Raw genomic sequence first — 72089 nt, 5'->3', positions numbered from 1 at the left:
CTGAGAAATAGATATGCAACAGCAAGCCGCAGGCAGTGTGAGATGACAGATACATGTTTAAATAATGTCTTTATTCCAGTTCAGCTGAAAAAATAATTATTGAATTTGGGTCTTAAGCCAAGAAGTACCTTTGTTTCTGAGTGCTCATTGATTAAAACATCTTGTGCTTCCAGCTGGGTTCTAATAAAGACATTACTCTTCACACAGAGTATTAAAATAATATCTGTATTTGGGAGGAGAGAGGAATTTAGAGAGTGACCTTAATGTTTCTTGAGATTTGAAGAATTTCACCCAGCCTAGAGAAACTCCTACTTCTAAACGCAGGGATTTCTGCTAGAACAGGAAGTTTCTCTTGCATTGTTATCCAGTAAAATGAGCTCTGGATTATATTTAGCTCCATTCATTCAGCACAATGAAAAGTAAGACTCCAGCCAATTTCCTTAAGCAAGTTTATTAATAAGCACTAGTTGTTTGGTGCCTGGTCATTTCTAGGTGGCTAGGGAAGATGATATATGCAGCACAACCTCCCTCCCTCCTCTGAACAAGGTTCTCAGTGGATTTGACCACTCGAAGCATTTTATAACCTTTACTGGGTAGCTGTGCAAGCCTGGCAGCCTAAACAGCGTCCTGGGTACAGCTTCCAACCCTGCCCTGTAGCTCATGCTTGCTGACCCATGCTTCACTGGAGCTGCAAACAAACCAAGGGCAGTTTAGCAGCTTTTAAACTATAGATAAATAATCTTTCAGGGACTCCTAACCACAGACTGGAGACAGCTCTGTGTAAAACTGCTAATGCTGCAGCTGCTGAGCTGGAGGAAGCCACACTCACTGCAGATACTGCAGTAAAAGCAGAGACTCCCAGCGTATGGGACCACGTGTTGAAGCCACATGCAAGTCAGGATCTTGGGTCAGTGATGGCAGTGATAGTCTGGCTGTAAATCCTGGCTTCATCCATTGCTCTCTGTGTATCTAACAACAAATCACTCGGGGTGTGCCTCTGCTGAGGGCTAGAAAACAGTCTTAAGGTGGTTTTATGCTTGAACAACCTTCATGACCCATAACTCTTAACTTCGCTGGCTCTCACTTGGTCTCAAAATATCTGTAGTGTGTTTAGGATGTGCTGAGTGTAAAATATCTCCTGCCTGTGCCCAAGAAATTTAGACTATGTGACTTGAAGTTTTGGCTTGTCCTAAAAGAGTGAGGTCCCTACCACCCACCTCCATTTGTAGTCACCAAGGGGAAAGGTCGGGAGCTGAGTGTCCCTGCAACACTTTCAGCAGTGGGATATACTTCCCTTGAGGCCCTGAGCAAAATTCAGGCAATATGATGTCTTGACTTTTCCTGAACAGGAAAAACTAGTTGCTTTCCTCCCACTGGGAGTGATGGTGGGGAAGGGAGTGGAAGTGATCTCTGTGCTTCTGCAAAGCCCAGGTACAGCAATATGTGGCTGTCCTCTCTCAATCTGGGAGCCATGGCAGGATGTCTTCACAGGCTGTGGGTGCAAAGGAAGAGAGGAGCCAGGAAGCAATGTGTGGCAACCACAAACCATCAATGGTCAAATGCAGAGGAGGGAGTAATGTTAGTCTAACTTCTCCCTAAAAACTGTAGATGTCCATGAACAAGAAAGAAAAATTATCTGATACTCTGGAAATCGAACGCCAGTCCTGGGAAGGTGGTGGTCAGCATGGTCATGGGTCCTTTACGGGAACAGCTGGAGCAGTTGTTCCCTCAGTGCCCTCCTTGCGTCCTTCAGTGCCCATCACATCAGCAGTCATGGCACTGAGACTGCCCAAAGCTCAGCAGTTTGCACCTTTCAGCCTGAAAACTCAGGCATCACTGCAAGGCACATGTTTCAGCCAGATCTGGAAGATCTAAACCAAAAGGACTGCATATGGACTTACACTTTTCTTAGGACAGCTGGGACTCTGTACCACCAGAGCATGGCATCTTCAAAACAGGCACAGAGGAGGTAAGTAAAGCCACCTAAGCCAGCCAAACATGTTATAAAAGCAAGTTATAAAAGTAATTAAATATTAAGCCATGGAATTTCTTCAAATTTAGCAATTTTTATGCATGTGTATGGTTGGCACTGCTCTGTTATTCCTGCCAAGCACTCAATTAGCACTTGAGTTAATAAGATGTTTTAATGGCTGTTAAATTAATCAACAACTCTGACACTGCTTTCCAGTGTTTTCCAAGGGAAAGATATTATTTCAGCCCAATTCCTATGTTATCATTGTCACTAATTATTTGTGTTTATTCTCTTTACTACGCTTATTTGATTTCATTTGAAATTAGATGCACTGATAGGGGATGTAATTTGATATTATTCTCTAATGTGCTGAATAGAAGAGGATTAGAGCTCCACAGCTATAAGAAAATGTGTCCTCATAAGCATTTGTTCAAACAGAAATCACAGAGCCTTTTTGATTACTGTCATACCTCCTTTGAATTTGCTCTTCATCAGTGCTTTTGTGAGTTTGTTCACAGAAAACTTTGCCAAAACCAAAGGATTGCTAAAAGAGGTGAAAACATGTAGTAGCCCAGGAATACCTGTGAAAATGTTTGGACTGACTTGTGCCACAGCTGCTTTTTTCTGGTGGTCCGACAGTGATACAGGCAGGAAAAAAACAATATTTGGGGGGTTAGCTCATCAGTCACTCAAAGCAGCTAATGTACTATAAATAGAAGGAAAACATCAAGTAAAAACAATATGCAATATGTCCCAAAACCCAGGGATTTTGAATTGTTTCATCCTGAAAAGCTAAAAGAACAAAAGAAAACACATGATCTGTGGGCAGTTCACAGCTCTGCCCTGGCTGGGGCCGTGAGGGTGACAGTCTCCCACACAGGCTGAGAGTTGGGTCACTGCATGATCAGGTTGTTATAGGTCTCAGTCTGAGATATCTCCCTGGCTTCATTCAAACTGATGCTTCTGCTGTAAGTGGAATAGCCTAGGGCTGGAGCTGTGCTGAGAGAAATGAAAAGCTTTCATAAAATTATGTCATGTGCTGAATGTGCCAGCCTGTCGTGTAATAATAGCTAAAACTTTCTGTAATTAAAACAAGTAGCTAGTTATGGTGTCTGACTATGATCAAAGCTCTTTTGTCTGCTTTGACAGTTGGCACATGTGAAAGATTTTGGCTTACATGGAAAATACTGTTGTGGTTTTTCTCTTGGTTTTAAATGGCAAGAAACATACATCTCAGATTATCCCTAAACTGAAAGAAAACAGTAACGGGAAACTGAGAACCAGAATGTGCATGACGTAAAATGTCTACAATTTCTGGCAGAAGCAGCTCCTCTACCCAGCCATCATGCCTTTGGAGCAGTTGACCCGTTGCTGCAATGCAAACGGTTGAATTTTGTCATTTTATATTTCTGCAAAGATGGGAATAAAGCTCTTGACAACATTCCCAAACGTCCTGCACTGCCTTTTTACAATAAGAATTGCTTTTACATAACAAATATTTGTCTGAATTGTGACAAACCAATTGTCTCCCATCAGAGGATTTTATTTTCATTACTTGGATTGTAATTGTTTTGAGACATTTTATGGATAAAAGCTACCTTTCTGTTCAGGAGAGAAACCTACATTAGTCTTCCATTTTCACGTCTGGTATCCATATTACAAAATAAAGGGCTTGGTGAGTAAACATAAAGCACTTTTGCCCTCAAATTCCTCTTATTCTTGAAAAAGATCCCTAACTAATCCAGAATTCCTTTTGCATTTCTGAAAACATCTACTTCCACTTAGAAGTGTCTGGGAGGATAAATATGAAGAAAAACCCAGCTATGAACTGATTGGCTGAGGAATATCAGCCAATAATATAATGTTTTAAACTTTTTACTAGGCAACAAAACATCATCTGAGGCAAGTGATGTAAATGTGTATTGATGAACATTGGGATTTTTCCATCCTTTCTCCTGAGGTTCTGAGGTATATTGTAGGAAGATTTCCTTCTTTCACATCACGTGTACTATCATGCCTGTCTGTTTCCTGTAATTTCAAATTATTTCCTGTGAACTCAGTGGGTGCAGGCTGAATATTCCCCCAAATTCAGCTATGTTTGATGTAGGTCATCTTATCTTGATCATGGCCAGCAGAATGGGCTCTACCTTCAAGTGTCACTCTGCATGCAAGTGTGTCTACACCCTGTCACTTCTGACCTGAGATTTTTCTACCTTTGCATCTTATCAGAGATGATAGAATATCTTTATTCCTCCTTATTTAGATATCTGGCTAATGAACTGATCTTCGATCATCTTGGGTCACCTCTGCTTCAGAGGGCAGGACTTCACTGTGAATGGTCAGAGTCCACCTCTTCAGTCTGTGTGGTGCTAGGAGCAACTACAACTCCATGGCTGGTGCTTTTGGACCTGCAGCCGACCTGCAGAGCATGCAGGTCCCACTCATCCCTGGAGGCTTAGCCAACAACTACTGCCAAATCCTGCTGACCTCTGCGAGGGTCTCCAGCCGTTTGTATCTTGGCAATGGCCCATATCAAACTGCACCTTCTCCACTTGTAATCTCAGTTCGATGTAGTATTGTCCACAGAACGACTCATCTTTATCGCCTCTTGGGTGTGTGACAATTGCTCTTCTGGTGTACGAGGAGGAGATGTTTCCCAAGTGTAGAGACAGCCATCCTGCATGCTAGTATGATGTGCTCATCTGGGCATTTCAGTAGCACAAGATCTTTGGTCATTACAGAAATAAACCTTCAACTTAAACATGATGAACCACAGCGCCGTGCAGGCTGCAGGCAAAGGTATCATTAACATATCCAGGGACATTGCCTCCAGGTGACGACGCACAGTATTGCCATCATGTGCAATACCAACAAGCAATGTGCTGTGACATTTCCCCATCCCTGGCAGGAAGCTGTTGACCTGTGGAGCCTTCCCATTAGATTGATTTATCCACAGCTCACCTTCAGCAAGTGCTTTTAATTGACAACCTGGCTGATCTACCTCTCATGGAAGATGAGCACTGGCATCTTGTAGACTGGAAACATTTGGAAAGAAACATCCTTACTGCAGGTGTCAATGCAGAAGAGCTGAACCTGCTGTCCTCAAAAAGGGAGGGGTCAAAGGCTGTGGTGGACCTGCTTCTGCCCCTATGCTTGGTCTGATTGCCTGAATGGGGCCTCTGTTACTGGGATTTCCACTGTCTATTTCAAAGGGCTCTGTGGAATGCCACCTCCTTTTTCTGCTCTCCCTGCGCAGAGCTCTGGATCCAGGCTTGTCCCCAGCTCCTCATGGCATTCCTGCCAGGCAGCCCTCACCGTTAGGACATACTGCTCCTCTCTGCAAAGGAACTTTTCACCAGTAGCAGAAAGGGACAAGAAACATTTACCTGGCACAATACACTTGACTTTCAGCTGGTGATCTTACATGTTAAAGGTGAAAGACTCCGGTCTCTGCTGTATCTGAGGCAGGGTTCATATGCAGCCTCAAAAGGATGAAGCATTGATATTTTTACCTACCTCCATATAAATGGTGATGGATGTTACCCCTTTATCTCTGGTACAGGCAAGAGGGAAGGGTCCCTCACTAGAATCCCCATCATACTGGGTTCTTGTCTACTCATTGTGTTAATGTGCACGTTGACTAGACACATACTTCTAACCTTGCTTACCATAACCAGCCTCTCTTTTTGCACATGCAGGCTTCTGTGGAGTTCTCAGGTCCTCAGGGGTTCATTCCACTTAATGATAAAATGAAAGATTTGTGTTACTACTACTGTAGTTTGAAGCGTTTCTCAATATTGTATTGTCTCACACCAGGATATGGTTAAGTAGGAGAAAGATGGAAGCTGTATTTTGAGCTGGATATGGGAAAACCAGACTGTAATTTGCAATGGTTGTGCAAGGTACAGGAATCCATTGTGCAGTGTAGCACTTCTCAAGCTGAGAAATTCTAAAGTGGAAAGGGTCCCTGAAACCCAAAAGATGAAAAAAATTTTGCTATTTTGCACCATTTAAATTCTTACATGATGTGAGCATTGCACTGTTAGGGTGACGCAGTTCTAGTGGGCAAGACTAGGAAAATGGTATCTTCTGAGATGGTAACTTTTTTTTTCTGATATTAATTTCTATACTGATGCTTACCTTTCTTGCTGGAATGCAACATATATATATTTTCATTCGTGTTTGTGTGTGTGAACAAATGCAGACATACATAAGTACATATGTATGTGTTTATATACAGATACACACACATGGCCTGGGGGACCTGCCTATGTCTGCACAAATCCATTTGAATTCTGAACTCTGCTTCTATTAACTTTAACTCTCAGTGCTGATTAATGGCTGTTTCACAGCAGAAGAATGATCTCAGCTCCAATTCAAGGCATCAAGAACCATCAGCATTGTCCTTGGAGCACTTGGCTTTTCATGCATCTCTTCTAATTGAAAAAAAGAACAGAAAATCTCCAAAACTGAGACATATAAAGAGATCAGATCCTACTGCAGAAGTGATAGACAGCCCTCCAAAAATGAAAATACTTTGTCTAGAACCACCAGACTGTGCAGAGATGGGTGGGTCACAGCTACGTGCTGTTTCTTGAAAGACACCAGTCCAAACCTCCAAGGGCTCAAGAAGCACTAAGTACTCCCAGAAAGGGAAAGATATTCAGGTGTTTATTGTTTTTTAGAGATGTTTTCATTATTTGCTGGACTTTTTGAGCATAAAGCAAAGGTGACTTTAAGAAGCTCCTCTGCAAAACTTTCATGTACCTTGATCCACCACACTCGAGTTCCCAGCAGGGTGAAACTGGATGAGTCCAGGTGTTTGAAAGCACATTGACTCAGGTGGAGCTGCTGGTAACATCTGCAGCCTGAGAGTTAGATGGACCTGTTATAAAATACCCAATAAACAAAGGATTTTGAAAATGAGTAACGTTACTTTTAAACAAAATCAGATGTATAACATTAGAAGAATACACATTTAAATAAAAGCTTAATTTTTAAACATCAAGAGCATACTCCCATGGCTGTCAGTAAAGTGGATGCAAGACAAAAATCCCAGATAATATAACAAACAAGAATTCCTGCAGGGAGGGATCCTAAGGTGCTTTGCAACTGTAAAATAATACACAGAAGACTAATAATTATCAGTTTGCTGTGAACTGGGGTCTTGTCTTCTGGAAACACCTGCAGAGATAAATGGGGTATGGTTCCCAAATGAACACAAAGTACTGATGGTTCAGTATTCCCCTTCTCCTGGTGAGAATCTTCTACCAGCTTTTTCAGTAAATCCTTCCTCTACTACACATGTAGCTCAATCTCTCCTGCTCTTTAGCTGAGCATGGTCCCACTTGCCTGCAATATCACTGTCCTGAAGGTGACTCAGAGGGTTTATTTTTTCACATTTTTGATCAAGAATATATAGTTTGCCCAGATAAAATGATGGGTCAGTGGTAGAGGCACCTGTAATGAGTGTGGTAGCAAATGCTGAGCAGGTGCTGTGGTCCATGTTACCTCCTTATAGAAAAAGCAGAGTAAAGAAGCCCGGTTGTGTCCTTCCACCTCTGCCTTCCGCAGCCAGCTGTACTGTGGCATCTCTCCAGCTTCTGGCAAAACATCTCCCACCCAGACAACTGTGAATATGTTTCATGCAGTTGGAGAGCGCTGGAGAGATAGGCCAGAAATTCTGTTACGCTAAGCCCAACAAATAGGAAATTATCTACATATAAATATAGTTTATGCTTTTCTATTTGAAAGGAAATCCCCTTATCAGCTCAGTCTCAGATGAAAACAACCATGGACACTGTGAGCAGAGCCAAATGCTCTTGCTGAGAGGAATCAGTGGCCTACCCTGGCAACTGAATTCATGCCTTTATGGCCCTCTGGGGAAGGAGTTTTACCATATTGTGTAAAATAAGTTGCCAGACAGAGCTGTTGAAGGAGAAAGCAAAGCATGGAGATATCACATGGCTGTTTTTCTTGGTGATGTACTGGGAACTGATGCAAATGCAGAGAAGGAGCTGTGAGGTTGGAACATATTTGTTGGGTCAAATGCCGGTTTTTTCCCCTTATAAGTAGACTGCAGCCCTGTTGCCACTGGAATTAAGGAGAATGTTGCTTTTCAGTTTAAAGAAAGTAAGAATCAGTGAAAACTTTTCCTTGTTGCCTGAATCTTCAAATAGTGGTCTTTCCTCTGTTCTTCCCTTCTGTGTATTTTCATCTCAAAATGCACTGGGTCAAAGTAATGAAGGTCTATACAGCTGAAGACTCTGCAGGTACAGGTGGGATAAAGTATTTTATTTAAAAAAAACCTCCCGAAGTTCCCTGCTACAGTAACATAAAGCTACCTTAAAAATGAAAAAACACCATCAAAACCAACCAACCCCCCAAAAAAACAATTACAAGGGTTACAGGGTGGCACATTGCCCTGGTTAAATACAGTGCTCCGAAATTCAGCACAGCCACATACAGAACTAGGCAGTGGTTCATATGGTTATCAGGAAACACAGCAACCCCTTTAAACTCTCCTAAGCGACCTAGGCAACCTCCAGGGAGGTACATATTCTCTGATGGCCAGAAAGGTGGGATTTGTTACCTCGGAAGTGTGAGGATGTGGCTGATACAGATAGAACTTGGCAATACCCACTAGTGGGCTCTGTGCATGTCTCAGACAGGTCTTGAAGTGTAAATTTTCTCTGCAGCCAGCCTGGTTCAGCAGACTCAGTATAAGAGCAGAAAGTGGGAGCTTGCTCTCCTGGCACTTGGATGAGCCACCTCCTTCTTGCCAAAGCTGTGCTCTCCCAGGGCTGGACAAGTGCAGGCAAAGAGCAAGCCTGGCTACTCATGAATTCCCACTGGCCCCATCAGGGTGGTTTTTACAAGCAGCTGTGGTGAGTCCCTCTGTCTTTCTGGGGTGACTCACACGCTTTGTAGTGATCCCAAAGACCCTGCACCGAGCACAGCAGCCCTGCACCAAGAGCAGCTGAGGAGGAAGGGAGCAGCAACTCAACGGGACTGGAAGGAAGAATGAGCTGATAGCATCTTCAAGTTCCCCTTCAGCTGTTGCCTGCAGCGGCCATCGACCAGGAATGTTGTCTTTCCCAAACAAGGACTCCAGCAGGAGCCACCACCCAGCGGCAGCACCTGCCTCGGGTAAGAACAAGGCTTGCATGGCGCTTTCAGCACCCCTGGTCCCTGTGAAATCCCCTGGGCTGGCAGAGCATCACTCTTCCACCCCTCTCCCGCCCTGATGACCAGAATTTGTTTTCCCCGGTTGCAGGGGGGAGCATCCTACTGCATGAGCCCAAAGAAACAATCATAAAATCTGGTTTCCACTGAAACATAACATCATTCTCCTTATTGCGTAGGGTCGGTTAAAGTTCTCGGGCTGTGTTGTGGAGGTTTTCTCCACAAAAGCGGGGGTGTTAACCATGGTGGCATGGCAGAGCTCCAGCTCTGCTCACACCACTCGGCTCTCCCCCTGTTCTGGCAGGCAGGGCAGGACAGCCCTGCACTGTTTAAACAGCTGCCTCGTTTCATCTGGGAGGTGGCTGCCCTTCAGTCCTGGGAGAAGAGCTCATCTTCTGGATAGTTTGCATAACAATTAACATTTGTCAGCTGAGATCTGCCTGGTGAAAGATCACTATTTACAAGTAGGCCATCAGTCTTTCGAGGCTGGAATACTTATTGAACAACACAAAATTAAGCTGAGAGCAGGAGCGAGCCTGAAGGTGGGCTGATTTCACACGGCAGGTTTAGGAGGAGTTTCTTTTGCATGCAGCTCGGAGGTAGAAAAGTAGATCTGCCGTGAAAGGGGGGATTCTTTAGTTCTTACAGATTTTGTTCAGTTGTTCCAATGAAATAAATACATCCGCCTTAAACAATTGAAAGAGGTATTTACTGCCTGTGGTTTAACAACTGTACTAAGTCAAAGGGACCAGTCAACTAGAGCCTTATAATTCTTTTCTAAAGAGAGGATGAGAGAAAAGAATGAGACGACAATGCAGTATTTATAATAAAGATGAAATGAGTGGAACTCAATGGCGCCAGCAGCCCCGGAGCTCCTGCTGCTTGGGCTAATGCATTTTGCATTAGCACGTCTGGATATTTGGCACTGGAAGGTCCTGAAAATGCTTTTACAAAATAGCAGCATTCTTACAGCAGCAGCGTTTCTTCCAAGCACCACCACCGACTGGTGCATCTGTGATGGGCAGCCCCTGCAGCTGGGTGAATCATCAGGAAGGTTTCAGGTGACTGAGACCTGATTTCCACTTGCCTTCTCACACAGTGTTGCCCTGCCCACCTCTGTGTGTTGACAAGTGGCTACACCAAAAGGGCTGACTCCCTCACGGGGCACCTGGTCGAGCAGGGGTGGGGATACGGGGTACCCATCCCTGCCTGGGAGCTGGGAGCTTGGCCCACGAAGGCAGGACCCTGCCTCCTTGGGTTATAGTGGGGGACTACTGGGCAGCTAGGCACCATGGGGAACATACAAACACAAAATTACATCTGTAAGTAGATTTGCTCTGCACTGGCTAAATAAATAACATCTGTGTTACAAGAACCCCTAGATCTGTATTCCATACTACTCTGCTACTTCAACAACTAATCTTATATTTGCCTTGGAAGTAATACAAAATCCTCAAAGGAATTAATAGCCAGCAACTGCATGTCACCAGAACAATTTATTTTTCATTCTTTCCCCCAACAGACTGGAAAGATATCTGTCTCTTATTTCTTTCTGAAAGTTGAATTTGAAAACTTTGTATTGCTGTATCTTCCCATAACCCTGCAGAATGACGACATTAGCAGTAATGAGCAAAGCCCAGCAGCATCTCAGGACAAACTCTGGGGCAGGTGGAAAGACTGCCTGGGTGTAGGTGTCATCAGAAGCAGATGGCAAATGGGACCTTCTTTTTAATCACTATGATAATAGAAAGGGGAAATTCAGCACTTCAGGGTTTTCTTTTGGTTTTGACATACAAAAATGATTTCTTGTCCTAAGAAATAAGTGATACCAGAGTCTATTTCAATAATTCTTAAAATATAGTCCTTGGATATTTGGTTTTCTTTCTGCCTAAGCCTCTTACATGAGCTTATCTCTGCACAAAAGTAGCACATCAGTATGAGAGGGAAAATGAAAATGGTGTTAGAGGCTGCCAAAAAAAGTCAGCGAAGAGTGAGGCAGGGAGAATGAAATAAATTAAGTTGTCCTGATCGCTATAAGCCCAAGTCCAGCTAAGAACAGGACTGCTTCCTCCCAAAAATAAGGCTGATCTCAGCCTCTGCCCCCCAGATGATGGAGCAGCAGGACTGGGTTAGCATCAATGAACTCTGGCACTCTGATCCCAGCCAGCACTGAACCCTGTGTTCATGAACAAATTACTTTTGGCTTGATTTTTCAGCAATCCCTTTTGTTCTCAGTAGGACATGTTGGTGCTGGACTCTACAAAATCTGCTCTTAATATCTCAACCTCACATATGGGAAATACTTGTTAGACCCATAGGATGTAGGCAGGGTTGTTTAGTTATCGTAGCACAGTGCCTAGAAGCTGTTCTGCGGTGATAAGTCCAAGCCATGATGCTTTTCACTGCGAACCCACTCACATGGTGAAGGAGAACGGGCATGTTGACTTCACCCAAACTGAAGGATGAAAAGAAACCAACACCTACCTTTGTTTTAAGATAACCCTGATGAGACATGTCTTGCAATGAGTTACTTAAGGCATGCAGAGACTTTTGGAGAGAACGATGGCACCACAACAGAAGCCTGAGCTGTGGAGATAAATTTGTAAAAAGGCCTTCAAAAACCACAGGTGGCAATAGCTCAACACCTGGGATATGAAGCCAAAGGGTAAGTCTCCAAAGCAGGCAGAGCTCCCAGGTCATGACTCCCCACTTTTAGGCTGTTGAAGCTGGTCAGGATATAGCTTAGATCTGGAGGTGAGGTCTGGACTGAGGTTTTAACTTGACTTGTTGGTAGCCAGAAGAGTTCCCCGAGGCAAATGTCTTATGCTAAATAACCTCTGTGTCATGTTTCCAGTGCATCTTTGAGTCTCGATTGGTGTCCATGAGGAATGTGAAGTATTTAGCAGCACGGACGTTTCTGGTTTCCAGGAGGATGTGCCGCTGGCCTTGCTCCACAAGTTCCCTGGGGACAGGCTCGGCTTTAACTGAAAGCTGCTGTAAGCTTTTCAGACTGTTTTAGAGGAAGACTAGACACCCTGGGACTGCAGAAGGTACGTGTCAGGGCAGAGTCCTCCACTTCTTCAGGCAGAAAAGCAAAAATGTTGACTCTGAAAGTAATGCTAAAGAAAGCAGCTCTTGGAGCCAGTTCTGGGCTCTCAGGAAAGTTCCTCATGTTCCCGCCCCAACGCAACCTTGGCACAACTTTCATGGTATGCATTTCAACATTTTTTTTAAGCATCAATTTTTTTTTCACCATCACCCCATCTCCTTCATTGGTACTTGTTTGCCATCTTTCTAGTGCAACCACTGTCTCAGAGAGTCTAAGCTGCCGCTTAGCTCTCCTGGATGGAGAAATGGCCATGGAGTAATATGATTTGTGACAGGTTATTCTGATTTATGCCATTTGGTGCTATCACAGAGGGATTTGAAAACAACATTTCCCAGTGCAGCCAGATGTATTTTCCTGTCTGCTGTTCTGTGAAGCTTGGAACAACTTAAGGCTTGGTACATATCCTCCTCCACTCAGAGCAGAGTATCCTGCTATTGCTGAAAGGCGTTTTGACCACACGCAGAAAGTATTATCCTTCCTGCAGGGGATCTCAGCAGCAAAATGGTCCAAGTCACTGGTCCGGGCTGAGTAGATGTGGCAACACTTTGTGTTGTGGCAGTTTTAGTTTCCCACCTTTGCTGTTCATGGTTTACTGGGTGAGCTGGGGGCAGCTGTTTTTCCTTCTAGGTGGTGCCTGGAGCAGTAGCAACAGATCTGGGAGTAGAAAGGTCTTAGGTGCCACTTGCTGCCCCCTCAGCTTGAAGAAGAATAACTCATTGTTTTAGTAAAGAATCAGTCCCAAATAACCCCCTATTAATAAATTGGCCTCAGGATGGGACAGCAGGAAACCCAGTGGCGTGGTGGATCTGTCACTGACCCCAGAAATGACCAGTGTGGATCCCACCTGGAAAAGGACATTGTGCAGGAAGGGAAATCTCTGAAATGCAGCTCCCTGAGGAGATCAGACAATCACCCAAAGAAGCATTTTGAAGAAAGCCTAGAAGAGCAGGAATGGTAGGAACTCTGCATGGGTGAGATCCTAGGGAGGGAGCAGAGGGAGGGGAAAGGAGAAGTGCCAGATGATCCCATGCAGATGTACACCCCTGCAAAGGAGACCCAAAACAGGGCTACTGGCTGCATGACACGTCTGTACGCAGCTGTACCCCAGGAGCAGGGGAGTACCGTGCTGACCCCAGGCACCTGGTGCCCTTGGGGTGTTGCACAGTGAAGCGGCAGCTTTGTGAAGCTTTGGCAAGCCAGCAGATCCCGCGTCCCAAGGGTGGAGGCAGGGACTCTGCCCTCCCAAGCACGCTGCGTGTGACGTGATCCGACTGTCAGAGGACACACTCAGTAGGTGTGAGGGCAGCCCCAGCTTAGCGTTTCCCTGCTTTGGGGTACGTCACCATATTACCCGATTTGTGTCTTTTTATGTTTTTTACGTTTTTCACACATATTTTCATTGTGATGTGCTCTGCTAATGCAGTCACGTGTTAAAACCAGTCAGGATACACTACATAAAAACAGGAAAGATCTTTAATCTTAGGGTCATGAGAATGACACTTGACCTAGCAAAGCTACTTTCCAGTTGCTTTACTTCTAATGTACTCGTTTTTTCTTCAGTACTGACAGTGCTTCAAGCCTCTGGATTTCAGCAGTGTCTCCAGCTATGAAGTTTTAGACAAGTGATGGGTCAAGGTAGGTCTTGAGGGGACTGCAGCAAACTAACAAATGATACCATTCCAGAAGAGCTCAGGACTTTCTCTTGTTCTCTTTCTGTCCATTTCTTCTTTTGTCTTGAAATATGGTCAAGAGTCCCTTAAACAAATCAGTGCTTTTTTGGTTCATTGCTCAATTTTCTTCAGCTAGTGAATATTAATTCCCCTGTTGGATGAAATAATTGCAATAATGCAAATAGATACGAATCACAGTTGCAAATTAAATGATGCTCTAAGTACTTTATAATAAACAGAGCAAGAAAAATACATTTTAACACCTGAATTCAAGCAGAATCAAGAGGCTGAAGACCAAAAGGAATTTTAAAAGTTGCAATGACCCTAAATCTTGGGTCATGCAATTTGAGCTTTGCCATTGGAAAACTATTGCACATATATGTTGTGCTTTAAAAATGACACTGATGACCCTGCAAGAACACTCAATGGATCAACTTTCAAAAATCACATGGTAAAGTCTGTGAACAAAATATATCGCTTCAGAGCATGGTTACAAGGCACAGGCATCACTTATGGAAATCTCTAAACCTAAGCTGAGCTTTACAATGGTGTCTAGCCTTTATGAATACTTTCACTTCTAATTTACAGGATGGGATCACCCTTGCACAGGGTTGCTCACCCCAGTTTGGCAGCGGACCAAGCCAACTTGCATTTGCCACGAACGAGGAATGGGTATGGGAGGGGAATAACATCTACACCCTGCTCTGCTGCTGCCTAACTGCCCTGTCTCACCCAACTCCAAGAATGCCGTTTTGCAGCACCAGACCACATGGAGCTTTTCTAAAGGCGCACTGCAGGCCAGGAGCAAAAACCCCTTGTTTCCATCTCCTGCATTATCAGAAAACTTCTAGAGTTTCTCAGGCTTTCATTGCAAACCCACAATCTGTCCGACTGAGTGAGAGCCTTGCAGTGGGATTGGGTTTTATCCAGCACCAGGTCCACTGATAACCCTCCCTAATCAGCTACCAATCTCTGCTTGGTGAAAGCACTCCCCATGGTATTTCTATTGAAGCTATTTTTAAATGACAGTGTGATATTTTGTTTTCTTTTGCTCGTTTGTCAGTGGAAGAACTGGCTGTGCTGTGCATCTGCTCCAACAAGAAACTTTCAGTTATTTTTCAGCCCATTCCAGCTGGGATGGAGGCAGGGCTGGAAGAAAGTGCTGACTGCGGGCAGGGTGAGCCCTCCAGGGAGCAGTGACCCTGTGATCTTTTGCCTGTCGGGGTCCCCCATGTCCAGCTGTGCAAAAAGCCTTCTAGGTTTCTTCTGACTTTGGTGGTGATGCTGCTTTGGGCTGGTTTTCACAATATGGGTTATTTTATGTTTAGCCGAGCTGCTACTTGCATGAATGTTGGATTTTGGTTTGGGTTTTTTGTTTGGGTTTTTTTTTTTTTTTTAATTTAAATTGCACTAGACTTTCAAGGAATTATATTTTTAGGTTTAGGTTCTGAATGGCCTCAAAGCATGAGTGTCTAAAAATTGAAAATTAAACCCTAAAATGTCCAAGCGGCAATTGTCACTGTGTGGACAACTCGCATTTCATCTCATCAGACAGCTTTCCCAAATGGAGACATAACTGGTTCCACCCTTTCATCCAAGTGCCTGGACACTGCTACATGTTCCACAATGGGCTTTACATTTCATTTCTTTCAGTAATGCATTACAGAATGACACTAGCCACATTCCATCCCCTGGGGGTTTCTTCTGGATGAAAGAAATATAAAATGCCTCCTGGACTTTTGCTGATTCCCAAGCCCTCCACCCTTAAGCACCATTGGATGCCAGTTTTCCCACAGTTTTATACCAAGATTTTCTAGCCCATCAAATTCAGACACGAATGGCTCACAGTAGATAAAACCCTACTGAGAAATATGCATTGTCTCTGTGTGTGCAGCTATTGGATACAAAATATGTCTAATTAAATCCTGGAAAATTACATTCCTTGGTTTTAAGTCCTCTGTTTGTACATGGGCCCAAGATTTCTGTCTTTATGCCTTTGAGTAATCCCAGGATTCGTTCCACTGCCTTCTCTTACATATAATATGTACAATACTGCCTCCCTTCAGAGCTAATCCCATAGACTTCATCAAGATTACTGCTCAGGTAGCTAAAGTACCTTTCTGTCTAATAAATGGTGCTGGATCCAGTCCCATGAAAGTGCCAGTCTCTGGGGTCAATCTTAGGAGCAGAACTAGATCTTTACTAAAATTTTCTGCCCTGACCAGCAGCTGGAGCAAGAGGGAGAATTTATCCCTGCTTAGCCTGAACTCTGCCAATTCCCACCAGTTATCAAGGCTGGTTTTAAAATTGCAGAATCCAGTAGAACTGGATTGAAACCAACATACTTATTTTCCTATTGAGAATCTGATCGATATTCTAAATCTCTTACATTTTTTAGTTTCTAATCCAAATGCCATTAGGAAGACCAGATATAGTTTGATGGGATAGATTGTAAAGATATGTTGCATCCTAATAATTTCTGCTGCCTTTGGTTAAGATTCCTGAGGCAATAATAAAGGAAGCTGTAAAAATGTGTCGCTTATTCATCGTGGCTTTACGTCAGGAGTTTACTGCTCTAATCATTAACTAGCCTGCTGCATTATCTATGAAAATTGCTCTCTAATATTTATGAAATGTGACCTTTGTTAATTCAATGTTACAAAGTGTTGGATTCATTCTGTTTGCAAGTGGAACAGATTTCCAAATCATTCTGCAATTAGTACAGTTTGATCTAACCAGCCTATCTCTGCATGGGGTAGCCTTCTACTGAAACAGCAGGATCACTGTCAGAAATGAAACGTATTTTCCATACGGCTGAAAGTAAGGCTGTAACACCTGCTTGCACTACATCATCTCTGGCAAAGGTAATTGCTGAATGAGTATTCCCAATAAGGAAAAACAGTAACCAGACTTTTGTCTTTTTGTTATAAGAAATACACCAAAGCTTTTTGTATATAAGAAATACCTCAATTTAAAAAAACCCAAATGTACGTGGCCAAAAATATTTGCTATGTGTAATAAGGGGAAACCAAAAGGAAACAGGACATCTCAGGCTTCAATGGGCACTATTAGCCATTCCACAATAGATACAGATAAAGCAATTGCAAGTGACAACAGGAAGATTTGGGAGCCCAGTGAAGTCAAGATGCTTTGGTATGTGATTTTCCAAATCATTCCCCACCATTAGGAGGGGATGGTAAGTTCCCTCCCTGCCTAAAAAAGCCCCATCTTCCTGGTCCAGCTAATGCTACCATGACTTTCTGATACTCACAGTCCTACAGGACAACCTGTACAATTCTGCGTATGTGGTGTGATGGAGGAACGAAGTTTCATTGGAGTGACAAATGTGCCGGACGAGCATCACACAGTGAAGCTATGCAGGACCATTCAGTAGCGGATCATTAGGAGTGAGCAGCACCCCTAGCATTCATACCATATTTTTCCACGCCCAGAGCTGTGGCCAGTGTCACCACTCCATTTTCAGTACGGGGTAACCAACGCTCACTCCAGTTGGGACTGCCTCGCATGACACACCACATTGTGAACAAACCGAGCGTTTTCCTGTCCCTGCGTTAGTCCCCTGAGCTTGTCCACCAGTGATGGACAAAATTAGAGTTTGGTTTGACGAGCCAAGTTAAGTCCTGATGACATCTCTACGTAGAATCATAAAAGATAGCCATTTGGCCCCTTGTAGTTCTGTTTTATTTTCCTCTAGCGTGACATCTGACTGTACTTTCCTTTGCAGGAAACAAACATCCTCTCGGATAAAGCAGGGACTGGAAAGCCACAGAGACACCACCCTCGTGCTCTGCTCCCTGTGTGGGAACAAACAGAAAAGGAGGCTGGGCAGAGCTGGGATGGGATGGGCGGCAGGTCTTCACCCAGGACAAACAGGTGCAGCTGCCCCACAGACAGCGTGGCTCTGCCACACTGGCAGCTGCTCCAGCCTGCTGGGCTTTCACAGGTCAAGGACACTTCTCAAGAGGAAGGTGCTCAGGTCCCCATGATGGTCTTGGCTTTCAAACTGGTATTTTAGCAGAGCTTTCCCATGTATGAAATGGAAACAATATTAACCTACAGGACATAAGCAGTTTGATGTGAAGGCAGCAGCACAGGCTGCAGAGAAAGTCCTGCCCATGCTTTGCTGCCAGAGTCAATCTCCACGGTTCATGATTTGGTCCTAAAATTCAAAGCTGCCTGCAAGCCTGGCTGACAGTGCCTGATGAACCTCCTCTCTCCCTGTGACCTTGATGATGTGCCCATGAACAAAGGAGCTGCTAAGGAAATGAACTCGAGTGCTTGCAAATGCCAAGGGTTTCTTGGCATCCGGCTGAAAACTGTGGCACTCATTCCCAGAACTTGCCAGAATCGGGGAATCCTCCCTCCTCCACGTCACTCCACTGTCCCCCAAGGGAAAGGAAAAAATACAAACGTCTGAGCAAGGAAAGATCAAGAGAAAAGCTAGAGACATGTACAGGCGGTTGTGATATAGGGATTGGGAAAAACCCAGGCTCTGTCAGTACTGGTACCCTGAGCTGCAGCACTGCCTGCTATGCAGTGTGAGAGGGACCCTCCAACAGGCTCCACTCACCACCAGCCCACCCCACCCTGCAAATGCATTTCTGTAGATGACCTTCCCATCTCCCGGAATTGTTTCTGAATGCTGGAACACTTAGAAGGAGTTAAATCATGCCCTGTGAACAAACTGGCAAGCAAGATAAGATTTTGAGAGCGAACATGTGAAACCAGGGAGAAGGGGAACGAGCAGCTGCTCTGATGGGATGAGCTCAGCCCCTCCAGGTGTCTCAGGAACACAAACACGTGCCTGAATACGGCGAAGGCCGCGGGACAGTGAAATGCTGGGGTTTCAACCCCAAGCCCCAAATTAAGGTTGACATGTGGGTGATTCCCACAGCCCTTCACCAGGGGGTGGTGAGTTTGCCTTTAGGCTTCCCTCCAGGGTGGGGGGCCTTGCAGACGGAGCCATTGGGTAAATGACCCCAGGTGTCCTGCACTGAGTAACCCAAGGTCAGGTGTCCCACTGAGGGATAAAAGCTGGGACCCCTTGCAGGAGGGGCAGTGTCTGTCTGTGAGGTGGGTGCCCTGTGCAGAGTTCCCTGTTGGGGAAGGACCTCCTGCCTCCCTGGGACTGGGCTCCACTCAGGTCTGGCTTTTGTAAACATTTGCTCTGTAGAGGTTCACTATGTGGCTTCCTTGGTCTTTTGTGTTTGGCTTGTTGACTCGGTTGTCTCCCGTCCCTTCTATGGGAGACTGCATTTCACCATTTATTCCACCCATTGTTGGTCATGCGGTGTCGTTGCTGGGGTCAGTGGGATTGATGTCAATTATGTATAATCTGACTGACTTGTTTGTACCCCCAGCGCTCACCCATGTACTGACCCTTTTGTATCAAATACAGTTTGGTTGTTGGTTCATCTTTATGCTGGCTGTGTCCTTTATGCCAGGCCTAATAATTGGCAAAGCAGACAGGCAGTGACCAAGGCACTCAGAAGATGGGCAATAACAGCACAGGCATAGCTGCCCTCCAGCTTTTTGCTGGGGCTCCATCACGTGCATTTACTGCAGTTGCGTGTGCCTGCACTGGTGCAAACTGGGTGAAGTCCTGGGGGATCTGGTTATCCCACAGCTCTGAGGCAGGCACAGATCCAGGGAATGCAGGAGGCTGAGAGAGAAGTGGCCTGAGCAAAAATGAGTCTAGAAGTCCCCAGGCTCCCACTGGAGAGCAGTGCTAGAGCCAGGTTCCTCCCCACTGAGCTGAGCAAGATCCTCTCTGCCAAAAGTCAATGCAATGTTTTCTCTTTTCAGAATCATGGATTGCCCTGTCAAACAAAAGATTTTTCCTGCCACTGTGTCCTTCCTCAGAGATGGGGCTCTCTGCCATGCACTGCTGTCCTCTTCTAGCAAACACACACAAGAGTAAGTGTGCTGTGATAGCACCACACATCTTTGTAATGTCTATGAGATCCCAACAACCATGGTGTGAAATCCCCATTTGGTTTTAGGTCTTCTCTCTGCCTTTTTTTTCCCAACCACTTCAGCATTTTTGAGCTTCTGAAGATTTAGGAGTTTCTATTTTTTTTGCATAATTAGGAAATTGAGAGCTGCGGTTTATCTACACATTTCCTGTGAAACACAAAGGGCCTGAGAAATTGGTGGGGTATATGTGTGTGTGGTGTGTGTGCAAGGGGAGGAAAGGATAGATAAGACGGCCTAGGGAGTACAGGGTTGTGCGTGCAGTATCACGAGATTTTTCCTGAGCCCTGCTGGAGTAAAGAGAAGACCACAGCCACATTTGTCTGTGACTTCTGGCGAGTACCCCTCACACCCCACGTGATGTGCTAAGCTTGTTGTCACTGTAGCTCTCGGGCTGTGGCTCAAGGCTGCAGCAGACCTCCCCTCTTGCCAATGGGCACTGCAGTGCTTGCTGAGCACCCTCCAATGTCAGTGACGTTTTCCACCATTCAAATCCTTTCCTACATTGCAAAGTTTGCCAGTCTTTTGTTGACTAGGAGGTGTTTCGAATAGCTGTGCCAAGAAAGGGGCATGGTGGGTGTGAGGGTTGGTCCACCCATGAAGATGTGGGTGGCACTGATGGAGAGGCTGGAGCTTCCCATCCAAACTGCCCCTTCCCATCTGGCCCCAGCCCTGACGAGCTGGGGAAATGGCAAGCAGGCAGAAGGTATGCCATGATTCAGCGGCACTCAGTTTTGCAACCAGCTTTCCAGCTGCCAGAAGAAGATGAAATTCCTGTAGGAAAATGTTTTCATTTGAATATTTCATAAAAAGTAATAACAGATATTTCAAGATGTAAACAGTAGCTTTTTTCCTCTGAAAAAAAAAATCACAATTGCAGCCTTTGCGTGTTGCATAGCTGTTTACTAACATGTAACATAACTCTAGGGATCAAATGTGGGGGAAAGAAACTGGATTAAGGATATGTGGTTTTTTTAACCTAAAGTGTTCTCCATAAAACTATTATGCTGAGAGGATGACTAATGTAACCAGTGTGTGTTTTGAAGCGTGTCATGAACACTTTTTATGCTTTCTGAACACACAAAGAGAAACCCCAGGAGAGAATTAATTTACAAATCTGATTAAGCATAGTGCCTAAGTGGCAAAAAGCATCATACAATAAATAGCAGACTCCACAGGTAAGCAAAGCTTTAAAAAAATAAAACAAACATATGCTACAAAGAGCCCAGATATGTACATTTTGGATAGTTTAATGTGTTTGATTAGATGTCAAAGGTACAGACAATGAAAGCGGAGGTCATGCTGAGGTATTACTTCCAACCTCTTCTTCATTAAGCCATCATACTGCCTGTCTAGTGTAAAGCAAATATCTTAATTTGGGAAGCAAAGCCTGTAAACAGAGGAATGAGTCACAATATCGGGGGTTTCTATCTGATGTCAAGACAGACTGACAGTGTGGTCCTCAGCCAGTCACAGTGGAGTAAGTTGGGGCAGACCAAGAAACTGGCCTCTCCTGGGGGGTTTGTGCCCCACCAGACACAATCTCTTTCCCCATCACTGACCCACACAGTAAGGTCAAAGTACCCCAGTACCAACTGTTTCCCCCTGGGTACAAGATCTGTGCTGCTTCGCACAGGGCCACGACAAGGTCCTGCCTCCTTTGGCACAGGTCCCAGTTACCTGAGTCTCGACAAAAGCTACCTTTTGTATGGGTTGTGTCAGCCTTCATTCATTCATATTTCTAGAGTAGTTTATGACAGCATTTCAAAAGTGAGCAGTACTGTTGTTCAGCAATGGGAGTTTACCCACCTTCAGGACTTTCTGAGTTCAGGGGAGTTTGGATGTTAATTACAATCCCTTATAGCTGTAGATCAAGGGTACCTTCAAACTCCAGATAGATGTTTATTAGAAGTTAAATATTAAAACTCATCAGTGCACCTCTGAATATTACAGTTATCTTTTTACATATGTGAATATACTTCTACTAATCTTCTCACCCCCTGGAATAACTGCCAATACACATACCACTTTTAAACAACCCTTATCATTTAATTTGAAAACAGAGAGGTGAAGAGTGACTTGGCATGACTTAAGATTTTCACATCTGAATGAGTGAGTGGTGAAATGCCCTGTCCTAGTGCTGTTGTGGCAGTCATCTCATATGGGTCCACCTTCCATCATCCTTAGCACATCTGAATGGGAGGCAAAAGTGAAAATCCACCCCTCTGTTATGCCAGTCCCACTGAAGAGAAGGAGGACCATTTTATGGTGAAAGTCTTGAACTGGACTTGAGGTTTCCAAGTTACTACAGGTATCTCATGACCTCTAGTAATGAGATCCGGGGATTTCTCTGTTTCTACTTCCCTCGGCATAGGAAAGATTTATTCATATCTTTCTCATACCTTTGTCCTTTTTCTCCGTGTTGTCTGTAAGGTCTTCACATTATAAAAGCTCTCTCACTGTGTGCAGATCATCTAGGCTAGTGGGACCTTGATCTCTTGTGGATACCAAGAGACCACCAACAATGAAGAAGAGCTGAAGAGTTGTCAGTGTCCTGACAAGTTAGAAGAAGGAGAATCCATTAAGTAATGCCCTGAATCTTCTTTTCTGTGGGCTGGTAAAACATACGCTCACTTACACAATGCAGACACTGTCAGCGAAGCAGGAAGTCATGTCCTCGGCATCGAGTCTGTGCTGTAACCGCAGGGAGTCCAACACCTTGGACGTGGCTCAGGCGGAGAATCTGTGTCACACGAAAGGAGAGGAATGGAACCAGCATGAAACCATCAGTAACAAAGGAAGGCAAACAAAAACAGGACAGACGGGATCAGAGACAGAGCCAAGTACAAGGCAAAAAAATAGACCTGTGGAAAGCTGGAAGCAAAACAAATAAACCAAGTAAGTTCAATTCTCCATTCCACCCCCCAGTTTCTTCCACCTCACTTGCACCTTGCTACTGAAATTTTCTCCTAGTGCTAAAGTTGGCGCATCAACACAAAGGACGTGCCACCCCACATGACACTTGCATAGTAAACTTCTGCCTGAGGATGAAGATTGCCCTTTGTAATTTTTGCATTTTGCAGACACCATATTTAGCAAATACGGTGCTGTGTGGGTCCCATAAGCCTGAGTCCTAATGACTACATGCTACAGCATCTTAGATTCTGATCCCCAAACAGACAGAGCAGCCTATATTTTTTTTGCGTGCAAGGTTGCTTTCGGCAAGGTGTGACTTTTGGAGGCCATTCCTTTTCCCCTCTATGCCATCACAGAAGTGTTTTGGGGTTGTTGAGCACAGGTCTTCCCTTTGCTGGAATTCAATGCCTCAAGGAAAGCACCAAAACCAACATTCAGCTTGAAGGTTTAGCTGGGAAGTATTACAGGGAAACACCACATACGATCATTGTTGGCCAGACCTACGCCACCTCCCACCCACAATCCCTGAAAAAAGTCTTCACTAAATCAATTTCATCCATGCAGTGATAGAGTCTGCCAACACTTACATACTCATTAGCATGATTGATTTCCCATTATCTAATTAATTACTGCAGACTTCACATTTTCACGTTAGCTGCTTTGCCGTTTGTTCAAGAACAGCAAACGGCCCATCACCACAAGGTGATGGCACTGAATTTGTCTTTGTCCTGTACCTTTCACTTTTCCCCAAATTGGTGCAAAAATCCAACCAGGCACCAGCAAGAGCGGTCCAGGATGCCTCTGGGTGCTCCATCCCCTGTCTGAGGATGGAGCCAAACCTCTCACGCACGGTTTCTCATGCTGGAGGTGTCAAAGGCCCTCCAGGTAACCCAGCCTCCCTGTCCTCACTGTCAGAACATTTTGCAGATATCTGACCTCCTTGCTGCAATTCAAATGCATTGCTTCTTCCTCTCTTGGATGCTGAAAGCTGATGATTTCCTGCTTGCACTAGCTTTTTTTTGCATAAGGCAGGGAGCTTGTTACAGTCATTCTGCCTGACTCTTCACTTGGTTTCCGTACTTACACCAGTAAAAGAGAAGGGGAAATTGTACTTGCTTTATGTGGAATAAGAGACTATGTAAGACAGTGTGAAATCAAGGCCATAATTTTCTATTCTAGACCATACGTTACAGATACAGTTCCTACAGAGTGCTCATTTAACATTCAGTTTCATTTCTCCATAGGAGTAATTAGCCTGCAATGAGGAAAATCATTTAATTAGGCCCACAACTGATTAGAGCCTGGTGCATAGCCTATTGAAATAAAGGAGAAGATACAAATTGATTTCAACATGTTTTGGGTCAGACCCAATCTTCCAAAGCAAATAGAGAGATAAGACAGCATCTGCTGACTATTCACCTGCCAAGTCTTTGTGCTGATCTCTAATTTTAGGTGCTGCAAGCAATTGTCCAGGTTATTTACCACCTGGGTTGTTTTGATCTTCTGTCAAATGTGTGTATGTATGAGCTCTCTTATCTCTACCATGATAACACTGTCCCAACTATACTAGCAATATGAGGTTCAGGATCAATACCGATTCCTTCCTCATTCAGCTGAACATTTTATTTACCTAATTACTAATATCTATGAAGGGCCTGAACTAGCAAATCTTGACTAAGCAGTCTAAAATGCGTGAGTTGGACACACTACAGAAATGCAGAGTATTATTATTACTGTACAATATGGGATGCAGCCACTATCTTCCTGTCACAGATGCACTTGGATCCATCGTGGCTAATACAAGTAAGTGACAGAATCCTACGGTTGGTGGTAGATTTGCATCAGCCACATTAGGCATTAATTTTTCCCTACCAGGAACAGAACTCAACAATTTGCTTACGTACTTACTGCAGGCCTACAAATATGTTATAGATATCCATTCTTTGATAAACAAAAATCTGTTCTCCCAGATACACATAGCTTGGCTCTTGGAGAATGGCTGTATGAAAAGACACCAGAAGTCCACCTCTAATTTCCTTCTCATTTCAAAACCTGATTTACCCAGCTTACAACTCAGCTGATTTTGGATGTCCAAGCACCCAAGTGAGCAATCTCCATGCTTAAATTTGTAAATATAACTTTTTCTTTCTTGGTTCCTCATCTGTAATAAATACTCAGTGAACTAATGGCCGCTAACTACTTGTTGCTCTCCACAGGACACATGAGCTCATTCTTCCATATCTAGATGGATTTCCAGACCAAAGAGCAATACAAATTCATTGGAACTATAAACGCAGCAGACAGGATTCACAGATACACAGAAAGCAGGTACCTTGGGTAAGAAAATCTTTATGTTCGGGGGTAGATGCCATTGAGACTGTCCACTGACTGATTTTATTCACAAAGCCCACAGTTGCCTCCCTGTTCTCTTTAAGTGGACATTCAATTTGCCAAAGACAGACTGGTTTCAGCTCCGTTTGCTAGCACATGTGCACAACCCTGCTCTGCTTGTCTTTCTGTCCTGGACTGCAACAGTGGTGCTAAGCATCAAGGCCCCTTAGAAGGTGATCACAATGAGGTAGAATATGCTTTTACTGCTGTACGATGTGCTTATATTGAAGTTACCTAACAAGACGGCCTGACTGCAGATTTTATCAGATAAAGGAGAAATGCTTAATTAATCAGCTCGTTTAAGCAGTGACCTCAGGCGGATGCCCATGCCCCCCAAAAGCACTCTAACACAAAGGGGGTCTGAGTCATGGTTTTTTTCAAAGCCTCTTTGCACTGCACTAGTCTATATATTCTGTGGAAGCTTAATGCAATACAAATGTACACAGGGTCCCTTTCCTATGCCAGGGGAATGTAATAAGGTCATGACGTGTCTGAGATTTGGATGCAAAACCATATAACAAATCCTTCTTCTGCAGTGTATTGTAATGCTGAACATGCCAAACTGGGGACTGGGACACCTAGTCATCCCCCCAGCTCTTGCCCTGCCTTTGCTGAGTGACACCAGCCAGTTGTTTTGTCTATGTCTTATTTCTTTTTTTGTCTTTTAAAATGAAAGCAGTGATACCACTGCCTTTTGTAAAGTGCTTTGTGTGTGGCAGCATCAGTGAAGAATTTTAGGACAATGCTATCCAAAATTGCCAGGCATGGTTTAGGTGAAATAGAGTTGAGGTGAAGCAGGATGATGGAGTAAATCAGTGTCTCTCAAGCTTTTCAGTCTATGCCTCACTTCAATCAGTTAAGAATAATTTCATGCCTGATCACAGAAATGGCTGCAGGGCCTGGCGGCAGGGTACTGCACGTCTCGCTGGCTGGGGAGTGCTGGCGAAGAGGGGCATTCGAGGTCCCTGCAGCCAAACTCTCAAGGACACTAAGATACAAATGTTGTCTTTCATAATAGAGCAATTAACAAGAAATGAATGTTACAAGGGACTGGCATTCAGTCTGAAGTACTATTTTTTTCAGATTTGACTTTCAAGCATGTCTGTTCCATAGCATTTCATAAACCCTTGCTAAATCCCAAACAAAGACAGGATAAATTCAATTGTTTTGGTAAAGTCAGTAATTCAAACAGTGCAGCAAACAACTGGTCAAGAGCAGGCAGCAAGCTGGGCTAGTGAGCATCACGTAGAGAGCCCACCAGCCCAAATGTGTGGGAGTCACTCAGGTCCGTAGGACCTCACAGTATCTATACTCTTTATTTTGTTGTCATGGTCCTTGGACCAAACTACTCTCCAAGCCTATGTCTGAGTACAGTTCAAGGGCTATGACAGGTCAAGGACCAATCCAGAAGGCACAGTGGATGAGACTGCACAGGCACGACTCCTCCACACTACACAGTCCCTCAGCATTGTAGCAGCAACCCATTAAACCAAATATCCCACATACCTTCATGTCACAAAACTTCGGCTTTAAGCTCTGAAAGCAGCTCTCTGATGGGCTGCCACACACTTTCAGGCACTCTGAACTTAAAAAACCCACTCCAAACTAAAAAAACTAAAAAGCAAACCACACATAAAATAAAGTGATGACTAAAAGCCACACGGGCATCACTAGCAGCCCAGAGGAGATGCAGGGTGAAGCAGCTGCAGTGACATCTGCCATTGGAGATCAGGGATGGAGAACGGGCTTTGGCCCTGCTTTATTTGTCAGGGTAGATATAATCAGAGTGTCTCAAACTGGGCTTGGACACTGACAAAATTGTTACCTCTGAAACTTCTTTCTATTCAACTTTCAGGTGTTTTAGTTTCTGCATCTAGGAAACCAGAGTTAGCGATCTGAATCACAGGTGAGACGAGAAATTAAATGGGATTTGAGGTGCTGAGGGAGCTGAAACTTGTCAGTGCCAGCTCTGAGCGCATATCCCCTCCTGTGTGGGAAGACAACTAACTCTTTGCTAATTACCTAAACCTTGCAACAAGCAAGGAAACAGGGGGAGGGACTCCAAGGCACAGTGAAGGAGGTTATTTCTGGACATAGGGATAAGACACAGTAAGGAATTTAAAAAGATGGAAGAAAGAAACATGCAGTAGCTACAATGAGCCAAATCTGAAAAGTATGGAGGCCTAGTTATTTCTTTAAGGCCATATGTGGGGAATAGTGAATGAAGTTGCTTGAATTATGGATCCTTAACTTCAGAGCTCTGCCCTCACCACAGCTCAGGGCAGTCAGCGGTTCTGATGTCACTGATCTCACATGTCATGTCATGCCACAGGATGGATTTTGGAGAAGGAAGGCACTGTGGTATTTAAAAATGTAAATAGTACCACTCCAATCGCAAAATGCAGGCAGTGAAGAAGCCACAAACAGTTCAGGTTTTGGGGTGTGGCTGCTGATGGCTCTCCCTTCTGCTTCTAAATATAAAGTTTTTCAAACTTCACCATGAAGTGACAGCTAGCCCTTATCACTGAAGGCCAGCTGTTTCTTTAGCACTCAGCTGTTCCCGCTGCTTGCTTGTAGAAATGGAAAAAAGCTATTTAGAGATGCAAATCTGCAAAGCCTTTGAGCACATGTATATCTTAGAGCCTGTCCTTCAGTTCTTACAGTAATTCAGTTGATCTTCTTTCACACCCATTTTACACCTCTGCACCCACACTGACACCACCAAAGCTAGTCCTGGTTCACTGGCACAAATAAAAACAGATCCAGAACGATTCATTCTAGGTATTTTAGAAGTTTTTATGGTGCCTCCTGAGAAAGACTCAGCTGAATTCACTCTAGGAGGAGTAACCTTGGTATAACTACTTGGCCCTCTGTAACCTGTTGTTGTACACTGTAGAGAAAAGTCCTTCGATGCAACTACAGGTAAATGTGTGTCAGCGCTTGTTTGGTATGAGCCAACCCATACACTGTCCTTCCTAAATGCACGTGGGTTTGCTCGGGACCTCATCAGCAGGGGCTCTGTGTGAGTATGTGTGTGTGTGTGGGGGGGGGGGTGTTACACCCACACTTATACTTCAAGCAGACTAATACAGTTTATGACTCCTGAGGCCAAGAGCCACCCTGAACATAGATCAGCTGGTTTTTGTGACTACACTGGTCCCTATTTTGCGATCTTTAACAGCACTGAATGACACACACGTAGTCCAGGTGCCTTCAGTGGCCACTCTCTTCCCAAAGCACCTCTTCCATGTGGGAAGGGTGGAAGCACAGGGCCCTGGAAAGTGCCCGTATCAGCGTGAAATTGTGCTCAATCACCTTAAAACAACTGTCTTCAAAACACTGCTGTCCACATTTAAAAGCAAAAAGAGCAATCACATCGAGTCTGATGGTTTTTACCCCAGAAGTGGTTAGAGGTGCTGGGTCTGGGTCCCAGGGGGTGCAGGGGAGGGGGAGGGCAGCTTCAGCCCAGCAGACGGAGTGCGGAGGGGTGTCTGGTGAAGGCAGTGATGGTGGGTGGGGTGTGCAGCACGGGCTGTGCACCCTCCTGAAGCACTGCCCCTGCACAGTGCCTCGCTTGTTTGGACTCCTATGTTTCTAGAGGCAAACGTGTGTGTTCACAGTGTGGTGGGGAGGAGCGGGAGAAGATTCAGGCCTTCAGAGCCTCAATAGATCATGTTTGAATCCTGGCCTTTCATACAACCATATCCCACTTTCATCCAGGTACATTTATATACCTAGCCAGTTCATCTTCCTTTCTGGACATATGACTGCTTCCACAGGGTACGTACAAAGCAATTTAAGATACATTTACAAGTATACAAAGAAATATAGATGATCTGAAAATCTGAGGTACTATAGATCGCTGTGGCCACAGTACAGAATAACTGTACCTTATCTGTACATCTTTGCATTTTCTTTACTACATGCCCTACATATGTGGTCAGGCAAAAGGAACTTTCTTTCCTGTGTGGACAACACAGACTTATGCATATACGGTTTCATGCTATTTTGTAACAGAAAGCAATGTCAAATAGTGTCTAAACCTACTTCCAGTTAAGGCAACAGCAAAACTGCCATAAGTTTCAATGGGTTTACAGTAAAAAACTGTATTGTCTCCCCCACATGCATCAGAATTTCAACAGTTCAAGCAGCAAGTGGAAAACGTTACAGCGATTTTTTTTACCATTGCAATCTACGCATCAAATTCTCTTCTGCCTTGTTCATAGTCAGACTTTTTTCCAAGAAGATATGAATTTCTTTTAAATTACAATCACAATGCTGCTTTCTTCACAGCCTTGTACTTTGTCTTATCCCTGATCATGGACCAAATGGCAGTAAAATGGGATCTGTGTTTCAGCAATGTTCAAGAGCCACATTACACTTGTGTGTCTGAGGCAACAAGATACAGACTGAACAATTATCAGGTGTAATGTATATGTAGTTTTAACACAATCCTGTAAAAAGAATAAAGCGTAATCCTTATTTTAATTTGAATCACTATTATCCTCTTAAAAGGAAACTGTAGCTGACATCTTTTGCCGAGGAATAAGCACACGGGACAATATTCTGCAACCCTCCTATATGGTGAATAGCTCTGACTCAAATAGTTCAATTAAAATCTATGGGACCACTTGTGTGCGCAGGTGCTATTCCACAGGAGGACTGGTTACAGGCTTCAGCACTTTTGGCCTGAAGATGTACCAATGTGTGATCACAGCACAGCTTAAAACATGGCTATTTTAAAACCACTTGCTCGTGTTAAAACCAACCAGTTTTAGGCAACAGCTGTGCAGCAGCTATCTGAGATAAGGATGCAGAGCTAGCAGCGCAAATAGGGTGGTGTGGACAGGAAAGGTGCTGAGCTCCTTCCTGTTCAGACTGCTCACCAGGAGCCAGGCTATTCTGGTAGATGGCTTCTGTGTATCCAGATGACGAAAGGCAGCTGAATATGCTGGCAAGGGTTGGAAAGCTGGCAAAAACTCCGACTGCATTTCTGAGAGCTTTCCACTGTTTCTTTTTTCAGCAGGTTAGACTATTGTGAGTTTAGTAATTCTTTTAAATCTCTGTGCATGTTTTTACAGTACTGCTGTCTTCCTCTCTTGCTGGCGCACTGTAAGGGGTCACAGATGTACGTGCCAGATGCATTTTTATAGCATCTCTGGCATCCCATTTATAGCGTCTTTTTCATTTTGTTTCGTTTCTTGCCGTACTTTCCACTATGTGAGTGGCGGATTTTCCTTCGTTTTAGTCATATGCCAACATTCTTCTGACTTACATCCCTGATCTAAGAAGAAACAGAATTGAAATCTGCTGGAAATGTCAGCTAACTTTAGGAAACTACTCACGCACCGGTGGCGGTGAGAAATCCCACAGCAGGGACACCGAGAGCCCCTTTCTTGCTGCAGGAGGCGTAAGGGCACAAACCAAGGGCCTGGTTGGCGATGCCCAGGGGCTCTCCGTTTGCAGACGCCCGGGGAGGAGGCTGGTTTCGTGCCCTCAACGCCCGGTCCCTGTTATGAGCCCCCATCTCCTCACGGCCTGCTCCCCTCGCCTTCCTCTGGGGCTACCAGCGACCGCGGCCCCGTTCCCTCCCCCACAGCTGGGCTGAGCAGCACGCCCGTGTTTAGAGGGAAACACGCAGTTTTTGTGTGAAAGCTGCCCGACGCCGAGGGGAGAGCAGGCGAGGCGGCGCTGGCCCAGCGGCCGGCCAGGCTCGGGGACTCTTGCGGCACTGCGGCCCTCGGCAGCGAGGGGGCGGCGCGGCGGCCGCACAGCCGACCCGCGAAGCCGCGGGGCGCCGCACGGCCTCCGCCCCCTCCGCCGGTCCCGGCCCCGGTAAAGCGCGGCCGCGCACCCCTCGCCCGCCCCCGCGCATGCGCGGCCCCCGGGAGGGGCGGGGCCCCTCCGGTCCGCAGCGCCGCCCGCTCGGCGGCTGCGGCCGGGGGGTGTCGGCGGAGCGGGGGGCGGGCGGCGCCGGAGCCCTGACCCGGGCGGGCCGGTGGCGGGGAGCGGGCAGTGCCGTGCCCTGCGCCCGGGGGCCCGCCAGGCCGGGCGGGGGCCCAGCAGAGCCGCGGGCGGGCGCGGTTATGGCGGCAGCGGGTGTGCTCTGCACAGGCCGGCGCTCCCTCGGCCTGACCGGGGACGGCGGCGTGCGGGGACGCCCGGGCCGCTCCACCCCCGCCTTTCACCATTTTCTCATCCCCCACCCCGGTGCGGCCCGCCCACGTTCCGGGCGGCAGCTCTGCCGTTATCGTCAGGAACGGCCCCGGCGCTGCTCGGCCCGGCGCGCGTGTCGCGCTCGGCGGCGTGTGAGGGAGGGGGCGGAGCCTCGCCTTGCCCAGCCCCTCTGCCGGCCTCTTCCTCACAGCAACGCCACGCCTCCCCTCGCCCATTGGCTGCCCGCTTCCTGCCTCCCGCCCCCTGCCGCACGGCACGCGCCTCCTGCCCCATTGGCCCCTTCCGCGCCCTCATTTACATGGCGGTCCGTGCACCAATCGGCGGCCGCTGCCTGCTTAACATGCAAGAAGCCGGCCACTCAGCGAGCGCGGGGGCCGGGCCACCACGTGCTGTTGCTAAGCTTCGGCTTCTAAATTGTTACTATAGTGGCTGGCCAATCGCGGAGCGAGGTGCGGATCTGTCAACATTCCCTGCCCCAGCCAGAGGAAAAGGGGGGGGTGCTCCGGCTGCCGGTTGGCCCGGCTGCCGCCCTGCGTCCCGCCCCCGCGCCGAATCCCGACTCTCTATTGGCGGCGCGGGCTGCCCGTCGCCTGTGTGTCAATGTAGCTTGAGAGAGGTGCCTTATAACCGGGGGCTTGGAAGTCCCCCGCGCGTGAACTCGGCGCGGTGCGGGGCGACGGGGGTCTCGGGGCTCGTCTCGGCACAGGCAGCCATGGAATTGAACTCTCTGTTAATTCTCCTGGAAGCGGCCGAGTACTTGGAGAGAAGAGACCGAGGTACTGGGCGCAGGCGGGCAGTCAGTCCCTCACCCGCAGGCGCTCCCCGCCGCTCTCGGCCTTTGTTGTGTGGCGGCGGCGGGCGGCCCGGGCCGGGGGAGCAGCCCCGCGCCCTCACCTGCCCGGGCGCCGCGGGCTTCACCCGGGCTTCGCCACAGGCACCGCGCTGGGGGAGGAACAGTGCCCTTCTCTGTGCTTTTTTTTTTTTTTTGGCTTTTTTTTTTTTTTATAAACCCAAAATCGGTTACTTTTTGTCAAGCTCTGGATGGGGATGGTGTGTGTGGTGCAGCGCTCAGGAGACCTCACACTTCTCTGTGTGTGGCAGTCGTTAATTGTATGGCAGTGCTCCCCTCCCCCCCCCCCCCTCCCCCAGCGCAGCGTGACAAGGGTTTGCATGATCCGCCTCGTTTTTAATGTGCACTCAAATAATCCTCCTAATTTCGGCACTTTTTTCTTTTTTTTTTTTGTTTATCGAGTTCTTTTTTTTTGGTCTCGCTTCTTTAAGAGATGCCAGAATAAAATCCAAACAAATCAACCGGAAAAAATTCTGTTCTTTACCCTAGCGTTCCTGCAAAGGAGGAAAAAAATGCATGGAAAAAATATATTGCCACTAATGCTGACTTTGTCCCTAGAAGCAGAACATGGCTATGCATCAGTGTTACCCTTCGATAGTGACTATTCCAGAAAGAAAACAAAGGCAGGCACCATGGCCAGAAAATCCCAGAATAACAGGTAATAGACGCACCGCTTTTTCAGAATGAATCGGCAGCTTTTTCAATGTGTCTAGCTTATGTGCAGTGCATACATTTATTAAAAATAATAACTAATCCAGTGTCTTAGTTTCCCCCATCCCGGTAGTCGCCATTTTTTTCCCTGGATGGGCTTGGCTCTGTTTTGATCTCTCATATAAACACTGCCACGCGTACACCATCTCCTTAGTACTCACTGCACTCCTAAACCGTCCGCCCTCATCGCTCCTTCTGCTCCGCGCTCTCCGGCAGCGGCTTTTCCTGCAGATCTTAACACCATAATCGCCACCCAGACTTCTCTTTGCATGGCACTAATTTCCCCCCTGGCATTTATTTATAAACCAAGGCAGCGATCTGGCCGCCTCCCCCATCGCAGCCGGAGCAGATGCAGCCTCCGGTTGCAGCGCGGCGCCGGGCTCCGGCCGCGGGAGGGTGCGGGGTGGCGGCGGGGGGGGGTTGGGGGGGGATCCACTTGAACTTCTCCTGTAGGTATTAAGCGAGAAGGTGCTGGAGTGAACTTGACCTCTCCCGGGCTTCTGCCGCACCGCCGGGTCGCCAGCCGCCCTCCCGCCCGCCGCATGCAGATCCGTCAAAGTGCATGACTCGGTTGTTATTTATCACTTCTATCGTCCGCCTTTTTGTCGTGGTCGTGGTGGTTTTGTTGTTTTCCCCGCAGCCGCTACCTGTGCTGCGATGGCATGAGCGGAGGGCTGCTGTGCGCAGGCTCTCTGCAGCTTTGTTTGCTGCTCGGGCAGCGGCTGTGTACGTGCAGGAGGCTGTCTTACAGGGACAGTGCCGGCCCCTGCCTGGAGCTCCTCCAGTCCTGTGCTGTGCCTACTCTGCTCCGCTCTTCCAGGGCTGCTCCGGAGAGGACCGAGGACCGTGCCCAGCTGGGCCTGCTTCACCCCGGAGCGGCGATGCTCTCGCCAGCGCAGGCTCCGCTCTGCACGGTCGTGCTGGATGGTGGCTCCTGTAGAATAGCCTAAAATGAACTCGGCTTGCACGTGACTTGTTTTCCAAAGGAGCAGTGAGTCTCGGCGGGCCCGCTCCGCTCTCGCTCCTCCAGCTCCCCTCTCGCTGCTCCAGCCGGTATCCCGCACGGCGGCGGGCCGCCGGGGCTGCTGGCGCTGGGGGGGACGTGGGGCAGAGGGCCAGAGCCTGCTTGTGGGGCACCGGAGGTGCAAACTGAAATCAAAAGCTGACGAGCTCCCTCTGTGAGAGAAACACGATCTGGTGAGCGCCCCACTCTTTGCCCACTGTGGCTGAGCAGTGCCTCATGAAGATAAGAGGGGAGCAAATTGTTCCCCTGTGCCCCTGCTCCAGGCAAGGCAACCATTTTTGGGGGTATTAATTGCAGTACTCCTACATTTTTTGATTTTTAGTTGAATTCTTTGTCTCATCTTGGAGTGTAGAGAAGACGTCAGTTCATTTTAAAAAAGAAGTCATCAGGAGCGGGAGGCGTGTCTTGTTTCCTGAGACACTTTGCTCCTGAAGATTTTTAATTATTTTCTTACAAAGTATGCTTGTTGCTTTTAAAAAAAATTCACAGTTAACCTAATCAGGTCTCATAGGATTTCCAGCTGTAAACTGCTCATTGAATTGTACGGGTTTCTTCTTTTTTTGGTCCCTTGCTTTCAAGAAATCTGTGTTACTTACAGAGCTATTATACCATCGTTTCCGTTCTTAGGTCTCTTGTCATCCGCTGCAAAATGGTTATTTGTTTGAACTGTAAGCTGCTTTCAGGAGTTTTTAGGAGAGGATTTGTAATCTATCAAATACAGTAGAATTAAAAGATTTCTGGTTACAGATTTGCTAGCGTTATTAAAGCTGAGGCGTACACGTCTGCTTGCAGTTACCTTCCTGCTTTTCTTCTGCCTGTAGATTTTTATTTACCCGTTCATCCTTTTGCTCTGATTCTCACTCTTGAGCAGTGGCAACCTTCAAAAATGCCATCCTGAAGTATGCAACGTATATGTGTACGTCCACTTTCTTCTAGCTGCAGTGATTCAATTAGGGATGCGTTGTTTGTGTTATGGGACAGGATAATGCTTGCCAGGAAACAGTTTCAAGGGTGGTCAGTGCGGACCCTGGGCTTGCCAGTGTGAGAATCAGAGGTGCGTTGCTTTAATGCAGCACCCTGCTATTTCAGGGACAGAGGTGCAGCAGCAGGGCCCCTGTGGGCACCTCTGTGTTGTACCTACCAACGCTGTACCCACATCTAGCAAGCTGCTCAAGTCTGGTTGTGAGCCTAGATTTGAAGGGGAGAAATTATCCTTATGTTTGAATATCCAGTCTGAAGTGGATGAAGTACACTAGCATCGCTGTTTTATTATTATCTGGAGTTTATAGGCTATAGGGTCCAAGCCTCAGACTAGAGTCTGAATTTTTGATAATACAGTTAAATCTTCCTAAGCAACTCAAAGATTAACAGAGGGAGACAACTGGCCAAAGTTCAGAGGATCTGGAGTGGTCGTGGGTGATGTGAACCACTGGGCAAAGTGTCTGTCCATATTGTTCCATTTTAACCGTTTTCCAGACATGCTGGTTTTGGAGCATCAGATGCAGGCAGGGGTGTACATGTATGAAATTTACACCTTATTATTGCATTGTTTTAAGTATAAAAATATATACTTAAGGTTGGAGGAGTATGAAAGGAGCCGATAACTGCATGTTTCAGAACTGCAGGGGCTTTGTTGTTGTTTTCATTATCTATTTTTGTATCCTGCTGCTTGCAGCATTTGATCAGATTAAAAAGCGAGATATATATATTTATATTTTTTTCATGCTTTATGAGCTATACATACATAAAAGCACAAAAAACATGTTCCTCCTTATTCCTGGAAAATCAGAAAAGAGGGGAGGAGGAGAAAAACTGTCAGATGTGAGGAAGCCTGGTGTGCTGTACCCTTCTTTGTTCTGTGTTTTCTCCCCCGTGTCGCCTGCCTGTGGTGGGGGAAGAGCGTACCCCTGTAGTGCAGGTGTGCTGACCAGCCGCTGCGGGCTGGGGGACTGGGCAGGGATGGATTACAGCTGCCCTCTTGTTCAGCGAGGGCACTGATGGATTCCTCCTTCCTCTGCCGAGGTGGTGGTGATGTTCGTGTAAGAAACTGTATCTTAAGACCTCTGTCCTCTCGTCAAAGGCTGTCGAGGCCCGGACCTGCAGGAGAAGGGGGAGGAAGGCTGCCTGCCCTTTGGACAGGATGCTCAGGTCTGGGCTAAAAGCTTGCTGGCCTCTCAACTGCGATTAAGTGAGAAGTAATTTTGACAGGTTTGGATTCATGCAGGGAAAAATACCAGCAGAACTGCATTTAATTAACCAGAATCTATAAGCCTTTTGTCCACTGCAGGAATTTAATGTTTTTGTTTCGTCCACTGATAGCTTTGGATCAAAATTGGAAGTGGTCATTAGCAGTTTGTTGCTAAATAATATTCTCAAGGTTATTGGTAGCAATCAGACACAATTTTTAGCTATTTCTTTTTCCCATCTACATTAAAATTACTTGATTTTACATGGGCTTTTTTCTCACTGTGTCCTTTCCCATATCACACAAACCAAACTGCTTTGTTTTTTCTCTTTCCAGTTTGCCGTTTGTACCATGTCCTCAGCTGAGATTCAGGCTTGTTCCCCTCCAGTAGTTTTGACCAAAATCCTCTGACAAATGAAACTGGATTCTTGTTTTGCAAAGAGGACAGGAGATTTGAGAAAGGCACAAGATTGTCTTTTGTGGGGAGGTAAACCTAGGTCACATCTTGTTACACTAATACTTGTCAGGTACTTGCCCGCAGTATAATAAATGTCTCTTCACAGAGCAGTGGCTGTAGTTCCTAAAGCAGCGCCATGCAGTCTAATAATTCTTCTTAATGTGTAGATGGAATTAAAGAAAGACATAAAACAAACAGCTGGATTTAGTGCAGTTGTGCCTTGGAAATGTTAGTAACAAATATTCAGAAGTTCCCCCGAGCTTGCCGTTTCATCCAAGGAGACGGGTAGGTAACACAGAGGATGTGCCGAGGAGGAATACAACGCAAATCTGAAATTTGGTGACGTTTGCTCACAAGGCAAGGCACTTTGACAGAAAACTATGCTAGCCTGCAGATAACTGGGCTTTCTTCTGCCCTCGCTGTAATGACACTCACCAGGTGCGGGGTGGCTTGAGCTGTGTGGGGGTGTGAGGTGCATGTCTGCCTGTGCACGAGGGAGCTCAGGCAGCTGCTTTGCCACGAAAGGGTCAGAAATAAGGTAAAATGAAAACTAAAATCTTAGTGTTAGATGCCAGTCTACTGAGGTCACAGTTAAATTTACTTGCAGAGAAAGGAATTGGACGTCAGTGGTGCAGTGTGTTTGGCCTGTTAATTTAGGAGCTGGTTTATTGAAGAGGGGGAGCAAAATAAATGCTGGCTTATAAATATATCTTTTGTATCTATTAATTAATATTTTTGTTCATGTGTTATATAAATAGATTTGTACTTTGTGCTGTGTTCTGGCAAAGGGTTATATCTAGAAAAAGATGAAAGCTGCTTTCGGTGTTTCAAATGAAAACAGAGCTTAATGTCCGAATTCCTCTGTTAATGTTGGCTCACGGTGAGGGTCAACCTGTGGCCTGCAGAGCGAGCCCCTTGCTCTCTGCAGATGTTATTCTGTGCCCACACAAAGCAGCTTGGGGATCAGAGCCTGATTTTTATTTTATTTTTCCTTTTTTTTTTTTTTTTGGTTTGTTTTGTGGGAGGCCAAGAATAAAACACTGCAAACCGGACTGTGCAGACATGGCTCCTCTGCTTTTTTTGCCTGGCTTTCTGAATTCGATAGATCCCTCAGGGTTTGCTTTCCTAAAGCTGATGGCAGAGGGACAGCAATTGATATCACCACGCTTGTTTTTAAAACTGATGCATTTTAGTCCCAGTATAATAGATCTCACCAACTGGTCTGTTGCCCCTGAGGAACTGCAGTAGGTCTGCGATGCCTGGGAGTTGCAGTGCTCGTGCAGTTGAGGAAAACAAATTTCCACCATATTAGAAGTGCATTTGGACCTCACCACTGGAAACATATAGCAGTGCAAGCTTGGATGAGGTACTGGAGCCAGAGCTCTGCATCAAGGCTGTGCCAGTATGCCTGGTTCCCAGATCCCAGCTGGATCTGCAGGGCCAGTTAAATTTTGCTATGAGGAGAATGCAAAAGTAATTTCTAGTGGATTAAATCCATACAGGCTGTAAGCAATGTGTCCAGTTTAAAACAAACGGAAAAAAAACAACCCAGGAGGAGTTAATACTGGGCAGGCCTCATGCTTAAGCTCAGATTTAGCATTGTACCACTCCTTATCTCTGGTGATCAGTGGCGGGCTGTAGTATTTTCAGGGGCATCCCACAGGAGGTTATATATGTGGACAGGGAATTCCCTGCAAGTGAATCAGGATCCTTCCAGTGAAAAGCTGCGTAGCCATCGCATTCAGACAAGACTGCAGGTGTATGAGCTGCATGCTCTTATGCACTGCCATGCTTGGGAGTGGGAACTGGATGCAGACACTTAACGTGTAGCACCTTGTAAAAACTTCTTGCTCTGTTTGTTCTTACTCTTTCGGCCTGGACAAAGGTGAAGTGTGAGCAGTGTAGTTTGCAGGTGGACTCCTAAGTGCTGTGTGACCTTAGGTGGAGTTGTGTCCTCTGCACATGGGTTGTACAACACCCTGCCAGCCCTGACTGCACCAGAAAGCCCTGGCACAGGCAAGATGCTTGCCACTGTTTTAAGCACTTCATTAACTAGTCTGCTTTGCTCCCTGTAGTGCTTTAAAATGTGTTGGCAACTGGAGCATATTGGTGACTCGCAGTCTAGACCTGGGTCCCACTAGCATTGGGGAAGAAATTCAGCAGTGTTGATACATCCCTGCTTTTGTCAGGAGCTGTGCTGGTTTCCTGCTAACAAGAGGCACCATCTGGTGGGGCAAATGGATGGAGGAGTAGGGGAAGGTGTCTTAATAATGAAACAGGCAGCACACTGTGTGTGCAGTGAAATCTCCACCCAGTACACATGTGGGCAGTTCCTGCTGGCTCACACATGAACTGGTAGAAAGTGGACTTTGGAGGAGACTTGTCTTTTTTTGGGTTAGTGTTATCATCTCAGTTAGCACCCATCCTAATTGCTTAAGTATGTCTGCCAAATCTTGCATCAACCAAATGCTCAAATCTAGTACGTAGAATTCTTGTTTAGGGTAGGGAGAGTGGTGGAAAGGGACAGCTCTGACCATGTGCTGTTGGAAGTGGCACAGCATCTTGCAAACCAACATCTGCATTTACTTGGCTCCTCCCCCTTTTTTCAGATTTTCTTTTGACAGTTTATTCACAGAGAAAATTTAACTGCCAGTTCATAGCTGGTGAACTGCTCGGCATTTGCTAAAGAGATATTAAGGCTGTCTCAATCAACAACGTGGTCTAAGCAGCAGCATTCCTGATCTCCTCCTTCTCGATCTATGATTTTGCTGATGATTTTTTTTATTGTTGCCTTTTTCTCTTTATTTTTATCTGAACCTTTTTATTGACACCTTTTCTTCATCACTGCTACCCCCAACTGCTACCCCCAGGTTTTGCCTGGAGATACAGAATCCAATGCAGTGAATACTGAATTAATATATATAGCTAAACACTGAAAGTCTTCCTTCTGTTGCAGCCACTTTTGAAGCGCTCCACAGACCATTTGTCTGAAAACCAGAGTCAGGCATCTGTCTCTTTTATATAAATATATATATCCATATATCTTCTTAGTCTTGGCCTACATCTTCTCTTTTACTGAAGTAATAAAAGACTCCATTTTGAAAAAGAGGTAGTGCTTGGGGTACTGATCTGTACGCAGACCAGTTTTCTTTTTTTTTTCCTCGCTGCAGGTTGTATGCAGAAGGAGATGGATATTCTTGCAATATACTGTGCTGTAGGCAGTGGAGAAGAAAAAATATTTAGAGAGAGGTTCATCTCTTCTGAAAACAAACCCAACAAAATAAAACCCATCATGCTTATAACAGGGTATTTAACTTGCTCTGTAGATGGAGCAACTCTCAGGTAAATGTCAAAACTCTCTGTTTTGGTTCCTGGATAGGGACTGATGGTTGAGGCATTAATCAGCCTCCCTGCACCTCCTGAAATATGTGGCTAATGCCCGATTTTGCACACTGCAGGTGTCAGTTAAGCTTTTGTGTCCCGAAGAGCTCTGCAAAGAGGCACACGTTTGCTGCTGCTCCATTTGGTAGCTGGCATAACCAGGGCGGGCAGCTGTGTCCTGCCGGAGCTGGTCTGGCAGGATGTACCCCAGGCGAACACCAGCATCGCCCTTCATGAACCAGAGGTGCCTTGTAGATGTGCTGCACGCAGAAGGACTTCCAGCTACTCATTGCATCTTCTCTTCACACAGCAAATACTCTGTGGAGGCTGAATTTCTTGGCCAGTGGTTCTCCTGCTGGTGCAGCGGTCACCATGCCTGCTCACCAGCGCTGGGTGTGAGCTCCACTACAGCAGGCAGCTTGGAATTGGCTAGTTACAGTCACCATGTTCATCTTTTGTGTATAATTGCCAAAACAGTCGGGGAGGTCATGCCACAGGGATGAATTGAGACCAGCCTGTATTTCCTCTCTCTTCCAGAGTTCCCTGCAAACAGTGTCTTTGTGCCTTTGACAGGCCCGTTGGGGGTGTCTAGGGAGAATGGTTCCATCCTGAGCTTATTTTCTGTGAGTTTTCATAAATGTTGACAGATTTGGCATAGGGTTTGTCTCTTCCTGAAGAGTGGTGTGGAGAAACATTTCTGGAGAAAAGGTTTGATCTCTTTATGTGTGTGTAGGAGTGGAAAATAAAAACAATATCCCCTTATTATGGTTAAATGGCAAAGGCAGTAAATCACAGCAAACCCAGCCCACCTTGTCCTATTATTGTAGCACAGAATATGTGTAAAAAACTTTCAGTGTTGCTGCATTGATCAGGAGTATTTACATGACACTGTAGGAATACATACATTACCTGATTGTGGCTCACTTGATGCAACAAATTTTAAAAATAATAAAAAAAAAAGAATTAACAAACTTTTCAGAAAAAAGTACCAGGTAATGGTCACACTGGGATGCTTTTTGTGAAAGTGGATTAGCATCAGTGCTGAACCTTGTAAGCATTTGAGTTTTCATCTACGTGCAGAGGGGCAGTTTGCTTAATTCTTTGCAGGATCAGGAGCTGCACCGGCGTGAAATAAATTGCTTGCGGGTTTGTTCATTGGATATTCCTTTGCGCGAGCTTTGCTTTCTTTTCCCTTCTTTGTGGCTGGAGAGATGCTTTCGTTATCAGTTACACCTAGGTGTGCCGCAGCATCCCGCTGCGTGTGCCTGTGCAGGGAGAGGCAGGGCGGCTGGCCGCCGGGCAGGTTGAGCGTTTGTGCAGGAAGATTTTCTCACCCTGTGATGTCTCTGCTCACTCGACGGACTGTGCACTTACACCTCCACAAAGCCATCTCGGTCAGCACATCATGCCCAGATGCAGGCAGGGGTTACAGCGCGTTGTAGGAGAGCTGCTTTGACGTAATCTGTCAGCCACAAAAGCTGCCACTGCCTTTATATCTTTTGATCCTTAAGTACTGGACATGTTTTCAGTGGGACAGAACTAAAAGTCTGGGAAGTTGCTGGTTTTGAAGTGGTAGTTTTAGGAATGTTTTTAATCTGAGCTGTATAAATAAAGAAAATTAATATTTCTAGCTGAATCAATTAAAAAAAAAATCCTCCAAGAAGTTATTGCTGCCTTCTAATGGCAAGAAACCTGAGGCATTGCTTGAGGAAAAACAAATAAATTTTGAATCCTAGTAGATGGGAAGAGAATAGCATACTGATGTGGTCAGTCCAGGGACAGTGATTTTTCTTTTTTTCCCTTTCTGTTTGTAGACTCAGAGGAATTAAGAGGATTCCTCTTTTTTGCCATTAATATGTCAACAGCAACAGCAGTGGTTTGCTGATTTTTCTCTCTTTTTCTCTGTGGGCTTGAAAGCTGGCTTTCTGGGTACTTTTTACTCTTACCTGTTACCATTTAGATCTTCTAACACTTTCTGCCCCCTCATAATTTTTATTCACAGATAAAAATCTTGTGGGCTGTTTTTATTACTAACGTGCTCATTTTTTATGTCCAATTCTGTCTCTGAAACTGTTGAACGCTAATAAATGCAAATTTATTATAATTCCCCCCAAACCCACGGTTTACTCATGGAAATTAAGTTGATACCTTGAAGTATCTAAAGGATGTAAAAGTGAACCAATTTAACAGCAAAGCTGTTTCATAATCCATATAAATACATGTTTTAGAGAGCTCTTTTGCAATTTATGCTGGTGTTGGTTTTTAAATATTCTAAATCTTGGTTTATTTATCCTTTTCTCTAATATTTTTTTTTTCTTTTTAATAGGTCATCACACAACGAACTAGAAAAACATAGGTAAGTCTTGAGAAAAAAGCAAATTAAAAGATGTATGGCTGACATTAGAATTACTGTGCTTATTGAAGATTATTTTGTTGAAATTGATTCTGCACTGAATAGTTTATTAAGTTGGGGGGTTTTAATCAACTAAAATCTAATAAGTATAATGTTTGGCTTTTTTTCTGTTGTTTGGGATGCTATTTTTGAAACAGCCCTGATAAGTAACTGGTTAACCATACTGTTACTAATAAAGTATCTGATTTCAGCAACTGTTTGCTAGAGGTGTTAAATGCTATAAGTACAATCAAAGTATTTTGTGATTAAGGTGGATGATTTTCAGGGAACAATATGTCACACAGGGTTATTCTATGTTTTTTTTAAAGTATGCCTAAAGTGCAGTTAATTTTCATCTTGCATGTAAGTACCTACAGATACGTTTTTCCCCTCCGTCTGCTTCCTTGCTGGTACGTGTCCTGTCCAAAGAGCTGTGTGTGAGCTAGAAATCAGCAACTCCTTGAGCTGCACCCCCAGTTCTGTGTATCCAGCACTGTGAAAAGCTGTTCTTACTTACCAAGGACATTCATTAGACCCTGAAGACCCAATTTGTAAAGAACTCGTGTTTGCACAGTTTTGGAGGCAGTGTTTACCGTCTACTGTATCTTGTCGGAGTTTGTTTGCAGATGGGCTTTTTAGCTGTAGGAAGTCTCCTGGGTATGCCGCTGTGAAGGTGCACGCAGAGAGCTGCTGGGTGCAAAAGGTGCCCGTCTTCGCCCTGGCTTTCGGTTCCCCGGCTGAGCAGCACCATGGCACCCTCGCTGCGGGATCGCTGCCTTTCACTTATCATTCAGGCAGCAGGACAGACTCTCTTTTGGGTAGTTTTTTGTTCTTTTTCGTGTAGCTTGTGGTCTTTTGGGTTTCACACATCCAAAGAAAGCAAGGGGTATATGTTGAATATGACTTAAACCTATTTGCATGCTTCTAAATACATGAAGCATGGTTGATGGCACAAGATCGAACTCACTGGGTTTTTTTTGTGTGTGTTGTTCTGTGGCCACAGTTATGTACAGCTAGACCATTACTTCCTCTGCATGCCTACATGCTTTCCTATAGTTTAATTGTAATATGAGTAAACTATAGCCCTGCCTAATAGCCACGTGGTCATCCTCGAGATGAGAGGAACTGGGGAAGGCTCAAGCTTACAAACACAGGCCTCGGCTGCAGAATGCAGTGCATTGGCTAAGGCAGTGAAATAAGCTGGCAGAAGTTCTGCTGACAGTCTTCAGGAAAATAACTTAATGCAAAATTCTATCCTTTGGTCACACTTCTTTAAAAGAAAAAAAAATTTTTTGGCCCCAGCTATGCTTCTTTCTCTCATTTTTTTTCTGTCCTCTTTCTAGATACTCTGTTCCATTTCTTCCTTTTCCCCTGCTCCATCATTACTGACTTGTTGTCATCCAAACTGCATATTCCTTTTTTTTTTTTTCTTCCAGTCATTTTTATAAGCCGAGCATGGAGTTGCCTCTTCTTCCCTCTGCTCTGCCTTAACATGTTTAAGCAGCACAGTAAATGAAGCACAGCAGCATTTGCAGCAGATGCAGGGGCAGAAGAAGGATCTATTAATTGTTCAGTCTCTGTTCTCACTTTCAGTTCTGTGTTGTATCTTTTTAATAGCTGGACCATATAGTATTTGCCTTACTATCTTTTCTTTCTCTGCCATCTCAAGATCAAAATAGGTAAACTGCAAGGTATGTCTTGTGATTATACAACTAATATTTGTAACTGCTGCTGCTTGCTGTACCTCCTACAGTTACACTGTACTTGGAAGCCAGATTTTTATTATTCCTGGTGAGAACCTGCGAATTAGTGCAAGATCCTTGTATGTGCAAATGAGTGTTCACAAAAGCAGATAAGGTGTGTAAAATTCTAGTTACCTAATGTACTGGTGCAAAGGACTCATAATTTTAAGTTTGGGTTTTTTTTTTTTAACAATGCCTTCTTCCAGCACTGTGAGTGTATGAGCTGATACTGATTGTACTGTTTTTCACTCTGTTTTACTAAAATTTCATTAAAATCCATCGGGCATCTTGCAAAGTTTAATGGAGGATTCATAGCCATAGTGTGCCCCTGTAGCAGCTGGTCCTTGCAGCAGAGCCCATCCTCTTCCCCAGCGCAGCCCTGCCCTGTCAGCTGTGAACACTCGATGTTGATTTTGGAGGTGTATCCTTTCCAGGACCAGTGCCTTTGACTCACCACTGCCATGATGCTTCTGGCTGAGGCACACTTGGTTATCTCACAGGAGCCTGTCAAGGAGGAAGAGAGGAGATGGCTGCTCATATCCTCCTCCTTGCCCAGTCCCTCATGTGGTGTCTGTGGGCTGGACTGAGTGCTGGAGGGCAGGAAAATGGCTTCCTCATTTACAGGGCCTTTGTGTCCTGGATGAGGGTGGCCAGAGCTGCCACTAACCAGAAAGTCACAGTAGCCATGTACTGGTACATGGTGCTGTTTCAGGCTCTGCGCTGGTGCTGCACATAAGAGGTTTTATCTCTGGTTTTGACATCAGCAGGAATGGCGGTGGTTCACCTCGCTGTGTGTGCAGACTCAGCCGTTTGGCACCACTACTTTAATTTGCATTTTCTACTGCTGGGTCTCTTTTCTGTATGCTCTTGAGGGGATGCTCAGAGGAAGGCAAATGGAAGCAAAGACGTAGTTCCAACAGAAACTCTCATTATATGGTAGTATTCAGACTACAATTATGGTAAAGTGTTTGTCAGCAATTCATACATAAAATTCCTTTTTCTCTGCTTTAAGTCTCCCTGGAATACCCTGCTCAGAACTTCAGTGTGGGTTCACTGCAGTGAAACTCTGTAAGGATTCATCCCTCTAATGGCAGTCCTGTTTTGGTCCCATGTGAATAAGGTTTACATCTAGAGCCATAAAACAGGAAACCCCCTATGTAAAAAGCAGGAAGGCAGGAAATCTTCTATCCTAAGGACAGATGAAGTTCTACAAGATATTTTAATAATTACAGACAACTCAATCAGAATCACACTTGGATATAAGTAGTTCCTAATGACAAATATATAGATGTGTATTTGTGTTATTGTTTCCGGCCAGACCATTGTGGCAGTAGTTGTTTTCACAGAGCAATGTAAATAGCCAGTACACTGGTAATCATGACTTCTTGCAAGGCAGTTTTTAAATCGACTTAAGCTGGCAGCTGTACAGAGGAATTCAACTTTCATAGTGTAAAAAAACACAAGAATCCATGAGAGACTCAAGCTTCTTAAAAAGCCACAGCATAATCTCATTTATTTGCATCAATTTATACTAGTTCTGCATTACAATGTATAAACCAGGGTATAATCCCCTGAAGATTGTACTGAGATCTTCACACTGCTCTGTGAAGGCAGTGAGTCATCTGCCCTCTGCTATTCATGTGTGGACTTGTCCTCCAGCTTGGGCAGGACTGTGGGAGGAAGGGACACCTCCCTGCTGTGGTCCATCCTTTCTCGTCAGAAGCAGATGGAGCCCTGATGAGGGATTCTAGGACCAACCCATCAGGGCTCCATCGGTGACAAAGTCATTTCACTCCTGCCTGGCTGTGAGCAGCTCTGCTGCAGGAGTTGTTCAAGATCTTGTCCTTTCTATGGCAAAGTCTTTGAAAATAGCTTGTGAAACTGAATGGTTTTAAAGAACAGCTTCTAAGACTTAGTGAGGAAATTAATAAAAGTGTGCCTCGAAATCAGCAAGCCACGTGCTGCTTTCCCCAAACTGGCACTGTGTGAGCTGAACAAGTACCTTGGCTGGGTGACCATGGTACGGCTTGATCTAGACAGACAGTTACCTCCTGCCTCTGTCAGACCATTTGTATTCTCTGTGGGGTTTTCCTAGGGTTTTTTAGTCAAGAAGTAGGAGGGGGCAGATCAGCAGCAGTAAAAGTTGTCCTGCCTGCATTCCACAAAATAGTAAACTCCTGGCAAGCAGTGGGAGTATAATTAGAAGAGGGAGCTGATTAATGTCTTTGGGCAGGATGGGCTGGTGATCTTGAGCATGGCAGTGCTCAACACTGCAGCAGCTGACTTGCAAGTGCTCTCCTGCTTGGAGGAATCGACAGATCCCATCCCAGGTCCCCAGGCGTAGGTTTGACAAAAGTTGGTGAGCTGAGCTGGGTGGAGGTAAAAACCAGGCATTGCTGTTGGGACAGGTGTGCTCTAGGGGCATTTCCATGCTTGCCTATGAAAGTCACTCCAGAAGAAGTGCACAAGTGTTTAGCTCAATCACTGGGCATCATGTGGGACAGGGAGCAGTTCTCTCTTGTTCAGGACTCACTAGTTTGTACTGCAGCAAGCTGAGACTGCTGTGGAGATGGCCTGGGTCAGCTGAGTGGGACAGCCCTGAAGTTTTAGAATTGGAAGACCAGGATGGGGAGTACATGAGACACAGTGACTTGCAAAACATTTTAGAAGAAAACAAACCTTTTCTTCTTCCCAGATGAGCCTAATGTATGCATTGTTTACAGCGATGACCCAGGGGGAGCCCAAAAGTGCTCCTGTGCTTGCAGAAGGTAATGCTGTCCTGAGGTTTGAGTAGTGCTTTGTGTAGTCCTTAAACCTAAAATCTTGCCAGAAAAAGGTTGTTGTATTGCATCATCATGTGTATGAAGTAGATATCTGTACATAAATACAGGTTTTGCTGAAAAATATATATTTTGATGGGAACATGATGATGTACAACATTATCTGGTAAAGTAAATAGAGGTAGGTGCCTCTGAAGTTAAGATCTAATAGATAGTCGGTTTTCTCATGAAGGAAGTACAGATGTCAGGAGCACAGTTACATTCATTGGTACATTAATTTTGCCCACCAGAGTTACTTGGAATTTATATAGGCTGAGAGAGTGCATAGATAAATGTCTTGAAATTCTATCTGTGGTTCTTCATGATACTAAATTGCAGGGTTAATGAAAAGTGTGTAACTGCCAGTTACTGATAAACTTGGAAGTTTTGAAATAATAGCATACAAAAACAATGCATAGTGTTTTGTTTTTATTATGGGCTGCCTTTTCAAAATTACAAATTACCATTGCAGTTAGTACTGTTATGCAGCATAAAGATATAATTGCATTGATCTGTCACGTTGAATGGCTACGGTGCTGCCACTAGCTGAGGAAACCCCCTAACTGGTGATGGAGGTAAACTACTTGCAGGGAAGGATCACCCAGTACGTGTCTTGCTGCTGTGCTTCCATCAGGACTTTAACCCAGCCTAGCTGTACCGTGCTGCTGCTGGGTCCTGCTTCCTGCAGGCCCAGGAGGGAGGGGAGAAGGTTGCTTCTTCACCTGGTTCATTTTTCTGACCCAGCTCACTGTCACAGGCACACCCTAATGCCAGCACAAGGAGAGGGTGGGATCGCTTCTTTGAGTGACGGTATTAATTTACAGTACAGAATAGTACAGTTCATTTCTTTGTCAGTTTAATGTTCCTCCTAAGCATCCAGTTTTGGCCACTATTGTCTGGAGAGTGCTGTGCTGGATGGGTCTTACTGACCTGGTACAGATCTTATTGTTATAATGAGTCTATAAAAACTGCTGCCATTTCTAGGACATGTCCAGGTTATACATAAACCATCCAGATAACGTGGCTACGTTAGTGGTGGGAACCACCTCGTCTTACTAGCAGACCTTAACCTCCGTATTATATCTTTCCTCTGGTTTTCTCATCAAGTAAGGAGCTTTTTACACCATCTGGTTGAAGTGAAGAGTTTATTGCAATTCAAGTGAATTGCAATAAACATACCTTTGCACTGCTTAAACAAGGTCTTGCTTGCCTTTTGTGAGCTGACAGCCACCATGGTTTAGGTATCTGCTCCCCCCTCCCCAGCCATGACTGCCTCTCTGAGGATGCCAGCTGCAGTGCTTAGTTGAATGGTGTTACCTCAGCCAGTGCAAGGCTGAGTCTCGGCTCAAACTCCCTTTTACCTGTAATTTATACTCAGGTTTCCAGCAAAGGAGCAAAGTATATGGTGGCATTTGTGTCTTAAATTGCTGTCATGTTTTTTTGTGGAGATTGTTTAGCAAGGTCTATAAAGAACAGGACCCACAGAACTGAAAATTTAATCTTTTGCTTTTGTGTCCCGTGTTTTTGAGTGTGATGAATCCATGGAATTAAAGAATTTAGAAGGTTTAAAGCTTTGTGCTGAAATGCTATTCTTTCCTCACCTTTTCTGCACCTCTAGGCAGTCAGCAGTGTCTGGACCGGTGGCTTGTTCTGTACTACATGCTGCAATAGCTACTATAAATGCCCATGCACTGAACTGCTGTCTCACCTGCACACAGCAGCAACACCTGCTGATGCACTCCCAACAAAAGTGTCTTCCCACCTAGACTGCTGGTTTGGAAAGGATGGGGATATTATGCAGATGACGTTTGGAAGTTAATCTGATCCTGAAGTTAGATTCCAGGTGTCAGAGATGTACACATCCTCGTGCTTTGGACAAAGCTTTTATTCAGCAATGAAAAATGGGCTAAAATACAGTCTTGACTAAATTGTGATGTCCTTTTTCCTGCTGAAGTCGGCTTTGAACTGCAGGGCCTAAGTGCAGTCTTGGGTTTGGGCTCCAGAAGGCTGTGTGCTTCCAGGCCAGCCAACCGCCAGCAGAAAGCAGGTGGGCGAGAAACCAAGGGCATGCATTTTTTCCACTTCAATTTGTTCATCCCTCTCTTCAAACATGAGTCCATTGTGTGTCAGCCTCTAATGGACTATGTGAAAGGTGGTTTATGTTCTCAGCATCTGCTTATTAAACTGGCCAGTTCTTATCCACAGTGGTAGAAAGAGTGGGCTAGTCTTGTACAAAATGGAGCCAGACTTCCAGGTGCTTTCAGCACTGTACAGACAACAGCTAGGTGCTGATTCTCTGCAAACAGGGGAAGAGATGCTTGGTGGTGACTGCTTTCTTGTTTGGTGGGGAAAAAGATCTGTTGAATTAGGTATTTAAAAAAAAAAAAAGTTTTCCTTTTAAGCTTGCTTAGCTACATCTGGACAACCGAGCTGGAACTTGATTTTTTTTTTTTTTTTTTAAAAAAAAGAAGATATTTAGGCAGCTAATGGGCTTTAAGAACCTGGCCTTTGAAACGAGTCTTACGTAACATGATGGGAATCCTTGGCTGAATCCCAACCAGTCATATCTGTAGAAGCCCACAGGTGAAAACTGGGTATACAGAAGTGGTACCTGCAATGGTTTGAAGAGGTGGCAAATGCACATGAAAGCCAGCAGTGCGGCTCCAGCTTTTTAAGGCAAGGTTGGCACTGCACTCAGGATTCACACCAAATCTGCAGGAGGCTGGATTATTTTCTTCCAAGTATGTCATGAGCACAAAATTTTGATGATACAGCATCCCTGGTTAGAGTAGGCACTAAGGGATCAACCTAGGCTGGAGGAGGTGGCTCTATTCTGTGGGTTGCTTGTCCTGTCCCCTCCTCTCCCTGCCTCCATGCTGTATTTGCATCTCTAGCTGTATTTTCTGTGCTCCTTTCTGTGGGCTGCTGACTCTGTTTGAGTATTGGATATACTGTGGCCTGGTCCCAAACTCAGAATGTCTCTTTCTGGATGGAACAATGTGTACTTTCCTGTTACAGCTTATACTGCTTTTCCCTCGTGGTCTCTGTTGGTGGACACTTGTGCTTAGATTTACTACAGAGAATTCTTTTGCAGGTCAAGTAATTTTTAATCTGTTTTTTTCCCCTCAGTACACATGGTGGTTTAGCATGTGGCAGGCTGTGGGACTGATCTGTGTGTGCCTGCCTGCAAGCTGAACCCCACATCATATCTGGGCAGCTACAGAGGATGCAGTTAAGGTTCCAGAAACTATACTGAGCATGAACATTTAGCCAGCAGATCATAAATGTGAAAAAGCATAATGCTGTTACTTTACAACAGTTTAATTTGGGCTGGTTTTGAAAAAAACAAAACCAAAACCAAATAAAAACTATGCATGTGATCCAGTTAAAACTGACTTTTCTTGTCCTAAAGAACTGTGCAGTTCACAAGAATGGGTATTTCTGCCCCCCCACACCCCTCCTTATTTTTGGAAGGAGAGGGTTGTTTGGGACTTCAGAGTGCTGTCTTTTGAGATGGGAACTGAAACACATGTAGTGAGCTACATACACATCCTACGAGAATAGAGCAGAGTGACAGGACTTGTCAAAGGATATCAAGTGGCTAATAATTATTGTTTAATTCTAGTTTACGTTATACAATTTTTTTTCTGTACAAATTAGCGTAACTAATTGTGTAGTCTGTGGAGATTGGTGTAGCCAACACAGAAGAGGTGTGGGCTTGGATGTATATGCATGAGGTCATCTGTTGCAATGCTTCTAACTTAAAAAGTAATAACTTTAGTTACAGACTCCGTGCCCTACGTTAAGAAAGCTTACATTAGATTCTACCTTACAGCAAGAAAGGAGAAGATTTGGGGAACAGTCAAGGACTACATCTGAATGTGGTAAAATGTCTCTAAAAGGTTGGAGAACTACTCGTGAGTTCTCTCAACAGCCACCTTGGGATTAATGCCTAACAAATTTATCTGCTTTTCTTTCGTTAATATTTCAATTTAGATAACTAAGTGAAGATGCAAGGTGCTAAATAAGAGGCTTGCCTGGCATGTAGTTCCTGCCAGAACTCAGCAGCTCCTATTGAAGTTAGGAGTACCATCAATGTTTGCAAATACCGGCTGTACAGACACTCTGTATCTTACATACCACTTTAGCTGGTATTTACAAAATGTAAAGGTAGCAAACCCTGTAATTCCCCCAAGAAAGCTGACTTGATCCTGATTGGTAAGTGCTGTTGTGTTGACAGCTGAAATGAACAACATGGGTGGAGCAAATAATTTCTGCTAGGGAAATTTGGGAGCTTGTTGTGTGTGTTTGACCAGAAGCAGTTATTGGGTCTATGTGCTAAGAGGTATTTGAAATAGGCTGTCAGGTGTCTTGGTTCCCACTGCCTGACTTTACATACTCACATGGCAAGTGGATCCAAACTTCTGGCTCTTCCTTCCATTGCCAGATAACCTGAGGACACTGCACTTAAGAAATCTGGGCTGAGTTTTGTGGGGAAGAAAGAAGGAGGAGGAGGAGGAAAGAGGAGAGAGTTTTTAAAAGCTGTTCCATACCTTATCATCCCCAAATGGATCCTTTTCAGATTCTGCTCAACTGCACCCTGTCTGGCACAGACAACCAGCTTTGTACTGTTCCGTGGAAAGGGAAATAGGATGGAAATTAAATTGTAAACAAGGCACTATCTGTGTTGTGGCAAGTTAAATCTAAACTTTGAGGCAGGACTGTCAGCTATCTGCAACTCTCCACTGTCCCGTGATGCCAGATTTTGTCACTGTTTGGGGGGGGAAATATTACATAAGTGTTGCTCAGCTTTTAATTCGTATGAAAGTAAGAGTACTCATTGTAGCCTTGAAGAGGCTATCTTTAATTACTGTCAGTGCATTTAATCCTTCCTCTAAATTTGTTTATATATACACCTCACCGTCTTTTCTATCCACCTCTAATTACAAGGTTTCAATGACAGGGTTGGAGGTGTACAGCAAGGCATTTGGGGACATGTATTCTTAATTACTTCAGGGTGACGACTTCTTTTCCTTTGGTGTTCTCACTTGGGGTCTGAACCAGCCTTTGGCTGGCTTGAAACGGCACCCAGCTGTCATCCTAGGGCACCCCAACTGTCTTGTTGGAGGACATCTCAACTATCTACAGCAGTACAAAACAGCACCACTCACTACCTCCTTCCCCAAAAGCCAATTAACTTCATTCATGCATGCTCGAGCTGCCACCATTAGTTATTCCCTCTAAGATGACCACAAAGCTTTTGGTAGGTACAGGTGCTGAGGAAGAATTAACAAAAGCACAAATGAAAGTAAGACATAGCACTGAACATGAGTTTCTGATACTTAGTTTCCCAGTCAGAGCTTAAAACATCCTACCTCTGAGAAGGAGAAAGTGATTGTTTAGGTGCTGAACTGGAGATACAGTTGCCTGAACTCTGATTAGGTTTTAAAACTGGGGTGTGAATTGCTGTTGTTCCTGGTGCCTAGTGCAAGTAGGACTGCGGAGTTCCTACAGCATTTGTCAGGCTAGTTAAATTGGACACTTGGTATTTACTTGGCATTTGGATATAGAGGTGCAATAGACAATAAAACTACAGTCACAGGTATCCAGCATTGCAGATCTTAATATCTCACCCTCTTCAATTCAACTTGGGAAAATTCCGGCTGTCTGCCATCCCAAGGCCTTGCATTCAGTGTGTGGTGGCAATGCATGTTTTTAATTTAGCTAAAATAATTCAGCTTGACTTGTCTCTCCTTTAATTTGGCATTATACAACGGTGTAAAAAAAAAAATCTTGAACACATTTCTCCCCTCATTTGACATATGTATAAAATAACTAGGTCTATAGGGAGGTTTAAAATTAGGCAGAAAAAGCTCACTAGGCCTTGTACCATGCTCTCTTCATTTAGTGCTGTGCTACAGCTCAACTTCTCTAGGCTTCTCTAAGCATTGTAGTCTTCCACCCCCCCCTCCTTTTTTTTTTTTTTTTTTTTTTAAGATCCTTCCTGTTGGCAGCTGTCCTGAGACACGATGTTCTTGCTTAGCATTTTGATGTGGGGAAACAGTCTGATAATTAAAGCCGGTTTCAAGCCATGAGCTGATTTGTAAGCAGTGACTTGCTCTGGGGTGTTGTCAGTCGATAAATGTGTAGCTTGTGTGTGCAGAGCCATGCTGCACCTTGTGCCTTGAGCGCTGTGTGAGAGGGACATATACGCTCCCCGGAGCCACTTGTGGGGGAGACTGACTCCATCCTCTTCAACCACCTTTTTGTGAATGGTTAATTTGTGGAAAATTATAGTTATCATCCTGCTCCCCTCTGTGTGTAAACCTAGTGCAAACCTGTTGTTCTTATGCAGCTTTTCCTTGTTTAAATAAATGCAGTTCTCTTTGACCTACACTCTACAGTCCTCATCAAATTACTTAGTACTGTGAAAGGTGCCGAATGAAAACACACCTGTTGTTGCAGAACTGCAGATCGAGGTCGTGGGTTTGGATTTGCTGTTCAAATTTGCTTTGTGGTGTTCCGCTGCTGGTGAGGACCAAAGTGTTACCACAGCCATGTAAATGGTGGCGAGTCATAATCCACTTGGGTTTTCAGTGGGGAGCGTGTGTAAGTATTTGTGTACATCCGTGTAACTTCAAGTGGGAATTAAAACTGCTTGGTACTGGAATAGCATGATCCTGCAGTGGCACTCTCCTTATCTAATTGGGTCTGACACTATTCTGAGGTAACAGACAAACTTAAAATCTTAAGTCTCCCTGCAGTGTAATCTAAGAAACTTGAGTGCCAGTAAGACAGATGGGTTTGAGAGGTCTAATTTAGGAGGACTACTAAGTTGCAATGTGTGCATTCTAATGTGCGAAACAAATGGGTGAAAGGATGGATGAATGAAGTATTAAATAAGTTTATTAAAAGCGTGGCTGATCATTTTTTTGTGGACTCTCTTTTTAAGTATGCACAGTGGTATTTCCATCACTCGTGTTATTTCCCCACAAGGCACTGTTGTTCATCTGTCTGTATTAGGTAGGTACTGTGTGATGCTGAGCGCATGGTACTAGGTGATACCTCTCTTGCTGTTGCTTAAAAGCATTTGAGAGGTGAATATCAAAAGACAATCAGTAGATAACAGGGCTAAAAATAGAAGACACCTGGAACAAATTCCTTTTCTATAGTTGTAAGAATTGTTCGTATTTGTCTGACATTGACTTTGAAGGTTTAAAATATAGAAAACTGTTCTTCATAGATGAGCACAACCTGAAGGCTGAAATACTAAAATATTAGTTAGAAACTCCCTTTTTTGCAGAGGAAAAGAAATCCATACAAGGGCAAAAATGTACTGCAGGGGATTTCAGCTGTTTTCATAATGTTTGATTTCTGTTGCCTGAGATTCTTGCAAGGTCAGAGATTTTACTGCTTCTGGTGAAAGGATTGAGAATCCTGTACAAGTAAATTTGAGATGGTCACCGTCCAGGAAAGACAAGTGGTATCCAGCTGCCATTACGTTTGCTTGTGATGCTTTTGGGAATCCCTGTATAGCTTGTAAATTTCTATTGACATTTCCCATGAAGCACGTCTCAAATTTCTGCATGTTGCTGTTACTTATCACCGAAACCTGAGACAATGAAGGGCTGTTAAACCTTTCATGGCTGCTCCTCAAATAAGAGCAGCTTAAGATAGTGGGATGGCTGAAGCCTGGGGAAAGCTGTGGGAACAAGCCTGGCTGGAGGGAGGAGCCGGGAAAAAAAACAAGGAGAGGAGATGAGGGTGGTTAGATGTCAGTCCTGCAGCTCTTAATACTGCAGAGCCTGAGGCCACGGTTCCCCGGCAGTTAAACCAGATACCAGTCAGAGCTGCTAGTGTCCCACCTGCCCCAAGTCCTTGCTGACAGGGTTCTGCTTGTGCATTGCTTTGCCCAAGTGCTGTTCAGAGTGCCTGCCATGAGCCCCTGAAGGAAAAGGACTGGTTAGTTTTGTGGTTTTGCTGGGTTGGTCGACATGCAGTTCAGGCCTGTGGATGAGTGTGCGGAGGGGTGGCACAGGTTGGAGGGATGCCTGTGTCACACCTTGCACAGCTCTCTGGCAGCTTGTGCTCACTCTCTGCAGCGGGAGGAGAACTGAATGGGAGAAGGTCCGGGAACAATATGACAATGGGCACTAACTGTGCCACAGGGCTTTTATTTCTTCTGCTGGCCAAAGTCAGATGTGACTCTGGGACCTGTCACAGAGCTCAGTCTGTCTGCTTCTGCTGTCAGATACGCTTCTGAAGGGACAGCACGTGGGCAGTCTGGCCAGCCACCAGCTGCTGAGGCTCCAGTCAGGTCTCTCCTTGTCCAGGTTGCTTCACAGGGTCATTCCAGCCCAAAGCAAGCCTCGGGCGTTGCTGCTGTTTGCCCATCTTAGCTGCTGCCCCTGGCTTATGGCAGTACATGGACCACCACAGCTTACCCTCTGGTGAGAACTGGAGCGCAAGGAGCATCAAAGTTGGCTTGTAGGCATTTTGAGAGATGAAGAAATGGTATAGCCCAGTGCTCATCATTTAGGACAGGCAGCTGTCATTGCACTCAGCAGGGAGCTACTGGAGGGATGGAGAAAGCAGCAAGATCTGCCAGGCATCACCTCTCTTGGGAGTCAGCAGCTTCCCTCTTGTACACCACCCAGTATTCACCTGTCCCCAGCTTGCATCCCAGATAGTTTTCTGCACGCTGCTGCCAAGAGGCTTAGCTGGCCAAAAATGCATACATTTGTGGCACTGCAGATACTTCCCTTAACTTATGTTTGCTGAAAGATGTAGGAATAAATTCTGGCTTCACGCGTATGCTCCAAAACATGAACAAGCTGCAACTTTTGGAAGGTAAAAAGGCAAAGTTAAAGTGCAGAGTCTTGGCTCAGCAAGTGGGCTGAAGTGACACTAAGTGAAAGTAAATAAAATGCACTGTGAATGCTGCAGTGTGCATTTATATACAGTGAAATAGAGAACTTAAATATTTTTCAGAGTGATAAAATGCACAAAACACTGAAATGGTAAGCTGTGTATCAGGCAGCAGAGGTTTTCTCTGCCTTCCTTAGCGTTAGGAACAGTACCAGACATTTCTGAGCAGTATTCACATGAAAATGTGGAGATGATATAAGTTCATAGCAGGAGTGGCTCTTTGGAAGCTATTGATGGTAAGATGAACTTGCAGCCATTGCCTTCATAGGCAGTTGATGTCATGTGTTTGGATACTTCAGAGGTACCCCAAGACCACCAGCTACCTGACTGGTAAAGCTGTCTGGCTGGTTTCAGTTTAGTGAAACAAATGCACAAAAATATTCAGCACACTGAAAACGCATATAGAGGATGAAACTATGTAGTTAATAATAAAGTAAATAAAGCAGGCGGTTGCACTGATTGTAGGGCTGTTGCATTTAATTCACTAACAATCACTGCAATTAGGCACTCACGGCTTTTTTTGCCTGTTAGTTGCCACAGTGCCTTCCCGGGCTTTGTCGCTGAATTTAGTTGCAGAGGCCTCTGTGAGGTGTTAGACGTGGACAAAAAATGCCACGTGGAACAAACCTTGGATGAATCTTCACCTGCAGCACAATCTTCAGGATTTTGTTCTTAATATGGAAAAAAATATGGCATCTATTGCAGAACGCTGTTGTTTGAATTATCTTTTCTTGGATAATAAAAAGCCAAGAGGTTTGCTGTAAGGGTGCTACTGAATTTTCTGGGTTTGACTCTGAGGCACTCAGCTGTGAGCAAGCATTTCACACATCTCGTAGCAATCGGCACACTGGGTGCCTTGCTATGGTACAGTGCTTTAATACTAAGAGGTTTTCTTTCCTTTTCACTAAAGCAAATTTGTTGTGTGGTTGAAATAGATTATGCAGCCTAAGTATAAGCTAGAGCTTCTTTTTGGGAAAAAAATGTATTTGAGGTATCCTTTGTAGAGTAGAAAGTCTTGTAAGTGTTTCTGACTGAAATAAATACAGAAGAGACAGGATTTTGTACTTCAGTGCAGGGTTGTTATCTTCCATTGTATTTAATATTTTGCTGAAGATATGCTAAATTCTGTGTCGACCATTAATAGGTTTCTTTAGAACCATTTATATATGATTGAATTTCTATGATTTTTTAAAATGGAAATTTACATATAATCTCTTTAAATGTGTTTATAAACAAATATGTTTTAATTAGTCAGAATCATCTTTGGTAGCTTATAAAAAGTATTGTAGAGCTGTAAATATATAATTCCTGACACTTACTTTAAGAAAATTTTTAGCTTACAGAGGAGTGAGGCAAGTATGCTTGAGTACCAACTTCTGAGCAGAGTGGGGAGTATAATTATATGCTTACCTACATTATATGTATAGGCATGATATCCAGGAATATATGAAATAATATGAACACATTTAATTTTCAGTACCGTTAAAGCCATTTGCAACAAAATTCTGTCATTGCTCAAGAGTGTGACTGTGCACAAAGTAAAAAGAGCTGAAGCCCTTAAGAGATCTTGACTTACTGTGTATGAAAGGGTTGGAGTCAGAAGGCAGGCAGAGTTCCTCTCTCATTTACCTTTGTGGCAAGTGAATCCTAAAGTCACAATGGGGAATTTTTTACTGCTGGTCTGCCTTTCTTAAAAGCCTTGAAATAATGATAAGTTTATGAATAATGATGCTGCCTGTGTTCATCCTGACCAGTGCATGTCACAAAGGGTCCTGAGCTTCTGTGGTCGCTGATTCTGTCTAAAACTTGAGTGCTCCCTGTATGCAGGTGTTTGCATTTCATAAATAAAACTGTGAAGAGTCTTCCTGTAAAAACACGAGTGTCTTACAATTGCAGTTAGCTCACTTCTGTATTTTATGCTGAATTTCATGCCTGGTAGGGAGATAAAATCGCCCTTCTTTAGGGATAAAACACAACCATTAATTCACTACAGGGGTCTGTGACCCAGCGTTGTGGGCTCAGCCCAGACTGCTTTGGTTCACAATATATCTGGTGAACATTTGACTCCAGAAGTGAGTTTTTGGTGCAGAGATTCTTCTCTGACTTTATCCTATGTATGTTATTAAGCCAGATTACATAGTCATTATGCAACAATGAAAAATTTAGTAATTGCTCTGTATTTTTAAACCTTTGTGTATTATCTTCAATGCACAGCACCAGGACCAGGATAGGATTGAATGTGGGAAAAAATGTGAAACATGAGAGAAGGAATCTGAAATGCTTCGGTAACGGTCCAGTTCATAGTAATAGGTCTTCTTCTAGATTAATTTCAAATAGGTTTATATTCTTTGAAGTGGGGGGTTTGTTTGTATTAAATTTGTACTGAATTTGCCCTGTGATAGAGTCTGAGGCTCTCTGTTTTTTGGACTGAAATGGTTAATGTACAAAAATGACGAATTTTTAATTTTTGCATCTATTTCAAATGTATCTGTTGTTCTCACTAGTGCAGCTTGTAATGATTGCATTTTCAATGTTATTTGAGTGTTTGATCTATAGTGTCCTCTTCTTTTCAGAACATCACCAAGCAAGTATATTTAGCAGTTGATTCGGGAGTATGTCAACCTCCTGTACACACAGCTAGTTTAGTAGACTAAATTTGGGACATCTGAAATACAAACACATGTTCAGCCATGCAGGCATTTTTAGCATTAAAGCATCTTTCAGAAAGCACAGTTAGGGCTGCCTTGTGAGGCAAGTATTGTTTCATATCTGCATGCGCTTTGTGTGATGCACTGTGGTGTGAGGTACGTTGGGCTGTGAGTGTTGAAGCAACAACACCCTGTCTAACCCAGCCAGCTTCTGCTGGAGCCAGCATGAAGGGAAATTCAGAGCATGCAGTATGGGAATGTTGACATTTAGTGGCTTTTTGTCCACTTCCTAGCCTTCCAGATCCTTACGACCCATCAGCTGGATATGCTGCAGCTCTAAAATGCCTCCTAGTATGGCCAGGACAGCTTCATGTCTTGACTGAGTGATCTGCTTGTAGGAGGGAGTGGGTGTGGACCAGACAGAGCTGTTCTGGGATTTCCCACAGGATGACAAACTTTGCTGATAAGAGTTGCTCCTTCCCTTCTACGGCCAGCTTTGGTTCCACAGAGAATGGGTACATGTGGGAGAGCCATTATTCTAATTTGGGGAGGCTGTGGACTGAGACCTTGAGGATGTACAAGGTGAACACTTGTCATGAATTTGACTTCTCTATAGTGAGTTTTATGCTCTTGACCATGACTGTTGAGAAAGAGATGAGCATGGCCCTTTTGACGTTCTCTGCAGGTGATCTCTGGAAGTAACAGCACGATGTCAACAGCAGAACTGTTGTTTATCTCTTCAGGTGCAGCTTTGAGGAAATGCCTACCACATGCTACCTACCATAAATGCACGGAAGGCTGTCGGCAGCTTTGTCTGCATGGGTTGCCCAGCCAGGATGGGGGGATCGACAGGCAGATGTTTCACATGAACACAGTGCTGTCGCCCTGTATCATGAGTGTCCATGGCCATTTAATTTCACTGAGGTCTGGCTGAGGCAGGCCATGCTGAGGACTAAGCAACTTGTTTTGGATGTGCACTTTGCCTTTCCAGATGGCTTTGTGCAGATCACTGGCTTCCAGATAAAGTCTCTAGATTTATACTTGAATGGTTTAGGAAACACACCTTTGCTGATGTCAAAAAAACCCGTGCAACTACTGCCCGAACAACTACTGCTGTCGGACTAGCTGCAGCATTTCTATCTGCTCTGCTGGATCTAAAAAAGCCCTGGTAAGCCCCTGTGGAAAGACTGCAGGTGAATCAGGTCACTTCACAATCCTACCAGCTTTGTATCAATCAGACTGGCACAGGTATAAGTCACACAGTTGGGGGTGTTTTGCTGTTACATGAGTGGGACCAATCGCGTGAGTCAAATGCTACAGCTTTATAAGCAATCTTTGATTTATAGGTTCATAGAAATGTTGATTGGAGGGCCCTCTGAATCTCTATGGCTTTGTCTGCATAAATCTTGAAAATCCTCCAAGGACGACTGCACTTCTACAGCCTTTGTGGGCAACCTGTTCTGATTGTGCACCACTGGCCTAATAAAAATTTTGTTTCCTAATGTCCATGCTGAACCTCCAAAGCCATCGCCTCTTGTTATCTGGCCCTACTGAGGAGTATTCTGTTCCCATTGCAACCACCCATCAAGTAGTTGTAGGAATTTCTTGGAATTGTTGCAGTTTCATTGGAATGAAGATTATCCAGTGTGAACAATAGGCTTTTTTGTTTCTTTTTTTTCTCTCTGCATCTTAGTATTCCATTTCTTGGTGCACTAAAATGGATTTGTGTCTGGGGTTTCGTACGTATGGGGAGGCTTATTGACCAGTATTTAATAGACTCCTTTAACACAATTTTGAAATTTGTTAGGATCGAAGATCTTAATTTACTTTTGCATGGCAGTCGTTTTTTGAGAAGTGGTGAACTATAGCTCCTCTGGCCAGCACTGCTCCTGCCTTTTCAGAGCTGAGCACAGGAGCAAGCTGGAGTCTCTGAGGACTAGAGTCAGTGAGTGGTCTTCAAATGAACTTCTGATGGATGTCCTTGTACTGTGCAGAAATTACCAACACTGTTTTGCTTCTTTGTCCCTCCAAGTTGTGGGGCTCCAGGGTTCATTTTGCTATCAGTTCTGAAATACCTGCCACTACTGCCCATCATGGCTTATATGTATTCAAAACCAGTTCAAGGCAATTCCAGCTGCTAGCCATTGCGTTAGTTGTCACCAAGTTGCTTTCTCCTTTATGTGAACATGATGAACCACCTGATTGCTCCTAGACATGGCCACTGCTGTGAAATGCTGACTAACTCTGTGGGCTTAGTAATGCATTTTTGTTAAGCATTAGAAAAGCTATAGTGCAGAGTTAGAGAACTGTGTTGTGAGCTTGCTTAGGGAGAAACACGGATGTCTTGAACATCTGAAACTCCTTTATCATCTGGCACAAAGGCAAATGTGGTAAATCAGAGACAGGTCACCCATGCACCTCTCTCCATGCATCGAACTGTTCCCAAAATGGAGAGCTGCAGGCTTGAGGATTCAGATTTTGGATGTTTTTTTTTTTTTTTTAGATCCTTACCTTCCCTGATAAATTCAGTACCAGTGACAAGGGGGATATTTCTGTGCATCCACATGAGGTGAGAAAAGTGCCTGTTTCTGTAGGCACCGGTGTCCTGGCCTGACACCATGCTTTGTGTGGGTGAAGGTGTAACAGTTGAGTTTCAAAGCTGGAGCAGAGCATAATTAACCCACTTCAACCACATTTCATGCACAGAGATCATTACCCCATTGTTCTGAGACCAGGAGACCAGGCTGCCTTTTTTTTGCTTATTTTCTAGGTGGAATTTAAGGCATCAGCTGCAAAACACAAAGCAGCTCCAGTTGCGATTACCTCTGTGAGTGCCTTTTCCTCACAGTCAGCTGAGAAAAAGCGAAAGCTGTCAGGTCTCTGCAGAAAAATAGAGAAATTAGTGCTGGCAGAGTCTGTACACGACAACTTATCTGCTGTGAAGTTTGAGTCCCTTGTTCCTGCTGGTGTGATCTGTTAGCATAACATGCTTGAAATGTTTTCTTACATTCTTACAGTTTTTTCTAAGATGTGCAAATGAAAAACGTGGGGTTATTTACTCTAGTACCTCAGGAATTGTGGTGGGCTGGTTTGCTTTTTTTTACGTTCACAATCTGTGCCATCGATTATGCTGTTGTGTTACAATATACGAATTAACCACATAAACATGCCTGCTTTTATGTAAAGGTCTGCGTAAAGCTCATGCTTTAAAATATTTAATGGATTTGTAGGTGCTGAGTGATTAAATGAAAGAAAAAAAATCCCTTTTAAAAAAACAGCTAAAGTCAGAGCAGGTCTTTTAGCAAGTGTGTTTATTACATTTAGTGCTATCAGTTGTTAGTGATGAGAATGCCTTAAAGCTTTTTTTTTTAATATTTAGCTCTTTTTAATTCTTCTCATTTGTCAGTGAAAATATTCTTGGCTTCAGTCTCGTGTTCTTCATGGCACTTCTGTAAAGTCCTGCTTTACCTGGTTGGCAGGTAACATAAAAGCATTTGTGCTTTAAAAAGATACACAGCTGTGCCCACTGGATCTTGGTAATGTTTCTGTTAACTCCCCTGTTGATGGTAAGGAAGTGCAGTAAGTCCTTACTTTCTCCCTGTGGTAAGCAGACTTTCTTCAAATAGTAACAGAGGCAGATGAGTATGGTTTCATTAACGTTTTCCAGGATTAATATTAAGTAGATCTCAGATCAACAGTTCTGTATATTCCTCATCAGATGTTTAATTACTCTAAGTATATTGATTGTTCCATTTCAATGTATTTAACTCTCTTATTTACTACTTGGATATTATTCTTGTCCTCTTCCTTGCCACATCCTCCTTTATCTTCAGTCCCCACTTTCTCGTCAGCTGTCTAAATACAGTTGCATCCAAGTTGTGCCGAGTGACGCAGATGATTGCGTGTGTGTTTAGAGGCCATTTAAAAACCAAAAAGATTATTTGAATTTAGTCCCTGAAGCAAGTTTCTTTTAATTAAACCACAGAACCAGCCAGGTAGTTGTTAGAGGATACAGACACAGAAATAAAAATTTACCTGATAAGGATTTTCTGTATAAATACCAGTAGTGTCTAATTCTGGTTATTCACTATTTTAAAGATCAATGTCCCAGTTTAAGTTAGCAGCCACAGGGGTGCTTTTCAATATGATGGAGCTATTTTTGTGAATATTTACCCCAGTCTTTGTAGCTGTTGTTTAAATAAAAGCATTTAGGTGGTTAAATTTAGAGCCTTGTGTTTAAAAACAAATCCTGGGCCTAAACAAAAAAAATCTATCATCAGTTTTCTCTTGAGAATCACATTTTCACTGATATTCCTTTCTCCCTAAGTGGCTTGAAGAAAGAATTAACAATTTTATAGAAATGCTCTTTGATTTCCTATCTAATACATTGCTGATTTATATGCAGCCAGAACTAAATGTGTGAGTGTATAGTCATTAATATACTGTATTTTAATTAGATTTTATTTTGCTCTGGGTTTTTTCCCCATTAATTCTCAGGTTGTTTTCACATTACACTAATCATTCCCATTACACGTGCGTAATTTGTCATTTGCTGCATATTAAATCCTCTGCAGCTGCATTTCAGACACTGATGCTGAATTCTGGCTCTGAACAGATTGTTCAAAAGAGTTCATTTTTGACCAGAAGCGTTACGTTTCCTGCAAAGTTTGTTTCCTTCATGCAGCATCGAGCAGATTTGAAAAAGATGATTATTCATCTCACACTTGTGATCCGCTTCACTTACTATTACTGCTTTGTGGGGGATGTCGGCATGCTCCAGGTCATTGCTTTGTTCAATCTGCAATAGGCTGGCAGAAAGTAAAATATTAGAGATGTTGCTCATGTAAGCGCTTCTGCATCCACTTCTATCTTATTGCAAAACTGTATAGATTCCTGCTCAAGAATTGTGCATTAAAACCAGGAGAGATTTTCTTCTGGATTTAACTGTAGAAGCACACTCCCACACTGTTCTTTGGTTTGCTGCTGCCTTGTTTTGGATAGTTGAAGCAACTGTTTCGTGGACTGTTGTATTGCCATCATCTTTCTCAAAGGCAGACAAAGTTTGGAAGCAAAGTATCTGTAGAAATACCACTTCATTTATCCTCTTTAGTATAGGAGAGATTGTTCAGAGCAGTAGTAGTGATACTTGCAAAGGAGTAAGAGAGAAAGCAGGACCCAGTATGGATGGAAGTATTTTCTTTTGTGTAATAAAGGTTGTCCTGGCTGTACACTGAGAGGAGAAATGTTTCCTTCTCAGGAGGACTGTGGGTCAGTAGATGGGAGGAGAAGGAGCATCAGGACCTCCCTGGCACAATATATTGATAAACCATGGCTGGAAGGAGCTCTGAGCTGTGCAGAGCTGCATGGATGCCCTCGCCTTGTGTAGCAGGAGTGTGTCCTATCGCATCAGGCAGGGCTAATGGGGGAGAAGGGAGTCGGGGTCTGCAGCTTCCCTGCTCCCTCCCTCCCACAGCTCTGTCCCTGCCTGCAAAAATCACTGGGTTGGAGTGAAGACCCAGTTTTAATTCCTTATCTAGCCGTAGATTCAGTGCGCAGCCTTGTCTGGATGTCTCCAGTCTCTGAATGTATTCCTCCTTCGTTAAGATGGGACTAAGCAGACTGAGCAAACGGCTTTGAAATATAGGTAGGAAACTAGTCTCTGAATGTGCCAAGCAGCATTACTGCATTTCAAGTGACCTTTCAGTCTGAAACTTTGCCAAAGGGAGGGGAAAGGAAGCCACCATTGAATCGAGTTCTGCACAGAGATCCTGCAGACAGATGGTGTTTGCATATAGGATATGCTGTTCGGGTGCAACTTTACTACAACGCTCTTCGTTTCTAATAATTTCAGGCGGGCTAAACTCCGGCTATATTTGGAACAGCTAAAACAGCTTGTGCCTCTTGGGCCGGACAGCACCAGACACACCACTCTAAGTCTGTTGAAAAGAGCTAAGATGCATATCAAGGTAAAAACATTAATCCATATTTTTATTTCTTTTAAAGCAGAATCTTCCAGAATGTGTATCCATAGAGAGGAAGCTAATTTTCACACAAAATCCATATCCATATGTCCAGTCTTCTGGATATACTGGCCTTTATTAGTCGCAAGGATTTCAGTCACTATGTCAAGCTTTTGTGTTTTGCAATTTACCCTGCAGTGTCAGATACATAAAATGGTGATTTTGTGACTTCTGCTTAGTTACTAATGGTTTACATTGTATTTTAAAAAAAAATTATATATATGTCTCAAAGCTGTTCTTTGATTAATATATTTAAGGACTGAGCAAAGTAGCATTGTACTGCATTGATTTCAATGTAAAAAGCCAGATCCATTCATGATCGAAAAGCTAACGGAGTCAAAGGGATTGTAACTACTAGTAAGCTTCATTCTCTTACACATTTTGATGACCAGATCCTGTAGTGTTTGACAATCATTTAAAATAAACCAAAAATGAAATGCAGTCTCCTGTTGGTTGCCACTCCCCTTGCACATTTCATGGGTGTAACAAGTTTAAACCAAAAACCAACCCAAAATCTCACTTGTGATACAGGAGCAGTGCGGGTTATACATTTGCACAGGTAATTCAAAGAGGATTATTCCTCAGGCCTCCTCTCTTCAATGACACCTTCACTCCCACTTTCACTTTCTTAGTTTCAGGGGAACCGCGTTATATGCAGTAAAAATACAAACAGGTAATCAAATGTGAAAGTTAAAGAACAGGTTTCTGCTGCTGTGTCCAGGACGATAATTACTCATCTGGCATTTTTTCAGTGTTATAGGGAAACAGGTCAAGAACAGTGTCAGGAGAGGTTGACCACTGCCAGTAATCTTGGAGTATTTTGGACAACAGCTGCTGTTACACAGCATTAAGATTCTCTGCAGTTGCAGAAACGGGTGTATATCATATGAAGAATTAAAGATTACTTTAAGCAAAACCATTCTTGCAAACAAGTTTACTGAGCTACTTCCTCAGCTCTTATAAGCACATTTACTCCAGCTGGGCAACCCCTGTTTTTACCATTTGAGATTTTGGCCTTTTGTTTATAATTCAGGCTAACATGCATGAAAGGCACCGCATGTGGTTTTTGTCTTGTGCTGCCCCCCTATCATGGGCTTATGCATACAAATTGAAAAACTGTTTTTACAAGTGGCAAGTGTGAGAGATTAGCCATGTAGTTACTATTTCAGCTGCTGATAAAAAAAGCTAGGAACAGATTCTTTTCAAGTCCATCATGTACAATACCAAGGACTCATTTTCTGAAAACTGAAATTGAAGCTTAACTTTCTTTTTAACATTTGAACTGAACCTACCCTAACTGGGTTGCCATTTAATTGCTCCCCTTTGTCAGGTCAGCTACCTCCCTGCTGCACTGCCACAGCATGCCAATGCCTGACTGCCATTTCTAATACAGTCATCAGTTTTGAACTTTTCACACACATCCCCCCATATATTGAAACTGGCCCTGAAAGATTGGATGGTTTTGAGTCTCCTGGATATGAATCACTTGAGTTAATTCCTAAAATAGTTGTTAAGAGTTTGGGATTGCAGCCAGGAAAATAGAGGAAAAGGAAATCTGATCAATTGGGCATATTTGGTTTGTTGTGTACATGGATGTACCAACCCCTTTTCTTATCATAACATTGTGTATCCACATATGATGCATATCTACATACTGTATTGCCTGGGAGGGGGCTTAACACAAAGCTGCAGAAGTTAGATTTCATTCAGACAGGAAACTAACTGCTCAGTTCAATATTGCCAATTATTTTTTCAAAGATAAATACTTTTGCTTTCAGGCTTGCACTGGAAGAACAAAATCTCTGAAATTGTTTTGCTTGTGGTTTGTGTGCACTGTCCCACTCCGCTCTCCTCAGAAAACCAAGCACAGGTTCATTCAGATGGCAGGGAGGAATTGTCAACAGCTGTATTCACTCCCTGCACATCTCAAGCCCAGTGGTCATGTAAACACAGCTCACAGACAAATTTGGTCTTTCTTATGAAAGCTTTTTCTGCTGCAACCTGTAATTTACTTCATCAGTTAGATAATTTTTAAAAATAATATTAGGTGTTATGATTTGTGTGTCCTTCCTGCTTTTGATCCCATCATACTCATTACCCTTTCTTCCCTAATTATATAGTCAATTTTTTTAAATGGCTGTCAGTGATTTGGAAGAGGGTGCAGTTGAAATCTTAAAAGATAATATTTCTGTTATCACATTTGGACCAACAGTGCAGCACATTTTACCAGGTGTGAAGTATTCTTTTCATTTCAAAAAATGAATCCATTCTTTTATTCAAGCAGAGGGGAGATTTTGGGTAGATGTGTGGAAGGATCCTTTCACAGGCTGAATGCTGAGAAGTTTTGGATTAATACCACTGATTTTGTAGGAGGTTATCATAGAATTATCATATTTGCTCTGCAGAAGTTCAAGGGGGAAAAAAAGCAAGAATAAAGAGAATTGTTCATAAATTCCTCCTACTATATATAATTAATACTGCTTATTGTTAGAGAAGCTTTCTAAATGCTAAAAATTTCCATGGCCTGCGGTAGGAGGGAGAGCATTCAAGAGGCTCGCAATGGTTCCTTTATGGTGATAAGTCTCTTATTTCACCTAAAGAGGCGTTACGTTCTGACTGAAACCTGAGCTGCGCTCTAGTTATCAAAGATGATGCCAGCTTTGCCTGACAAAATGATTTAAATATTCCCCACAACCAAGGCAACAATACTTCGGTTTTAGCTGAAGAATGTCTGCTGCTGGCAAGAGAGTTGCTGAGGGATATCCCCCCCCCCCCCCCCCCCATATTCATATATCTTATTTTGAAACAAATTCAGCTCAGGGCTAGCCTGCTTATATTGTAATGACCTCTGTAGAATGGTAACAAAAAAAATTTAAAATTATTTAATTTAATGTTAATTTATATTAATTAAAATATTTAAATTGCTTTAAAATCACTGTTTTTAAGAAGATCTGAAGTTACTTATGTTTTAACATGAGTAAAAACTGTCAGCTTACTATCTTTCTCTCCCTTTAAGAAATTGGAAGAACAGGACCGAAAAGCTCTAAATATTAAAGAACAATTACAGCGGGAACACCGCTACCTCAAACGCAGATTGGAGCAGCTATCCGTGCAGGGCATGGAGCGTATCCGCACTGACAGTATGGGATCAACAATATCCACTGACTCTGAACAAGGTAACCGAACGAGGGCTTCTCAAGGCGGGTCGCAGGAGCAGGAAGGAAAAGGGAAACAGGGAAGCAAGAAAACATTACTTAGAAGTAAAATCAAACTTTCAGCAAAACCCAGACAAAATTGTTCCATGATGTGATTTGCAGAATAAAAACCTACTGCATCTTTTTTACATTATTTGAAAAATGTTCTTTTCTAATCAGTTTTGATGCTATTAATACTGCATGTATTTTTAAAGCTATTTATACTGCATGTGTTTTTGCCAGTTTTTTAAACAATTACCATTTAATGTTTTGAATTTTTAGTGTAATTATGGGTAAAGGGGGAATAATATTTCCTTCTCGGAAAAAAAAAGATCTTATTGGTCTTAATTCATTTGTGTGAATAAATTAATTCCACATCATTTATTGTGAAATTTTAAAATATTTTCTGTGTAATGATCACCAAGTGTTCTCTACATTTGGTTCTCATTTAAGACAGAGCTCTTCAAGCTGCCTGTCACCATTTCTTATTTTCTCATTTGAAGTTTTTCTGTGCCTGAACAGTCCCACGGGCTGACTGTTTCAGGGCCTATGGGAGATGAGTTGTCGGTCACGGTGCAGTTACTGGTGGACAGATGGCGACACCACAGTCACTACTAGCCGACACCTGTATAGGTTGGAATTACTGTGAATGGTGCTGCAGTGTTACAGCCTTTGAGGGTTGGGCTTTTTTTAAAATCGGTGTCTGTGCATAGGCTGGAGCAGTTCTGAGACAGCATTTGGTACTGATGTCATGCAGTATATATATGTGGATGAGGACAGAAGGGATTTTAATTCTCAGGTGGACAAGATGATCCTTTCCTCAGGACTTACTGTTCCAGTTCTTTTTTTTAATTACAAAAAATGAAGTATGATTCAGGTTTCACCTGAACGTTGATTGACTCTGGCCCATGATTACTTGCTACAACCGCTGCCATTCTGAAAATGTGCCTTCTTATGTTTTCTTTAGAAGTAGACATTGAAGGAATGGAGTTTACTCCAGGTGAAATGGACAGTATTGGAAGTGCCAGTGATGCTGAAGACCACTACAGTTTGCAAAGCGGTTCGAGTGACGGAGGTTACACACATTCCCGCAGACTGAATGCCAGGCTCTCATAGTGCCTGAGTTACCCGTTCAACTCAGGACCATCTGACTGAAGCACTTAAATATGAATATTCCAGAGGTGTCAACTGCCACTCTTCCGGGAAACCCCAACCACAATACTCTGACATGGAGGTTTCTTACCCACGGTTCCCTGCACTGTAACCACAATATTAGATATTGTAAAACATGGGTTTGCTGCAGAGAACTGTGGTTAGGTACAGTTGTGACTTAAAGCTAGCTTGATGTAGCCATACTGCAAATTAAAGAAAATAAATTATGTCATTCCATTCAAAAAGTATTAAATTCAAACTTTTGGAAGCATGGCGTAAGGGAGTTTGACAGTTATTTTAATTTTGCAGAAACCATTTTCAAACATGGAAGAATAAATGGAATCTACAATGTGTTAGTGATTCAGAGATACAAAAACCTAAAACTACTTTTTGTGGTATTTTTTAATGAAAAAAAAAACCAGTTTGAATGCTGTATAGCAGGCTCTATAGAGTAAATTCTTTCAGCAGTTGTTGTTTGGGTGAAGCAGGCAGATAAACCTTCAAATCTTAGATGATCTTTAGAAAAGGTCATATTTACAAGTCACTACTGTACTTCAAAACGGGGGAAAAGCCAGCTCTAATAATGACTTCATGTGGGATGATCTCAACTTTCTTTTGCTTTTTTGTATTCAGTATCCAACGCGCAGCAAATCTTTCTATCCATGTTAACGGGAGTAGTAGAAAGCAACACTGCGATTTTAACCTGTTATCATGGAATGGATGACATTTGAAGCATTTCAGTGTTTTTTCGGGTTGTTTTTTCATTTCTTTGTCTGAAGAATACAACATTCAAGTGATCCAGTTTGTGATAGTTAATCTTTCCTTGCAAGGAAATGAAATTTCTGTTTGCTTGTATTTTTTTTTCTTTTCTTCTATTTACACATGTCAATACATTTTTATGGAAGGCATGGCTTAAAATTACAGTATTCAGCTAGAAGATAATTAATTTTTTTCTTTTGCACACTATAATTGCATTTTCTATTCTTAAAAAAGTGCAAAAAAATTAAAATGTATGCTGTAAAACAGCAAAGTTTATTTAGTACTCATCAAGCTGTTCAGAACATATTTACCCAAATTGTAGCAATACTATGAAGATGTATTTTAATACAACTTCTGCTTAGTGAAGTCATTAGAGCTTGGCTTGCCGGGTAAGAAAAAAATGGACCAGTCTTTGCATTATCTGTTTAAAGAAGGTCTTTTAAAAAAAAAAAAAAAAAAAAAGAAGAAAAAAAAAAAAAGAAAAAAGAAAAAAAAAAAAGAAAAAAGCTATAAACACTTTTAGGGAAGTGATTTTAGCAAGTGTAGTCTATATTTCCTGTAAGAGATTTTGTATTATATTTTCCTAAATGTTCTCATTTACTTGTATAGGGAGGGGAATGGTACAGACCCAGACCAGAGTCTCAGGGACTCTTCACCTTTGTCATATTGTGCCTTGGTGACCATTTATGTATGCCTCTCCTTTTCATTGTTTAAAGGACAACTAAGCTTTGTTTCAAGACCCTCTGTTCGAATGGTCAGTTGTCCACCTTCTTACGGATGAAGCAGAGAGGTGTATTTATATCTTCACCCTCTCACAACTGATTCAGTGTGGCTTTAAGTAAAATCATAAAATTAGGTTTTGGTGCGAGGGTTAATTGTCTTTGTATAAGCCCTCCCTTGGATTCTTCAGCACCCGAATCTATATTTTGTTAGCTTATAAAGTCAGGGTCTCTGTGAGACCAGTGCTCAGTGGCTAGGGAAACACAGACGTAGTGTGTAAGGCTATGGGATGTCCAAGTGTGGTGCCATTTTTAGCATTCAGATACAAGACCTCATGACAGACTGACCATAATGATCAAAAACAAAGATTCAGTTGTTCTTTCAACATCTGACATACGTGTCCTCCCTTTGGCTCTTACAACACGGAGTAGAAATATGAATACATTTTGTGGCAGCTTACAGATCCTTGTTTGCACTCTCGCTTACTGCTTGGAAATTGCCAACAAGGAAAATGTATATGTTTAATTTACATAACCTAATGGACGGCCACCCCTACTTTGGCTCTGGGGAGGGGCCTAAGGTTATAAACTCTGGCAGCTGAATAAGAAAACAATTAACCTTTTCTGTGATGCAGGTTTTGGTATTACGTTCTATACACCTTGCATATTACTAAAATCCTCATTGTTGGGGAAAGCACACAGCAATATACTCATTGTGTGTAGCTGACAAGCAGCAGAAATTACTAGCTCCTTTGGTGCATATGTAACTAATTTCCAAATCATGGAAAAAAAAAAAAAAAAGAGTTTACTTTAACACACGACTGTTAACAGGAAAAAAAAAAAAAGGCTAGTATATTGTTGCTGTTCATTTATTATATAATGAACACATTCATGAATTGTAAAGTGTTTCCTTTCATGACAAGCAGCTCTTGCACAGAACCTCCTAACGAAAAGAGATTTGAAACTTACAGAAGGAAAAATGAGATTTTAAATTGAACATTATTGTACCTTAGGTCGACCTGAAATTTTCCTTTTAAAGATGAATGTGCTAACTTAATGAGTTCTTCCACGCTGGGTATCCATGGCTTTGTAGATCTTATATTTTCAATAAAAATTACTCGAATAATCTTGAGTGGAAATAAAAAGGGTTTATTTGTTTTTACTTTTTCAGTTATTACAGCTGGGGGCTATTATGCCGGTAAAGAAAAATGACACCATGCTGCATGTGTCATTCTCCCTGAAGTGCAGCCCAATTTCAGGTGGTATTTTCAGGCACAGCCCCCTTTTCTGCAGCTCGGACAGAGCCGCCCAGTTGAAGGCAGTGGCACAACTGTTCCAGGTGTCGGGTTTGGTGGCCGGTTTGGGTTTGTCCCCCCTGCGCAGTGCAGCAGTCCAGCCCTGCCCTGGCTGACCCGTGGTGACAACTGGGGCTCTGACATTCCTTTAGGGACGTGATTCACCTACTACTGAGCAGCCAGCGCAGCACTACCGGTGGCCATAGCACCTTTTTGTTAGGTTTTTTTTAAGCTGGATATCTGTGTGTGTGCTCCATGTGTGTGCATGCATGCGCGCGCGCAACGGTATCTGTAATCCCGACATGACTGCAAAAAGCATACTGCTTGCTGCGAGATGCTACCATTGCCTTGGCAGCTCTGCCATTTTGTGTCATGACCGTGCTTTTTAGCAGGTGAGGA

General features: G+C 43.9%; 1 protein-coding gene across 3 annotated transcripts; it reads left to right on the top strand.

The window, feature by feature from the left end:
- The first annotated feature begins 32036 nt into the window (after positions 1–32036).
- On the top strand, positions 32037–71527 carry MXD4 (MAX dimerization protein 4). Of its 3 annotated transcripts, none has more exons than XM_074904398.1 (6): positions 32037–32190; positions 32826–32922; positions 42349–42378; positions 64403–64517; positions 67588–67747; positions 68733–71527. In XM_074904398.1, exons 1-6 carry the CDS (start codon positions 32127–32129, stop codon positions 68879–68881), a joined length of 615 nt encoding a protein of 204 aa, XP_074760499.1. In that variant the 5' UTR covers positions 32037–32126; the 3' UTR covers positions 68882–71527. The 3 variants fall into 3 exon arrangements, with proteins under 3 accessions (XP_074760499.1, XP_074760498.1, XP_074760497.1); XM_074904397.1 differs by having other exon boundaries at positions 32823–32922; XM_074904396.1 differs by having other exon boundaries at positions 32754–32922.
- The last annotated feature ends 562 nt before the right edge of the window (positions 71528–72089 follow it).

Source organism: Athene noctua, chromosome 4, assembly GCF_965140245.1.
Source record: "Athene noctua chromosome 4, bAthNoc1.hap1.1, whole genome shotgun sequence".
Lineage (NCBI taxonomy): Eukaryota > Metazoa > Chordata > Aves > Strigiformes > Strigidae > Athene > Athene noctua.
The sequence above is the reverse complement of the archived record's forward strand: the minus strand, read 5'-3'. Positions and strand labels throughout refer to the sequence as shown.

Coding starts and splice junctions, on each gene's coding strand:
- MXD4 (XM_074904396.1), top strand. CDS start 32,127: ATGGAATTGAACTCTCTGTTAATTCTCCTGGAAGCGGCCGAGTACTTG. Junction 32,191..32,753: donor CTTGGAGAGAAGAGACCGAG/GTACTGGGCGCA, acceptor TCTTTACCCTAG/CGTTCCTGCAAAGGAGGAAA. Junction 64,518..67,587: donor GAGCTAAGATGCATATCAAG/GTAAAAACATTA, acceptor TCTCCCTTTAAG/AAATTGGAAGAACAGGACCG.